We start from the raw sequence: 56,852 nt of genomic DNA, 5'->3' as shown, positions 1-56,852 counted from the left end.
AGCAAATTGTGCTGCAATGACAGGAAAGGTGTATTTGCAAAAGGTGCTTAGTGGTGTCTCAAGTAAAGTGAGCAGCTACTTGTTATCTGGGTCTCATTCATGACAAGTGTATGCAATGCCTCTGAAGTTCTTTCCCATGATCCAGTGCCTATTACACCTTCCTGGTTTCAAGAACCAAGACCTGAAATGCTGAGAATTGTACCTTTATATTACCTCTCTGCTGTTTTAGATTGCCTTGTTTTGCTTATCACTCTAGAATAGGTACCTTTTCCTACTTTTTAGTTTCTTCCAATAAAATTTGCTGCTGCTTCCTCCTGTGATTTTTGTACCTTGAATTCAGGATGCCCAAATCTCCCCCCCCATCCCCATCCTAAGCTTGAAAGGCAGAAGCAGCTGCCCCTCTTAATGGCAGGGGAGTAGCTGTGTTAAGGCTGTTGTTGCAAAATAAAATGGGAGTCCAGTGGCACTCTAGAAACGGCACTCTAGTACAAGCTTTCCTTTCACTTCACTCATTTTAGCAACCTTGGAAGGATGGAAGGCTGAGTCAACCTTGAGCCAACTACCTGAACCTGGCTTTTGCCAGGATCGAACTCAGGTCGTGAGCAGAGCTTGGGCTGCAGTACTGCAGCTTACCATCCTGCACCACGGGGCTTATATCTATTTACCCTATGGCATTGTTTATGGAAATGTTCTTGATATTGACTGTACTAATCTCACAGTATGTAATCCGCCTTGACTCTCAGTGAGAAAGGTAGACTATAGATGACAAATAAAATAATTAAATAGTGAGTAAGAAATCCATGGGTGGTGAGAGAGAGAATAAATTTCTTGCTATATCACATCCCAGCTGAGCTCCCACCCATCCCCAAACAGTGCCCTGGTCCCAAACTCCAGGCATTTGCCCATTACAGGCTTGACAATTTTACACAGAAACTGGGGTGTAAACTCTTCAGTTTCCTGGAGGGGAGGAAGAGACAGGGCTGAACTTGGCCCAGGCCCATACTTAGTGTTATATATGAAATTGTATTTCCAAAAACCACCTGACATGAACAATTGTGTGGGCTTAAAAATGTTTTTTTCACCCTGTAAATTGAAGCAGCCAAGATCATTCTAAAATAAAGACCAGGGTGCTTTGTTACATCAATTCTAATACATTTATTATTATATAGGTAAGGTAACCAAAGGGAGCACTGTAAAGCAGCTAACTACAGAGAGAACCACCTCTAGAAATCTTCTACATGGAATATATTTTTTCCGATGAACTCATTAGGTATAACATCAAGATTAATCTCCTGAGTTACCTCTTTATGTCCATGTAGGCAAACCGTACGGTTGAGTCTGGCTTGTCCCATGCTTGATCTCAGAAAGGTCTTTACAGAGGCATGAAAATGACTTTTCTGATGTGCATGATGAAACAGATACAGTGAGGCTAATTTTAATCAGCTGTGTCAGTTGTGGAAGTAGCTGACACAGATGTTTCCCATGTGGTCCACTCAACAGAAGATCAACTATACCCTGAAAGTTTAACTTTTTGCTCCCTTCCAATATCCAGCAGCATATCACAATGAAGCTAAAAGCAACAAGCATCAACATCAGTGGCATAAACCCCTGCAATTGATGTGTTATTCACAATGTTGTTTATGTGTTGGAACACATCTGAAAAAAATGTCTGTGTAAACTGCTGCTGATGTTATCCACTGTGTAGAATTCTTCTGGAGATTCAAATCGGTAAGGCTCACACCCAGCACCAATGCGTCATGGAGGCTTTCAGCGCCTAGGAAGGATGGGACTGTCTAAATCTAAGTCTTTTGCTGCCATGGTTATTTTTTTGACTGGAACTCTTCAAAGTTGTTCTTCAGCGGTTTTGTACTCTCCTTGGTGGGCAGCACCAAAAGAAGTTCTGCTTCATGGAACTGCAGGTTACTTTTTTGAAGTCAGGGCCTCTGAGAGGAATTTTATGAGGTGGTGCAAAAATAATTTCAGGGCCCCTTTCCTGCTCCATTAGCCATCATTTTTTTTATCCATAATGGTTTTAAGCATAAGGTCAGAAAAGGTTTAAAAATACGCTTTGTATTTACTTAAAAATGAGCTTTCCTTGCCTTTTTGTTGAAAAATTTCTAATGACAGCATCAAAATTAATTGTTTTGGTAATGTTTGATTCAATACTCAGCCTGGTCAAATCCACAAGACGTTCTTGAGACACTGTAGACCTTAAAAAATTGTTAATCAGCTTGAGTTTGCTAAATGATCTCTCTGCAGAAGCTACTGTTGCTAGAATTGTTAAAAGAATTCGTCAGCTGACACAAACATTTGGAAACAGGTCACCAAGTCTGTATTCTGTTAATCTGTTCAACAGATCCAGTGGTTTTAACTGTGCATTTCCAAAATTTGCCTTATGCTCTGAAGGTAAATGCTGCATTTCTGTCAAAAAAAATCCTCATCATTAAGGTCATCAGGATATTGCTTTGATAAAAATAAAAGCTTTTTCTTTCAACTCACTTTCAGACATGGTGAGGTATTTCCACAGGAAACTGAACTTTTCAGCCAACTGCTTCACAGCATTGAATCTTACAGTTAATCCTGCTATAACACTGTCTACCAAAACATGAAACACAGACTTTCTGAAGTAGACTTCTTCTGGCGAATCATCTGTGTCATTCATTTCCAGCAAGTTAGCATCAGGTCTGTTATCATGCAGCCTTGCCCTCTTGTGTGTAACTCCACCATGTCCATGAGAGAATTGTATTTCTATCTTTAGGGTAGATGCAACAATTTTGGCTTCATTCCACATGCATTTCCAGTCGTTTCGAAGTTTTGTAAGATCTGTGAGAAGTGTTTCAATGTTTTCTGCTTCGGCATCCAATGTGGCATTTCTGGCTTGGATTACCTTTTTGCAGTTGTCTATGCAAGCTAATATTTTGTACTACGCAGCTGACATTAACACACAGACAAAAGATGTCACACAGAATAAAACTCCCTGGACTTCATTTCTTGTTTTGGCTGCCAAACTTAGTTCTAGGAGGTCTTGCAGTGCTAATTTAATTCCAGGCAGGTGAGCTGCAAAAGGCTTCACACTTTCAACACAATCTGACCATCTTGTTTCAGATATACCATGAAGAGAACAGCCTATGCGGTTTTCAAGTATTTCCCAGCGCTTGGGACTGGAACTAAACAAGTGGTAGATAGTTTGAATTGTTCCAAAAAGGTTATTGCTTCAGGTATGCATTCAGCAGCAGCATTTCCACATAAGTTAAGTGTGTGACATCCACAAGGGGAAAAAATGCTGTTGGGCACAGTTCTTGTATTTTTGCTTGTGCGCCAGTGTATCTTCCAGCCATATTTGGTCCATTGTCAAAAGCTTGAGCTCTACAATCACTGAGAGAAATAGCATGTTCTTCCAAAGTATCAATTATCAGCTGAGCAATTTCTTCCCCTCTTTTGTTCCTATAATCTGCAAACTTTAGAAATCTTTCTTGAATTTCATACTGTGTTTCTTTTAAAATTACAAATCTCAAAAGAAATGTTGTTTGTTCTCTATGTCAGGAATCTGGTGTGGAATCTACTATTACTGTGAAGTACTTTGCAGACTGCGTCTCAAGCAAAATATGTTGTTTCACAAGATTTGAGCATTCTGCAATAAATTCATGTTGTGAGTCAGGAGACAGATAATGAAATTGAAGTTGCTCACCCCTCTTCCATGACTCTTGTACACTTAGCACATGCTCCTGAAGGATGGGGGTCCCACCTGGAGAGTAGTTCTATGAGTCCTAAAAAGTTTCCATTGTTTGAATCGCCAATGCAATGGGATGAACCATTAAAAGCCAGACCACTCTTCTCCCAAGAAGAGTACAACATTGATATGCTTTTTTGATTGATGCTTCTAAGATGGTGTTAACTCCTGCCTTAGACAGCAGGTGCCTTTCTAGTTCTCGCCAAGCTAGGTAACATTCTCTGTGGCTATTGCTTTTTTCATGTTCTGAGATCCTGTTGCCTATGTTCCGCCACTTCCCACTAGTCATCCAGCCTTCAGCTGATGCCAGTGCAGATTTAGCTGCAGAGCTGCTAGTCTTGTGCCAAAACAATCGACATGGAAAACAATATAATGCTTGTTTCTGTTGACTCCAGACAAGCCAGTCTCTTACATGCTGTTCTCCACTGGCACTTCGAAATTTCAGTATGCTTTGTGGAAAATTTTGATTGCTGCTGTCTTTTGGGAATGCTTTAGGCAATGAGATGTGACCACTGGTAACATACTTTTCTATTTCTTTTTGAGAAGGAAACTCAGTTGTGATGCCACCAATGTCAAGGCCTAGAGTATTCTCATCTTCTAAACTCACTTCCACCTGAGCCTGAAATTCTGTTTCTTTCTGTTCATTTTGTCATTTTCTGCATGTGCTTCTTTATCAAAATCCTGTTCATTATTACCCAAATCAACTGCTCCTTGTTTGGGAATGAGGCTTTTAAGAGTTTTTTCTTGTTCTAATTCTATAGGTGGGTTGAATGAAAAATTTTTTGAAGGCACCCTTAATCCAACTTGAAAGAGATTTTGTTGCCCCCTTTTTTCATGTTCCTCTCATTTTTTCTTTTCTTAGCTCCTGAATTGTGAGAATACATTTTCAATGGATGATTTATAATTTCTTCTTTTATATCTAAAAAGGGGAAATTTAATTCCTAATCAGCTCTGATCATTGCCACGTTGCTTCAAAAAATCCTGAGCCCAAACTTACAAAGTTTTAAAATGAATAAATCAATGAAAATAGAATGTACTAATACACCAACACATCCACTATTGCAATGGCCACCAGCCTAAACATTGTTTGCCTGGCTGGAGAGTGGAGAGTCACGTGATCTTCTAACTGGCACATGCTCCCCCTAGTGGAAGATCTTGATAACGCAGTGTAACAACAATGTAAAGGATAAAACTATGCTATGTAAGCCAACAACATATGATATAAATGCTAGTCTTCATATGCAAACATTTTATGAGACTGCAGGAAACTCTTGGGCTCCCTTTGGGCCCTGGTGCGATGCACCTGCTGACCCCCCCCCCCCTCAAAGGGCCTGTTTGATGTACTCTATTTAGTGTGTCCTGTACTCTGGACAAGAAGCTACTGTCAGGGAAGAATATGGGGAAACAATGGTTCCCAATTGGCAAGGGTGTCAGACAAGGATTCATATTATCTCCCTACCTGTTCAACTTCTATGCAGAGTATATCATAAGGAAAGCTGGATTAGATCTAGAAGAAGGTGGAGTGAAAACTGGTGGGAAGAATATTAACAATTTGAGATATGCAGATGACACCACATTACTAGCAGAAAATAGTGAAGACTTCAAACAACAATTGATGAAGTTTAAAGGAGAAAGCACCAAAGCAGCCTTATAACTGAACATTAAGAAAACAAAAGTAATGACTACCAAGGAATTACACAATTTTAAAGTTGACAATGAGGAAATTGAACTTGTTCAAGATTTTCTGTTCCTTGGCTCAATCATTAACCAACAGGGAGACTACAATGAAGAAATCGGAAGAAGATTGAGACTTGGAAGAGTAGTTGTGAGGTAGCTAGACAAGATCCTTAAAGATAAAGATGTCTCTCTCTGGGAACCAAGATCAAGATAATCCAAACTGTAGTATTCCCCATTGCCATATATGGATGTGACAGTTGGATAAAGAAAGCTGACAGGAAGAAAATTGATTCATTTGAAATGTGGTGCTAGAGAAGAGTTTTGTGGATACCGTGGACAGCCAAAAAGACAAATAAGTGGGTACTAGATCAACTCAAGCCTGAATTCCCCTTAGAAGCTAAAATGACAAGACTAAAGCTATCGTACTTTGGTCACATCATGAGAAGACATGATTCTCTGGAAAAGTCAATAACGCTAGGAAAAGTGGAAGGCAGCAGGAAAAGAGGAAGACCTAAAACGAGATGGCTTGACTCAATAAAAGAAGCCATGTCCTCCAGTTTGCAGGATCTGAGCAAGTCTGTTAAGAGAGAACGTTTTGTAGGTCTTTCATTCATACGGTCGCCATAGGTCGGAGACGACTTGAGGGCGCGTAACACACATTTAGTTTGTCCAACCGACCAAACATAAACCTCATCGAACTCATGCATCCTTTGTGCATATCCACCCGCTTTTGTCTCCTTTCTCCTCAGGTGATATATCTTCAAGGAACTCAATCAGCTTTCTATAATTAAGAGCAACAGATTGAACTTATCTTCCACCAGTTGGGCAACCAAGCCTCAGCTCACCTCCCCCTCCCAAATTCCAATCATTTTCACCACCAAACGCCCAGTTTCGCACACCTGTGACGGGGAAAAGAAACCTCAGTAAGACTCGAACCCGCGGTTCGTTCCATTGGCGAATTGACCGGGAGACAAAGAAGGCGCAGCAGAGCCTCCTTTACCGCTCCCCTAGTTTTCTTGGCCACGCCCCTTCCAGCTGCTCTCCTCACCGATTAGCCTTGGAACCCAAGCGCCGCACACCGCCACGCCTTCCTCTTTCCCCGCAGAGGTTCTTCGGCGCAAGCGCATTGGGAACCGAAGACCCGCCTTTCCTGCAATGTGGACGGGGAGAGAGAGAGAGAGAGAGAAGGCGGGAGCGGGGGGCGGTGCCGTATATTGCTGGGTAGCTACGCGCGCGTTTTTTGTTTTTCGCAGCGAGGCCGGCGATGGCGGCTGAAGCGGTGTTGGAGGAAGTGAAGGCCTTCGGGTTGGAGGTCCAGGAGGACGAGGAGGCAGCGGTGGCCGAGAAACGTGAGCTTTGTTGGGGGCGGGAGCAGGGTGGTGGGAAGACCATTTCGTAATAATGACCAAGCGACCTGGGGTCCGTCGAGACTCATTACGTTCCCTAGCATATTTGCTTCCTGCTTACAGCAGTGTAGGTTCACAAGTAGACTGCCTCTGCGTATGGAGGTTCTACTTACCTATTCTGCTGTACAGATAGGAAATTGAATTTTTAAGGCTGCAGCCCTGTATCTGTTTACCTAAGAGTAAGCTTCGCTTAACTATTTCTGAATAATAGGGGATACAACAAGGAAGCAAATCTGGTTTAGATCAGATCAAATGTTCATCTACGATCCTGATTGTCACTATGGCCAGACAGGTACTTTCAGGAAGCCCACAGGTAGGGCGTGAAAGTGATACCCTCCACTGCCTGTTCCCACCATCTGGTGTTTGGAGGTAGATTGTCTCTGCAGGTGGGAGTTCTGTTTTGTTTCATTGATGAGCCATTGGTTGCCCTCTTCTTTTCAGTGCATTTATACCTTAGGGTCAGGTAGCAGTTTTCCACAGGCTGGTTTGGCTAGGGAGCCTGGAGGTGTTTTGCCATCTTCTGGGCATGGAGTGCGGGGTCACTGAATCAGTGGGGGTGGGATAATTGTAAATTTCCTGCATTGTGCAGGGGGTTGGACTAGATGACCCTAGAGGTCCTTTCCAACTGTATGATTCTATGACTTATCGTTTGCTTTTCTGATAGTTGGGGGGGGCAGTCTCAGATGCACAGGGTAGTGACAGCAGTGAGTACAGGAAATAAGTGCCAACTGGATAAAACGTCGGAGAAAGAGTGAAACTGCTAAAAAAAATTTCAGAAGCACTTGTACTGTATTAGTGTTTCAGGAGTCTTGGCAGTCTCCGTTTTCAGTCCCTGGATAACAAGTTCATGTCCTTTTTCTCTTGGTAGTGGTGGAACTCTGCATGTTGCATAGGCTGAAAGAGACTGATGTGGCAGATGAACTGGTTGCCTTTGCTGCTGGGAAGAAAATTTTTCTCCTGACAGCGGACTTCTTGAACATCTTTGAGCATGAAGTAAGGAGGCTCTGCGAAAGGGTGATGTCTAAGAGGCTTTGGGCTTTGTGGTTCATTATTATTGACTAAGTAGGTGAAATTTAAAGAAGGATTTGCTCTTGTAGGCCAGATTTAATACTGGGTTGAATCCAGTTTTAGCCAATTTTGCATGTTATCCAAGAGATGCAGTACTAAGGCCAGAGGAAATGACAGGATTACATAATCCAATCTAGTCCATGTAGTTCTTGCTTGGACTTTCTGGCTGTGGCAAGGAGGCTCCGCTATGTGAAAGCAATTCTGGGTGCAAATCATACCATGCCCATAATGTCCAAATCAGATGGGACTGTGGCATAGCTTTGTAAACATCTGCTAAACAGCCCCCCCCCCCTCAGTGACTTCAGGCTGCATCCACAAATAGTTTTCATACTGTTGTGTGTCTGAGCTATAGCAGTCATTCATAACTCGATCTCCCTGGATGGACAGAACAGTGCAGTTGCGGATTCCCCACTCCTCTGCTTGAAGCCAGCTGGGTAACTTTGGGTCAGTCACAGCTCTTCCAGAACTCAGCCCCACCCACCTCACAGGGTGATTGTTGTGGGGATAATAATAACATCCTTTGTAAACTGCTCTCAGTGGATGTTAAGTTGTCCTGAAGGGCAGTATATATATCGAATGTTATGTTATAGATGATTGCTGTGAGGCACTTTCCCTTGATGTGTGGATGCAGCCCTAGTCTGATACCAGCCACTGCACCATATTGGTGCTGTCTAAGGAACTGACTAATTACTGAAATTCTGGTGTGGTAATAGTTGTATCAGTGCAACAACTGTAAGCACCTTAAAGACAACCAAATTTATTTTAGCACAAACTTTTGGGGCCTTATGCCTTTCAGGAGCCACACAGGACACAGCCATAGGCAGCTTGATTTAAAGTAGAAAAGAGAAGCCAAATTAAACTCGCTTTTAACATTCATTTAATTCAATTCTTGGGTTCTGTGCCTTTGTCCCTGGGTTTTGGCTGTTTGCTATCTTTTTTTTCAGGCGCTTAATAAGAGATCTGCAAAATCTCACAAGAGGAAGGAGAATTGCTATTCAGGGGTCAGAGACATTAACACTATTCAGGAACTGTATCCTTTATAAAGTCATGTGGGGTATAATGCACACTCCTTTAAGCTGTTGTCTATTGTAGTGCAGTTGACAACCAGTAAAAGTCCTTTGTATAAATAAATGCAATCTTGTATTTTTCAAACTCTGTGTTTTTCAAACTGTGTGTGTAGCTTTGGGTACAATTGTGGAGGTCAGTTTTCAAAGACAGTTTGAAAGACTGTCTTCTGTGAGTCTTTGAACCATCACGTAAACCTGGAAAGCTGTTGCCAGTCAGTGCTGGTATTCTGGCTCAGACCATGTGCAGGAATACTGAAGAGAAGGCCTCTAAACATGCGCAGAGTATGTTTAATGAGTGACCAGTTTGTCTCCCACATATCAGATATCATCATTTGATTCTGGGTCAGAAGATACGTTTTTCCAGGCTGGTTCGAGCTCTAGCAACTAAAGATGTTGACAATATTGACTGCCTTCTCCCAAGTCAGTCCCAAGCCACAGTCCCTACTAAAATGTTGCTGTGTATGAAACTGCCTGCTGCCAAATCCGATCAGTGGTCCCAATACTTTCTAATTTGCACTACCTTGTCAGTGTTTCAGTTAGAAGTCTTTCCCAGTACTACTTAATGAGATCCCCTAAACAGGGCATAACTTGCAACCTGTAGTCAGCAAGTGAGCAAATTGTAAGGGGAAACAGTGGTCCAGTTCCCTGTATGCTGCTATTTTATTTAAACCCATCTTTCTCCAAGGCAAACCCACTATGTGACATCGGCTTAATCTTTATGTCAAAGAAATCATCAACCATTGGTAGGACTTGCCTGTCTTTTCATTCATGTCTAGTGCCTGGTTATTGCAGTTGCTTTATAGATAAGACTCTGGTCCTGCTGCTAAACTTGGCAGCCCCTGTTCCCGTTTGCTGCAGAAGTAATTGATTTACTCCAGGCTGCCAGGGAGTGAATGATGGAGCTGAGATGAGAACCCACATCTCCCAGATAATTTTTGACTCTCTAATGACGGCAGTTGTATGAGCGTTTTGAGTCTTAACTCTTTTCAGTCTTGATGTTGAAGAGGAGGAAGAGAATCTTCTAGATGCTTATGCTATAACACCATCAAAAGTAAGTAAGCAGAGTTCTGAGATTTTTCTTTGGATAGAAGCTGTTTTTCTCAAGTCCCCAAAAAGATGGGCCCGGCGTATGGGTCTGAAGGTACATGATACAGCAGCCTTGTTGAAGCTAAGAAGGCCTGGATGGGATGCCTCCTGGAAAGCCCACTGCATAGTGCTTCACATTCTGTAATGAACAGAAGATAGGACATAAGTGAGAGCTTCAGGAAAACTTGTGTTTTGTGCAGAAAACAAACAAATCCTTACATTTTTGCACCTGAAATTTCTGAACAAATTAAGCAAATATGTAGATATTGCATAATCAGACTTCCTTTTTGGCATGTTTAGTTCAGATGCCAGGCTAACTCTGTGCGGAAACGTCCTCCATGAACTTTTGGGTCAAGTCCAGCAACTGTTCCCCTATATTCCTGGCCATATCCCTGACTCTACATTATAAGTAATGAGGTTAGAGCAGGGCTTTTTTCAGATGGAATGTGGTGGAATGGAGTTCCGGAATCTCTTGAAAATGGTCACATGGCTGGTGGCCCCGCCCCCTGATCTCCAGACAGAGGGGAGTTTAGATTGCCCTCCGCGCCACTCCTCTGTCTGGAGATCAGGTGGCGAGGCCACCCACCATGTGACCATTTTTGCCGAGGGCAATTTAAACTTTTAAAAACTCCCCTCTTATTCCAGCTGACCCAAAGTGACGTCATTGATCCTGGGAGCATGTGCACACTTTGCGCGCGCATGTGGTGCCGGGGCACCACCTCCCGCCAAGAGTTGCCCCCTGTGTTGGCAACCCACTGAGTTCCACCACCTCTTTTTCCCAGAAAAAAAAGCCCTGGGTTAAAGTGTATAATTTTCTGTTGAGTTGGTAAATAATAAAATCTTAATAAGATTAAAATGAAAGCAGAGATTCTCTAATGGTATTACTTGGGTACTAGACCCACAACGATCCTAACACGTTGAGGCATACCTCTTGCCAGGAATGAAATGAACTGATACAAGAAAACTAGCTAGACACTTGGGCTTCTTAAGCGCGTGCCTATATCTGAATCAGGCCTGATCAGAGTCATCCAGTTGACTAGTATCAACCCTGTATTGCTGACGAGGCCGAGAGACAATGGGTTGTCTCGTTTCATTTGTCTTCTTCCTCCCTCCTTGTCTTCTAATGGGCTTTTTGTATGTGAGAGATTGTCCAACATTATCTACGTTTATCATAGCTGAGAATTCCGTGTTCTGCTCTTACACAGCCTGCCCGGCCTTTGGTGCTCCTCACTGTGTCACCCTGAGTTATTCTGGATTGTGTTTCAGAGCTCTCAGAAACGGGCTATAACCACACCAGAGAACCCCCGATCCAAAAGGACCCTTTCCACTCGCAGTCCCCATTTGGTGTTCTCTCCTAACAGCTTTTCACCCAGGTAGGTCTACACTAATTGACCTGGCAGGTTTCTGATACCTTATTTTTGTTTCAGATTGTTTTCCTGATGATCATCTCTTCATGCATTACAGAGTGCACAGGTTGAATCAGGGGTCTGCATCCTGTACCGTGCATAATGTGCAAGTTCTCCCCAATTCCTGTGCGTGCTTTGTCCAGTTTGGATTGTGACTGCAGTGCACATAGAGGAGGGGTGCTTCAGCCATTTTCCTGACCCCAAAAATATCTGTGGGTGCATTGTTTGACCCACTGGCGAAATCAACAAGCGTACATATGGGATTCCTCAATGGGCCAGGTAGCATATCACAGTGATTATGGTAGGTTAGGAAAACAGTGCATGGTGTGTGTGTGAAAGACACACACACACCATGCACTGTTCTCCTAAACTGCTATAGTCACTGCAATATGCTACCTTCTCCACATGTCACTGGGATATGCTACCTTCTCCACATGTGTCACAGTCCAAATCAGTCACTGCATGCATTGGGAACTGAAAAGATCCTGCAAGTCACATGTGACTGCTAGGCAGAATACAAAATGTGAAGAGACTGCTGATAACTGCATCTAATTCTAGGAAGCCACACACACACACACACCCGGCAAACTGATTCTCAGCATGCTGAGACAGCCAGCATGGTGTAGTGAGAGTGTCAGACTAGGATCTGGAAGAACCAATTTCGAATCCCCACTGCCATGGAAGCTCACTCGGTGACCCTGGGCCAGTCACACACTCTTAGCCTAACCTACCTCACAGTATTACTGATGTGAGAATAAAATGAAGGAGGGGAGAATTACGCAAGCCACCTTGGGTCCTTCTTTGGGTGAAAGTCTGGGGGATATAAATAAATAAAAAAATAAATTCCTCTGACCAGATTCAGAAACCTGCTAGGCCAGGAATGAAGTTTGGTTGGTTTTAGACAAAAAGTTCGATATGTTGATTCATTGTGTTAAACGCATTTGAATGCAGCATAAATTTCCAGTTGGTCCACCACACACTCAATCTCTAGACTGCTTTGCCAAGTGCCAAATTTGCCTGTGAGCCTCTTGGTTGTGCGAATTCATCTTTGGCTTAATTCTTAGCTGTTGCATTTATTAGAGTATGGACATGTAGCTTGAAACAGAAAGCATGTTTTAAACTTCTAAAGGTATAGCCAGCCCTTGGTTTACAGTTGCTCATCTACCTTCATTGTTCCTCTGCTTGCCATTTCAGTCTTTAGGAGCAATGGCTTCCGGAGGTAGAATGGTGGCTATAACTGCAATTGGTCTCTTCAGGCATGCCAGTCCATAGTCAACGCAAACTGACTTGCAAATCTGTTTCAAGCCACCATTTCTGATTCCAGTTAGCCCAATAATCACAAACCATGGTTTCCCAAGTCAGGCATCAACAAACTGTAGTTAAGTGTCCTTTCCTGGGGTTTGGCGTGATCTTTGAGTTGAGCCACTGTTTGAAGGAAAGAATTTTTAGATTCCCTCTCCACCAGTAATGTATCAAAACAAGAGTAGCTTTAAAAGAATACAGAGGTGTGAAAAATCTTTATTCATAGCCCCATCAGTTGATCAGCTAAACTGAAGAATAGAAACTGTTGGGGGGAACATCTTGCCTGCTGTACAACATCTGGACTGTGCTTTTGTTACTTGCCTGCTTGAGGGTATAAAGCTGGGGCATGGCCATAGACATGAACCATTGGGCTCTGAGTGCCTAGATTTGCAGTTTGGGGGCCTGTGATAGCTAACCTAGTGTAGCAGGTCCTACTCAGCATGTGTTTTGATTGTGTTTGGATTATTTAAATTATATTATTTAATTTGGTCGGGGAATTTCTTTGAGCCGCTTTGGGTCCCTTGGGACAATAGTGACACACAAATGCCTCACTGCAATAGGTGCGCTACTGTTTTTAACAAATTGTATATTGCTGTTTTATATCATTTATGCGATTATGTTTATATTTATATTATGGTTGTAATCCTCTCTGAGCCTGCCTGTGGGGTGAGCGGAATATAAGTCCAATTAAATAAATAAATATTGATTAATCTTATTATTAAAGTTTAAAGCTTGCAGCTCTGTTCATAATAATATACAGTTTTAATAAACACTTGAGTCAAGGCTGCAAACTATAAAGAGAAAGAAGAAACTGAATTTTTCATTCTCCCCACCTATTAATCTCTCACCCCCAGTGCTACCCCTTCACAGAAGTACAGCTCTCGAGGCAACCGTGGAGAAGTTGTTACCTCCTTCGGCTCAGCACAGGGCACTGTTTGGAGCGGAAACGGTGGCATGTCCACCAGTGCAAAGTTGTTCGGTCCTGCTGAAGATTCTCTCACCAAGCGGTACAAATTCATGTTTCAAAAGCTCTTGGATAACCGAGAAGGTAACATTTATAAGCAATGTATTGTGAATGTGGGCAAGAGCTAATGGGAAGCATAAGCTCCCACTGAAATGAACAAAGGGTGCTGCAAGCATTGGCTCTCCGTTCATTTTGGTGGGGCTTGTGCTTGGGGAGCGTCTGTGTAAGATAATGGCTTGTCTTACCTTTAATTTCCTAAAGAGGTGCTGTTGCCTAACTTTGCCTGGCAGTTTCTGTGAACCTCATGCTTTGAACGTTGGCTAGGTTTGATTGGGATTGCTTGTTGGCCAGGGAAAAATAATTCACAAAAACTTAGTGGAGGTCTTGTTTTTATTAATTCACAGAGCCTGGACTGCTGAGAATATCACCCTGCCTTGGGTTCTGAGTTGGTTAGGGAAAAGTGGGCACATAAATATCTTACATAGAGTAAATACTTGTATTTGATTCCCTGGCCAGATTAAGCCCTGTGGGATGCTGTTGAGGAGTGTGTGCAAAGTTTATATTATTGTTTATTTCTAGGCCACCTTTCTCACTGAAACTCAAGGAAGATCACAAAATATAAAAAGCAATTCAATCAGAAAACAAAAACTTATGATAAAAAACCAAGGCAGTAAGACTAGAATTACAGAACCAGAGAACAATGCAAATGAAAAACTGTCTAAAGCATGAAAAGGGTTACAATTTCTAGAACATCAGAGTAAAAAAAGGTGATTGATGAACTGAATATGATTTTAATAATTGAAGGTTTTGGCTGTCATGTTCCATGCATTTCTCGGTGTTAATTGTCTTTTTATTTTTAAAAATAATAGTATTATCCTACAAGATTGAAGAACTTGGTGAGGCACTGAAGGAACATTACCAAATAGAAGAGTTCTCCTCTTTGAATGTCCCGGCACAGGTAATTTTTCCTTTTTTAAAGGTATCATCTGTAACTGGAACTTTCAAGAGGCGAGGTTCGGGTCTGTATGGAAGCAGAGGCCCTAAATTCCGGATGTGGTTTCATGTGCCTCAGTGGTTGACCTCATGGATTTGAACCCGGGTTTCATTCCTGGCTAAGTCTTGCATTCTACCCACTATGTAACTCTCTGTTAATTAGACCTGTTAATGTTTGCTGTTCTTCTGATATCTCAGTTTAGCCCTTCTGTTCTATGGTTAACAATGATGCCTCTTGATAATATTGAAACACATTTTAAGTGTCCAATTAGGCTAACATCCTTTCTCCCTTTTCTAAAATGGACGCTGGAAAGGAGCCAGTGGCTGTTCTGGGCCAAATTGGTTGTGATTCCAACGGGAAACTGAATGCCAGATCGGTCATCTTGGAAGGAGATCGAGAACATTCTTCTGGAGGACAGATCCCTGTGGATGTGTCGGAGCTTGTTGAATACTCTCTTTTCCCAGGACAGGTGAAGCATGCAGGTTATTTATTATTTATTTAGCAATTTTTTTTTAATGCCACCTCTCCAGAGAACCTGCCTGAGGTGGCTTATAAAATGGAATGAAAACATTAAGCATTGAGCAACTGAAAATAACAGTTTCAAACTAAAGGCACAGTAAAAATGATGTTGGTGGTAGTGGAGAGTGCCCTCAAGTCAGAGTTGACTTGTGGCGACCCCTGGTGTAGTGTCCATTGCAAGAGATTAACAGAGACGGTTTGCCGCTGCCTGCCTCTGCCACTCTGGTCTTTGTTGGAGGTTGCCCATCCAATTACTAACCAAGGCTTAGCTTCTGAGATCTGACAAGATCAGGCTCACCAGGTCAGGATAAAAATGGTATTAATTAAAAGCCCAGGTGAATACAAATACTTTGGCCGGCCACCTGGAAGCGAGCAGCATAGGCACTGTGAGAGACTCAAGGGGGAAGGGCATTGTGTAAGCAAGGAGCCATTACTGAAAATGTCTTGTTTCTGCTTCACCTACAAAGCCAGGGGCATTTGAGAGGTCAATATTACCTGGAGGGTTGGGCATTTTGGGATGAGATGGCCCTTCAGGTATTGCAGCCTCAAACCATTTAGGGTTTTAAAGGTAAGAACCATTATTGATAATTTCATCCAGAAAGAAATGGGCAACCAGTGCAGATCTTTCAACAGTAGGGTGATACAATCCTTGTATCCCACCCCTGATGGTAGCCTGGCTGCTGCTTTTCATAGTAGTTAAAGTTTCTGTGTTGTTTTCAAAGGCAGCCCCATATACAGTGCATGGGTCACCATGGGCAGATCATGGTTAGGGAGATCTCAAAGTGTCACTATCTTTCCAGAAGGCTTGCAAGGTGCTTATATTTCTGAACTGGCTTTCTGGTGTTTGGAGCTAAGCTGACTTCAGCAGAGGTTCTTTATTTAAACCACTTTTACCTTGCTTTTCCCTCTCTCTTAGGCCCTGAAAGTGTCTTAACGATCAAATTTAACACATTTGGAGTTAAACTAAAAAAGGTTAAAATGCCACCAAGGAATTGATACCTGTAACAAAAGTTTAGAACCTGCTAATAATTGAGAACTAAAGATGTTTAAATGAAAGATCTTGAGTGGATTCCAAAGGGTTGACAGAGGAGGCGGCTAGCAAGAGTGCCTGGGAAAGGCATTCTGCAGTCATAACCAGAAAGGCCCTGTCCATGGTGGCCAAAGAGCTTATTTCTGAAGGAGGGGACACAAAGAGCCAGGGCCTCAGTGGAGGATCTTAAAACATGGGCAGCCTTCAGTGGGAGCAAGCAGTCCTTGAGATTATCTGGGCTTTGAAGTCAAAACTAGCACTTTGACAGTGCAGTGCTGATCAGTTACACCCTTCTAAGTTGACTAATTTCACTAGGCTTAGAAGGGTGTAAACTCTGATTAGCATTGCATTTTTAATTGAACTGGTAGCCCATGAAGCTAAGTCAATGCTGACAATACCTTTGGCAGCGATTGACTGAGCTGCTGTAATGCCACAGAGGGGCAGAATAACCAGAGAGCTATCTTGATCTGGAGAAATTGATTAAGACTGGGCAGATTACAACTTGAAATAGAGAAATTACGGAAAGGGGCCTTAACTCAGTAGCAGAGCAGACGTATTGTGGGCAGAAATTCTGGTATCTCAGTTAAAGGATTAGTAGGTATTGGAAAACACCTTTCTCTGCCTGAGATTTATTTGAAATGTGGTTCTGGAGGAGAGTTTTGCATATACCATGGATGGCCAAAAAGACAAATAAGTGGATTCTAGGTCAAATCAACCCTGAATTCTCCCTAGAAGCTAAAATGACAAAATTGAGGCTATTTTACTTTGTTAACATCATGAGAAGACAAGATTCTCCGGAAAAGTCAATAATACTAGGAAAAGTGGAAGGCAGTAGGAAAAGAGGAAGACCTAAAATGAAAGAGCTTGACTCAATAAAAGAAGCCACGTCCTCCAGTTTGCAAGGTCTGAGCAATATTGAAACAGATTTTAAGTGTCCAATTAGGCTAAAATTCTTTCTCCCTTTTCTAAAATTGATGCTGGAAAGGAACCAGTGGCTGTTCTGGGCCAATGTTTTGGAGGTCCTTCATTCATCGGTTTGCCATAGGGCGGAGGCAACTTGATGGCACATAACACACCCACACACACACACACACTACCTGAGATCCTTGGGTTGGGATTTGCTAGTCAGAGGAGAGAATAATAGACTACTAGTTGGACCAAAGGTGGCTTCCATATATGCACAGTTTCTGCTTGTACATTTCAGTTCGTCTTCCTCATCCCAGGGCAGACGTTGTATGGTAACCGAGGTACTCACTTCTTCCCGGTTTTGATAAGTAATGAACCAAATTGTCTTCTCTCCTCTTCCCTTTACGATAAGAGGAGCCAATGTAGGTGATGCAAGGTAGTGTTTTCCCAAGTACTGCTTTGGCAACCGAGAAGTGGGTGTAGAAGATGATGAAGAAATAAAATAAAGCTGCCTTGATTTTTGCATCTCTCCCTTTTTCCAGGTTGTGGTTATGGAAGGTACAAACAGCACCGGTGGACAGCTGGTTGCCTCCAAGCTGTACGAGGTGATGAAATCCACTTTTGATTGCTTTGGTTTTGATTGCTTTGCCTATGATTTTTGGCCTAAGGGCAGATTACTATCTTTTATTCTATGTATTAACCTTGTAGGACGAGGCTAAAGCAGATAAAGAAATCTGTTTCCAGAGCAAGCTTCTTTGAGCGAATGGGGATTTTGGTAATGGGATTTTAGGTTGGATACTGTGGATCTGTTTTGCTAACTGTGTTTTTTCCTACGCAAGGCTCTTTCTCGTCTCGTAGAGGATGAAGTTCCCTGCTCCAGAAAGAGCTACTGTTAGCAAAACAGATCCGCAGGACCCAACTTACACTGTAGCTGTTTTTTTTTTAAAAAAGATGTGGAATCATTGTTTTCTTCTCTTCAGGGGGTGCCACTTCCATTCCATAAGCCTACAAGTCCAACTGAAGGTGAGTTAGGTGTTGTGGGCTCTTTGTGATCTAGAAATAGAGCTGCATACAACGTGGGTGGGGTGGGAGACATATGGATCCTGATAACAACAGAGTCTCCAAGTCATATCTTATCCTCTCTTCCCATAACACACAGTCAGGGGCGGCGCAAGGGTTTACCTCGCTCGCGGCCGGCCGGGCACCCCCACGCGTGCACCGGCCTGCATGATGATGTCACGCGTGACGTTATCACGGGAGCGCACGTGCCGCCGCCGGCCCGATTGCTGCGGCGGGCAGCCTCCGAGCTCTCCCGCTCGGTTGCCTGCGCTGCCACAGATGCCTGCCCGCGGTGGCTGCGCCTGGCCGGGGGCTTGTGCTGGCGGCAGCAGCGGCGCGGGGTGGGAGGGATAGGAGGCTGGTGCTTTGTGGTGCGCGCTCCCGCCCGCCGCACCTCCTCCAGCGCTCCCTCCGGCACCCCGCGCCTGCGGCCACCGCCTACCTGGCCTCAATAGGCCCACCGGCCCTGCACACAGTTCCATCCATTTTGAAACCTGGCAGCTGCCCCTCTGTCAATGTTAGAGCTTTCCTTGCAGAAATAGTGATGCGAGGTATTACAGTTCAAGATTCCCAGATTAGTGAGACAGTAGTAGCTGTGCAGTGATTTCAGCTCAGGATATTTTCTGTTGGGATGGGATATCCTGTGATCGGGAAGCATCTGATAATTGGCCCAAGAAGAGCTTACTTTCTCAATAGTTCATTTAAAACACAACTGAAATAAGTTTCTGCCATGAACTCTTGATAATGGGAGCTTACATTTTTTTTAATTTGGAAAAGAAAAGAGTTTGGTCTGATCATGCTGATTAATTCAGGTGTGTATTTCAGGGCTGTTCCAGAAAGTCTTGTGTCTTAGACAAGTAGATAACCTTTAGAAGGTGCCTGTTCAGCTTCAGGAGGCTTGAGAAGTCTGATGGTCATGCTCTTTAAGGACAATCAAATAAACCACAGCTGCAGCTTTAGAGAGGCTGCTAGTTATGCATTGCACTATAGGGATTTTGAGGATCAAATTAGAAGTAGAGAAGCTAGTGCCAAATGAGTTCAGTATTAGAAATGAAGCAGGGCCAGAACGACAGGGTGGCAGGGGGGGTAGTCTGCCCCTGGCGCCGTCAAAGAGGGGGCGCCGGGCACAGCTGTAAGCCCCCGGGAGCGTGCGGGCGGCTGAGCAGAGGGCAGTGGGAACCTGCCCGCACCATTCGCCTGCCGCGAGAGCAGGGGGCGTGCGGCAAGCCTGCTGCCCCGTCAGTGTGCCACCTGCGCGGCAAGCCAGCTGCCCCGGTGCACCGCGGAGCTGGTGGCGGCAGCGCGGGTGGCTGGGAGGCTGCCCATGCCTTTCACCTGCCCCGCAGGACAGGGGACCCGTGGCAAGCTGGCCATCCCCTCAGCGGGGCAGGCGAATGGCACGGGCGGCCTCCCAGCCACCCGCGCTGCCGCCACCAGCTCGCTGCACAGGGCAGTGTGCTCCGTAGTGTGTGATGACGTCATGGAAGTGACGTCATCACACAGTGCCGAGAGCGCGCTTGTGCGTGGCCGGACTTGGGTTGCCCTGGTTGCCGGCAACCCTAGATCTGGCCCTGAAATGAAGCTGGGCACGCATATGAAATGCCAGGGGAAAGGAGGGAGCACCGATTTAGAATGTTTCATTCTATAAGCTGGTGGGTTTGATCAGCCCAATTTCACCATCTTCCTATGGGTTTCTTCTAGATGAATCTCAGCTGCTCTCAACAGTTTGTGTCTCCAGCAGCATTCTCAGTCTTCACTGGGGAGATTTTAGCAGTGTGGATAGGGTTCTGATTAATTTATAAAGGCACATACACATGGAGCTGCCTTCTGACTTTGATAGACCAATGGTCTGAGTCAGTAGTACTGTCTACTCTGGCTGGCATTGACTCTCTAGGGTCACGGGTCTTTTTCACATCACCTACCATCTGGTCCTTTAAATGATGTATTTACTTGATGTATTTACTCAGCCTTCCTTGCTGAGACTCAAGACAGATTACAACTAAATACATAGGCGGTAAGAGCGATATAACATGTATAACCAACAATTATTCCATAGTAGTTCAGCACTAAAAGCTGAATTTTGGGGGTCATTGGGCATTTCAGGCTGCTGGGAGGGGGAGCTGCAAAATGCATGTTTCGTGGAAGGAAGCTGTGCTGGATCCGACCTGCAAAGTTTAGTCCCATGCTATTCTTAAAATCAAGAACTCGCCAACAAGAGAGATTTTTCACAGACGCTTGCTCTTTCACCCCTCCAATATCTTCACATCCCAGAGGTCTAGAAATTTCTTTTTTATTTTATTCATTTAAATGTGTTGTTAATAATCATCGTTCATAAATATTGCTAGTAATGTTTTCTTTAAAGTCAGTCTTTCTGTGATCCCCCCCCCCATTTTTTGCGTGTGCACTCCAAGCACACAGCCATGACTCTGTCCACAGTGTCAATTTTAGAGGTGTGGACAGTCAGTAAGGAAAACTGAGACTCGGTTAACTCTTTCAGAACCAGAGCAGCAGATGGTCTTGGTGGCCTGCGGCCCTTACACCACTTCTGACAGCATGACCTATGACCCCATAGTGGACCTGATTGAAGTAATCAATAAAAGCAGGCCGGACATTTGCATTCTGGTAAGGGCGTTGCTTCCTGTTATTATCTTATCGTATATATGCTAAACTTCTAGGTGGTTGTGGAGGGTAGTTACAATGTTCAAATATTGTTTTGCCTCTGAAGGGAAGGATTAATCATGGGTACTGAAAATCAGTGATGTCTAAGAAGCGGCTGTTTGGTTTGGCTAAAAGAAAATGGACATATTGGACCAAGCAGAAGCGGGACATCCATAAAGCAGAGGAAGTTGCTGGAACTTTACTCTGTAACTTGTTTTATTGCCTCTGGGTTTTGAGAACTTTCCTGTGCCTTTTGCCTTGGATGTAAAAATGCATCCTTTCCCCATAACTTTTGCCACTGCTTGAACTCTTAAGGGACCTTGATTAGCTCTTCAGAAATTACGGTGTTGGTTAATTAGGGCATTATGTGACCTCTGTTTCCTTCCATTGTTGCAGCTGGGACCTTTCGTTGATGCAAAACACACCCAAGTTGAGGTATGTTAAATCACAAGAAATTTCTACATATCAGAATGTTCTTCTTTCTAAGTTGCTGAAAAGAACAAGAGTCCAGTAGCACCTATAAGATAAACAAAATTTGCAGTAGGGTATGAGCTTTTGTGAGTTACAGCTCACAGCCAGAATGTGAGTCCATCTATCCTTATATCTTGGAGAGTGGAATGAGTTCAGATGCTGAATTACAATAGCTGGTGAATGACAATGGCAGGTGTGATTGGATTAGGTGGGATATGCAGAGGGGTAGTAGGCGTGGAGAAATCAGCATTGGTAATGAGACAGGAAGCTTAGGTCTGGATTCAGTCTAGGTGGCTGCATTGTCTTGAGCTTCATTATCAGTTGCAATTCAGCAGTCTCTAATCTCCGCCTGAAATTCCTCTGCAGGATAACTGCTACTTTTAGGCCAGCACCTGAATGTCCTGGAAGGTTAAAATATTCCCTAACTGGTTTTTGAATGTTATGGTTTCTGATGCCAGACTTGTGTCTGCTAATTCTTTGTTGAAGGGTCTGGCCAGTTTGTCCAATGTAGAGGGTAGAGTGTGCTGTGATTCACGAATGTTCTACCCTACCAAAAATTTTGTTAGTCTTATGTGTGTTATTGGACTCTAACACATCTACCCATCTTGATCTTTCTAAGTTGCTGTCAGTGTGTGGGTTAGGATGCTTTTCTGCTCCTATTTGAAAATCAGCTGCAGGGTGCTCTTTGAAGTATAACTTCATAAAAGGGGGGCCTTAGTGTGAGGAGAGCCTCTCAGGTTGTCCCCAAATCATTAGCTTTTGTTCTAAAAAATGTTGTAGCCCTCATACTTAACAGAGGCACTCTGGGGACAATAGCAAAGGATGCATCTGACGAAGAGAACGGTGGTTCTTGAAAGCTTATGCTACAGTAAAGTTGGTTAGTCTACTGGACTCTTTACTATTTTGCTACTACAGACTAACACGACTAACTTCTTTGACTCTGGGGACAGAGTGGGATATCTCCTGCTTCCTACTGGAAGACTCTTGTCTATCTGTTAATAAAGCAGCATGATAAGCTACTTCCCTGTGGACAACCCAACACTTTCCTGCAAAATCTTTGTTGACAATGCAGGGCAAGCCTATCCTCTGGAAAGTTTCTGTGTCAGTGTTAATGGCCCCCAGGGAGGCGTGGCACAGATGTCGAACTTTCCTGGTTGAGAGTCACATAGCAGGGCCTGGGCAGGCAGTGGTCATCTATATCTGCATCCAGAACCGAAATGTGCATGCTCCAAGCCAGGGTCTGTTAAGCCTGTTGCTGACGACTTCTGACATTTGGCCAATACCGAGGCTTCATGCTGCCAGCCAATTGCAAAAACCTATGTTGCCATGCCCAGCATCACAAGTTGGACTTGGATCTTAGGTGCCCTTTATGTTTGTGGTGGGAGGAAATTTTGCAAGTTCATTCCTCTCACACTGCAGCCCCCCCTCCACTTTAACCCCCCATGATGATCCTGTGGGGGTCAACTGACCCCCAGAGGTACAAGACCGTGACCGTGGGGGCAGAAAAACCACCATCTATGCAGAGCAACTCTACTTGCTCTGTGTAGGATCCAAGCCTTGGCCTCAGCAACCGGAGTCCCCTTCATCATGAACCACTTGCGTATCACACATCTCCTGTGTGGTCAGAGAGGAGGAGCAGTCATTCTAATGTGCTATGGGGATGAGATGTGGTTGCTGGCTATATTAAGATGACACGTTAAGGGAAAATTGGCCAACTGTTCTTAAGCACCTTAGAACCATCACTGAACGTTGCTCATCCCCATTGGAGTTTTCCAGGCCTATTGGAACTAAAGGCAGTGAACCAGCTCTTTGGCAACTCAGCTTGCTGTTTGACATGCAAAAGGTCCCATTTAGTGATGTCAACCCTATTTTCAAATCTAGAGCAAATACAGTGCCAAGGAGCAATAGGATGACGAGAAGAAGCACAGGTGTCTCTTTGCGTTTAAGGTGGTATTTGGGAAGCTGTCTGGGCTTGTTTAGGATTATACATGCGGTCTGAACTCACTGGCTTCTGCTGAAGGTGAAGGTTCTGCGAGAGCATATGCCTTGTGGTCCCATGACTGTCAAAATATGTCTTGCCCATATTATTTGCCCCATATGGATCTTTTCAGGGTGGCAGTGGTCATTAATTGGCATGCTAGTTTTGGAAACTATAGGAACTTCATTTTAAACATTTAAATATCAGTCCCTCAAATGTTACATTAAACAAAAGGCCCCAATGGTACAACTAGATGGAGCCAAGCCTATTTTTGCAGTTTACATAAGACAGAAGAAGCAAGGAAAAAAAGCAATTACAGCAACAGTTACTACTTTATAATAATCAAGTCTGTTTTAACCAATAAATGACATTTTTGGCTGGTGGTTCCCACTTATGTGTATATACAGGAAAAACACATTGGCTTGCCTTTTGACTCTTAAGTATGGTTTCATATATGGTGTAACTCACTCTCCTTCTCTGCTTATTTTTAATATAAGGGAACTCTCACTTAAAATCTTTACACAATGGTACCTGACCTTTGAATGGCGCAACATATTCACAAAGGATACTCATCTCTGTGTTGGAGAAAGTGCAGGGAAGTGGGTAGTTTTAATTGTACCTGGTGGCTCTGTACCAAAATTCAGTGTTTTTGGAACCAAATTAACTATCATATTCAGAATATCAGAGGGCACTCTATTCTCCTTCAGTCCTAAATAATCCTGTTGGTTGTATTGTCGAAGGCTTTCACGGCCGGAGAATGATGGTTGTTGTGGGTTTTCCGGGCTGTATTGCCGTGGTCTTGGCATTGTAGTTCCTGACGTTTCGCCAGCAGCTGTGGCTGGCATCTTCAGAGGTGTAGCACCGAAAGACGGAGATCTCTCAGTGTCACTAAGATGCCAGCCACAGCTGCTGGCGAAACGTCAGGAACTACAATGCCAAGACCACGGCAATACAGCCCGGAAAACCCCCAACAACCATAATCCTGTTGGTACTTACAGATGAGAAACAGATTCCTCCAATAAAGTGACAACTTATACACTTACTTTGGGTGGCTGCCAAATTTAAAAAATAGTTCAAAATGGAAACAGAAAATCCTCCTTACTATTTCAGCCTGGTACTATAAGATCCAGCAAGCTATGGCAGTTGAAAGGTATGGAGAATCCTACCCATACTGGGAAACTTTACAGATAATTGGCTCCCTTTCCTTGAAGGGATTAAAAGCACACAGCGATTGTATAATATTTTATTGGACTGTATAATATTTTATTGGTTACAACGCTTCAACAAATACATATGGTTGGACTCTTTGACGTTTGTTGTTCTGAAACATAATGGAGAAAAAGCCCTCTCTGTTTACACTCTTGTCTCCATAGGTAGTTGTTCCCGCACAACCTTTTTAACAGCAGGTCAGTTTGGCTAAGGAGGAGATATTCAAGGTTTTATGTTCCCACTCAGAATTGTCAAGCAGTTCCATATGCTTCCACTTTGCTGGGTTATGAACGGCTATGGGTTACGATACAGGTTTTGAACGGCTTTGGAAAGATTTGAAGAGTCTGAGCACAGAGACCCTCTGGCAGTTCACTAAGCCAAAAGTCTGAAGCTCACAGACTTGCACATTTTGTTTAGCATTACACAGCTCGGATGTTACTCAACACAGTATGGGATCGTGTGTGTCTAACCTCACTGCTCTGGTAGCTTCAGAATGAAGACTCTATGAGAACATCATAAGTGACTTCATTTAAAGACTGGGAGCCAAAACACACGTTAAAAATGTCCGGGGTCTGAGCCTCAGCCCCCAGACTTGACAAGAGGGAATAGCAGGTCAGCCGGGCCGACGGGCAAACAGAGGGGGCAGCCAGCAGCCAGCAGGTCAACTGGTCAGCCAGCAGACAGTAGGTCAACCGGTCTGACTGGCAAGCAGAGGGCGCAGCCGGGGGACAGCAGGTCAACCCCTCCCTTGGGCAAATGGAGCCAGAACCTGCCTGTGCCAGTGGCAAGGGGCAAAGGCCCAGGGCCTCAGGAGGCAGGGGGAGACAGAAGGAGGCCAGCGAGTCCCACTCCCCTGGGGAAGGAAAGGGGACTAAGCAAGGCAGAAGGGGGCAAGGGCAGAGGGATTGGGGGCCCAGCAGTCACCCACCCAAAAACCTTACCTGAGGAGGAGAAGCAGCAGCAGCCCCAACAACCCAAAGCCACGCCCCAGCTAGAAAATAGTAGCCTGGCCCAGGAGTTGCCAAAAGCCAAGCCACTCCAGGTGGGGCTATTGGAGGCACTCTGCAGGGAGCCCTGGGCAACCAGCCAAGGAGCCGCAGCTGGACCCACCTTCAGCCATCAGCTCAGCCAGGCAGGCCGGGCTGCTAGCCAGGGGACTGCAGCTGGACAGGCCTGCAGCAATCAGCCAAGGCAGGGAGGCTGGGCAGCCAGGGAACAAGGCACAGCTGGTGCTGGTCAGTGGGGCCAGATCAGCTACCCCAGCTGCAACTGCTTGGTGCAGCCCAAGACCAGGCTGGAAGAGGGGTGGGACAGTAGAAGGAAGCCCTATAAAAGCTGGCTGGGAAGAGCCCTGGGGTGGTGGGTGTGAGTAGGGAGTGATGATGTGGAGCAAGAGCGGTGCGATGCAAGCGTGGAGGTTTGGAGGAGAGCTCTGGGAGGAGCAAGTGAAAGAGTACGCAGAGGGTAAGCAGGTCAGGTTGAGCAGGCCAGCGAGTGGACTGAGAGGGAGTCTGGGTGAGGTATACCGCCCCTCCTTCCACAGAGCAGGGTCCTGCAGAATCCCTGGCCCCCCTATGACGTCAGGAGCAGACCGCCCAGTGCCACGCCCAGTGGCAGCGGTGGCAAGCCCTGACAAGTTGGTGGCCCGTACGGGGAGAGACGTTCCAACGCAGGCGCCAGTCAAGGGGCGGCCTCCCAAGGCCGCCACCCCAGCGGAGCTTGGACTGTGGCTGGAGGAATGCCAGGATAGGATGTGGGGAAAGCTGGAGGCAGCCTACCCAGCCGCTCCAGTGGAACTAGCACAGACAGCGGAGCTGCGGTTGCAAGCCGGCGCGCTCACGGAGGCCTTGCCAAGGGTTTGTGCCCTCGTTTGGGAAAATAACCCACCGCCTGGCAAGCAGGTGCAGAGTCTATGCGCCACCGTGAAGATAGGCCGGCTGATCCTACAAGCCCTGTTAGACACTGGGAGTGCAGTCTCAGCAATTCGGCCCCAGCTCCTCCCAGCTGCTACCCCAGTGCACCGCTGGATCCCGGTGACGGATGTGATGGGCCGCACCCAGCCGTACCCTACGGCCCTAATCACGATAGAGTACCTAGGGGTCCGCCACCAAATGGAAGTTGCCCAGTTAGCTCACCTACCCGTGCCAATGCTGCTGGGAAGAGATGCCCCGGGGTTCTTCAGGCTCCTCCAGCAGGCAGCGAAGAAATTGGGAGGAGACACCCCAGGGATCGCCGGGTCTCGGCTGAAGGCAGCAGGGGAATTGACAGACCCCCAAGTTGCCACCGCTCTGCAAGTGGAGGAGGCCGACGACCCGGGAGAGGGTCCCTCTACCAGACCAGGGGCAGAACCACGGACTGGAGACCCAGCTGGGCCCCCGGCCGATCGCCCATTCTGTGACGCCCAAGGGACAGATGAGTCCTTGCAGCGCTTACGAGAGACGGCAGCTCGTGAGGAGGAGCTAGTGCGGGATGAGCGGAGGTCCCAACGGCTCCCGCGCATCGAGAAGCAAGGAGGGGTTTGGGTTCGCATAGCTCGCGCCCCAAGTGGCCAGGGGGAGGTCCGCCAGCTATTGGTGCCGACTGCCTACCGGGCCGAAGTCCTCCGCACGGCCCATGAGCATGCGTGGGCCGGGCATCTGGGGCACCACAAGACCCTGAAGAAGATCCTTGAGCAGTTCTACTGGCCCTCCGTGAATGCCGACGTGAAGGCCCACTGCCGTTCGTGTCCCACCTGCCAGCGGGTGGCAGCCCGCCGCCCACCGAAGGCCCCCCTCTCCCCACTACCCGTCATGGGGACGCCCTTCCAACGCATCGCGATGGACTTCATCGGACCGCTGCCACGCACACCCCGGGGCCACCGCTTTGCCCTGGTGATTGTGGACTACGCCACACGGTTCCCTGAGGTCATCCCGCTGAGGACCATGCAGACCCCGGGGGTGGTCCGGGCACTGTCCAAGTTCTTCGCGATGGTGGGGCTGCCGGATGAAATCTTGACAGATCGAGGAGGCCCGTTCCGTGCCACCGCCATGCGCCAACTCTGCCAGAGTTTGGGGATCCGGCAGGTGTTCACCTCGGCTTACCACCCTCAGACAGACGGTTTGGCAGAGCGGCTGAACCAGACCATCAAAGAGGCCCTGAAAAAGATGACACGGGAGAAGCCTCATCAGTGGGACCTGTACATCGACCCACTCATGTTTGCCCTCAGGGAGACCCCGCAGGCCTCCACTGGCTTCAGCCCGTTCGAGCTGCTGTATGGGCGCAAGCCAAGAGGGATGCTCTCCCGGCTGACAGAACGCTGGGCGCCCCAGGCCAGCAGCCCTGCGCCCACCGCACGGGAGTACATAAGCCAACTCCGTAACCGGGTGCAACAGTCCCAAGCCGAGGCGAACCGCAGACTGACTCGCACCCAGGCGAAGCAGAAAGCCACCTACGACCGGGGTGCACGGATGAGGGCCTTCCAGGCGGGAGAGAAGGTCCTGGTGCACCACTCGGTATTCCCCAGAGAGGAAGGGGACCCATGGAGGGGCCCCTACCCAATTCGGAGGGTGCTGGGCCCCACTACTTACGAAGTCCAGTGTGGGGTTGGCCGGCGTCGGCGGAGGACCCTGCACGTGAATCTCCTGAAGCGGTGGCATGAGCGCCCAGAAGAGGAGTGTGACGTGGCTGAGGACCCGTTGGAGCTTCCTGACAGTGAGCTGCCATGGACCTCCGAAGCCCCGGAGTTCGAGGAGCCCAAGGTAGACCCCCAGCTTGATCCAGCTCAACGGGCCCAGCTACGAGACCTCTGTGCACGGGTTACCGGGGTCTTCTCCCGCAGGCCGGGCAGCACCAGCCTGATTCAACATGCCATCCCAACCAGCCCGGGGCAGACAGCCCGGGCTACCTGGCGCCCCATCCCCAGGAAGCGGTGGGAGGCAGTGGAGAAGGAGACAAACGAGATGCTCCGGCTGGGTGTAATCGAACCCTCACGAAGTGCCTGGAGGAGCCCGATAGTCCTGGTGCCCAAGCCAGATGGGACCACCCGGTTTTGCATTGACTATCGTGAACTGAATAAGGTGGCCCAGTTCGACGCCTACCCCATGCCCCGAGCAGACGTGCTGGTGGACCACCTGGGGTCCGCCCGCTACCTGTCGGCCCTGGACTTAACAAAGGGCTACTGGCAGGTGCCCGTACGGCCGGAGGACCGGGAGAAGACGGCCTTTGCCACCCCCCAAGGCCTCTTCCAATTCAAGAAGATGCCGTTTGGCCTGCATGGGGCAGCAGCCACCTTTCAGCGGCTGGTGGACCAGGTGCTGGGAGAGTGCCGGGCGTACGCCATGGCGTACATTGATGATATTATTATCTTCAGCCCCGACTGGCCCACCCACCTCCAACACCTGGAAGCCGTCTTAAGGGCCCTCCAACGAGCTGGACTAAGGGCGAACCCAAAAAAGAGCCACCTGGGGTTCCAGGAACTCCAATACCTGGGCTTTGTGGTCGGGGGAGGACGAGTCAGGCCACCACCGGACAAGGTGGCCTCAATAGCCGACGCCCCACAGCCCAAGACCAAGAAGCAGGTTCGGCGATTCCTAGGACTGCTGGGGTATTACGGGCGGTTCATCCCCCACTTTGCCTCCCGAGCGGCGCCCCTGACGGACAGCTTAAGGAAGGGGCTGCCCAACCAAGTCCGGTGGACCCCAGATCTAGAAGCAGCTTTTAAGGACCTGCGGTTAGCCCTCTCCAATGCCACGGCCCTATGGAACCCGGACTTTGACCAGCCCTTCACACTGGCCACAGACGCCTCGGACACCGGCCTCGGGGCTGTGCTGACCCAGGAGCGGGATGGCGTGGATGTCCCAATTCTGTTCCTAAGCCGGAAGCTCCAGCCCGCCGAGAAGCGCTATGCCACAGTGGAGCGGGAGGCCCTAGCGGTCAAGTGGGCAGTGGGGGCCCTGCAGTACTACCTGGCCAACAACCCCTTTGTACTGCTGACAGACCATGCACCCCTGCAGTGGCTCCATCGCATGAAGGCGCACAACCCCAGGGTGCTGCGGTGGTACCTCTCCCTCCTACCCTTCCAATTCACCATCAAATACCGCCAGGGGGTACGGCATGTGGACGCGGACTTCATGTCCCGCATGTTCGAGGCTGAACCGGACCCCCACAACTCAAAGCCAAGTGGGGGGGTGTGTCCGGGGTCTGAGCCTCAGCCCCCAGACTTGACAAGAGGGAATAGCAGGTCAGCCGGGCCGACGGGCAAACAGAGGGGGCAGCCAGCAGCCAGCAGGTCAACTGGTCAGCCAGCAGACAGTAGGTCAACCGGTCTGACTGGCAAGCAGAGGGCGCAGCCGGGGGACAGCAGGTCAACCCCTCCCTTGGGCAAATGGAGCCAGAACCTGCCTGTGCCAGTGGCAAGGGGCAAAGGCCCAGGGCCTCAGGAGGCAGGGGGAGACAGAAGGAGGCCAGCGAGTCCCACTCCCCTGGGGAAGGAAAGGGGACTAAGCAAGGCAGAAGGGGGCAAGGGCAGAGGGATTGGGGGCCCAGCAGTCACCCACCCAAAAACCTTACCTGAGGAGGAGAAGCAGCAGCAGCCCCAACAACCCAAAGCCACGCCCCAGCTAGAAAATAGTAGCCTGGCCCAGGAGTTGCCAAAAGCCAAGCCACTCCAGGTGGGGCTATTGGAGGCACTCTGCAGGGAGCCCTGGGCAACCAGCCAAGGAGCCGCAGCTGGACCCACCTTCAGCCATCAGCTCAGCCAGGCAGGCCGGGCTGCTAGCCAGGGGACTGCAGCTGGACAGGCCTGCAGCAATCAGCCAAGGCAGGGAGGCTGGGCAGCCAGGGAACAAGGCACAGCTGGTGCTGGTCAGTGGGGCCAGATCAGCTACCCCAGCTGCAACTGCTTGGTGCAGCCCAAGACCAGGCTGGAAGAGGGGTGGGACAGTAGAAGGAAGCCCTATAAAAGCTGGCTGGGAAGAGCCCTGGGGTGGTGGGTGTGAGTAGGGAGTGATGATGTGGAGCAAGAGCGGTGCGATGCAAGCGTGGAGGTTTGGAGGAGAGCTCTGGGAGGAGCAAGTGAAAGAGTACGCAGAGGGTAAGCAGGTCAGGTTGAGCAGGCCAGCGAGTGGACTGAGAGGGAGTCTGGGTGAGGTATACCGCCCCTCCTTCCACAGAGCAGGGTCCTGCAGAATCCCTGGCCCCCCTATGACGTCAGGAGCAGACCGCCCAGTGCCACGCCCAGTGGCAGCGGTGGCAAGCCCTGACAAAAAAAAACCTAGGTTCAGCACGTGTTCTCTTACCTCAAGGTTTGCTGGGATCTGTAGGCGTCCTGGAAGCTTAAAGTTTAGCATTTACAGAGCAGCAAAAAGGGAAAGGGAAATACAGGCGCCTGTATTTTAAGCTTTAAGCTTCCAGGACGCCTTTAAGCTTCCAGGACGCTTACAGATCCTTTAAGCTTCCAGGACTTTAAGCTTCCAGGACCCCTACAGATCTTTAAGCTTCCAGGACGCCTACTTTAAGCTTCCAGGACTCCTACAGATCCCGGCAAACCTTGAGGTAAGAGAACACGTGCTGAACCTAGTTTTTTCTTAACGTGTGTTTTGGCTCTGGGAAGTGTTGTAAACAGGAGTTTGAAAGACTCTGGGAAATGCCCCTGGGAATCTCGTGTGTGATAGAAACTCATATTTGTACCTTGTTCCTCTGTTGGCCACATTAAATCTAGAGAGATAAAGCAGAATATAAATATTTTAAAATAAATATGTGTGCGTGCACCCATTTTCCTTGGCTTAAAGAGCTCACCAACTTCAATGGCCTTTGGTTTACCATAGCTGAAAATTGTGCGGCTCTTTTGTTTGTTTCCTTTAGAATTATCAGCTTACGGCCTCATTTGAAGATGTCTTCAAGGTGTGCATGAAGTCAATAATAGACAATACAAAGAGGTAAGGCTTTGATTTGTCCTTCAGGGCTAGCTAGATATCTTTTCTGGATGCGCATGTTTCCTGTGTTTGCATTTCTGAATGTATAGGTCCTGCAATTGCACCTTCTGCCAGCCGGGAAACCCATTCCCATAATCCCAAGTTTCTAGGCAAGCTAATCATCGCTGACTGAAGAGGGAAGAACAGTAACAAAGCCCTGCTAAAAGCCCATAGTGGCCAGCCCCAGGACTCTAGGAATCCCACAAGGAGAGCATAAACAAAAGGAATAGCCCTTTGCAGTATTTATTTATCCCACTTTTCTCCCCAGGGGGAACCCAAGCCAATTTACATCATTGTATTTTCCTGTAATCCTGTGAGGTAGATTAGGCTGAGAGAGTGACTGGCCCAAGATCACCTAGCAGGCTTCCATGGCAGAGCGAGGATTTGAATCTGTGATGTTCCCAATCCTAGTCCAACACTAACCCCCACACTATACTTGCTTCCCCCCAGCATCTTCTGCTCTGCGGCGTTCTGAACATGGAGGTTCCATGCAACCATCTTAGCTGTGATACCTATTCATACACTAGGTATTTTTCTAATTCTCCAGTGTCCCAAGAAAGGCAATAGAGGGGCAAAACCTCATAAGGTGCCAATTTAGGAAAGGCTTTTCTTTCAGCAGTGTGCATATAGGGTAGTTTTCTGTAGAACCCAACTAGCTACCAGTATGTGTAGTGGTTAAGAGCACGGGACTCTAATCTGGAGAGCTGGGTTTGATTCCCCACTCCTCCACTCGGAGCCAGCTCGGTGACCTTGGGTCAGTCACAGCTCTTTCAGAGCTCTCTCAGCCCCACCCACCTCACAGGGTGTTTGTTGGTGTGGGGATAATAATGACATACTTTGTAAACCGCTGAGTGGGTGTTAAGTCATCCTGAAGGGCAGTATATAAATTGAATGTTGTTGTTATTATTACCCATATTTACTCAGCACATTTTTATTTCTAAGGGGCCCAGGGCAGCATACGTTATTCAGCATGCATTATTCTTCCATTTTATCCTCAGAACAGCCCTGTGACATAAATTAGGGTGAGCAAGAGTGACTGGCCCAAGGTCATCCAGCCAGCTCTCTCTCTCTCTCTCTCTCTCTCTCTCTCTCTCTCTCTCTCTCTCTCTCTCACTCACACACACACACACATACACACACACACACACACACACACACACACAAGTTGAACCATAAGTTCAGCTTAGCCTATTATGGTCTGCTATGATTGACAGCAGTTTAGTGTAGTGGTTAAGATCAGTGGGTGACCTTGGGTCAGTTACAGCTCTCACAGAGCTCTCTCAGCCCCACCCACATCACAGGGTGATAGTTGTGGGGATAATAATAACATACTTTGTAAACCACACTGAGTGGGCATTAAGTTGTCCTGAAGGGCGGTATATAAATCAAATGTTGTTGTTGTTACACCAGCATTTAAGGTCCCAGCCTTTTTGAACCCTGTGAGTACTTCAGGAATTTTAAGAGAGGGTAGTGGACACAGCCGCAAAATGGGTTCTGATGACAAAATGGCTGCTCCGGGGGCGGGGGGTGTCTGTCACAAAATGTCAGAGCAGCCGTTTCCCAATGGGTGCTCCCTGTGGACTCAAAAAGTGATGCTCCCTGAGGTGCATGCCAGCTGCTTCAGTGAGGTGGAGGATAGCCAGGATTGGCTTTGCTTTGGGGAAGAAGCAAGTGGCTGCCAGGAAGCACAACCACCATACTGGGGATCACTGCTCTAGGGCATAGAAAGGCCTTCCACAGCACCCACTACCAGACAGCCTTTACCTGGGAGATCCTTGCATACAAAGCAGGTGCTCTTACACACCAGCGTTGCCTCTGTGTCTGGCTCCCTGGGTAACCCTCCCAGTCTCCTTGGGTGGTTCAGCTTACAGATTATTTACAAGTCTGAGGTAATGTGAGGCCTTCCTCCAGTCTCACATTTTTACCACCTCAAGTGTTGGGGCTGGAAATGGGGTAATGAGTTCTGGACTCATCCCAGTCCCCCTCACTTCTCAAAAACAGCTGCACTAACCTTCCTCCTGTCCGTGTAGCAGTGAATGTGGTAGCAAGTCCTTTGTGACATTGCCCCAGCTGAGTGGGCTGAGATGCATTAGCTAGGAAGCCTGATAGCCCTTTTCAGGTGCGGATCTCTTCTTTCTCCCTCCCATTGACTTTATGCAGGTCCTCCCATCCTGTTCTAAGCAACGCTGCACTTCCACCCCACAACAGAGCTGCAGGGCTTAGGCAAGATAAGGTGGTGGATTTCCGGCACTGTTAAGGGTATTGGAGGGAATGATGGGCTTGGCCCAATGTGTTCTTGCATTGCCCCCATTGCTGTCAGTGGTAATCAGTGCAGGAGAACTTCTCGCTGCGATGGACCCCGATGAATCAGAGCGTGGAAGAGGGTCCCATTGTGGATTTTCTGCCTAAGGCAGTGTCTGGCACTGAGGTGTTCCTCACAAAAGCCTTAGAAGGCAGGGCAAGGCACTCAATGTGGTCCTGGCTGTTGCCTTCTTCTTGCTGTTTTGCTACCAGTGAGATGGAAAGAACAAAGAACAAAACAATCCTCTTCCCTCCGCCCCTCTGCCTTCCTTGGGTTGAGTGCAAAGCATCCCCATTTCCTTTCATCTCACGCCAGCCTTTGCCGTCTGCTAGTGTCAGGTCAGTGTCTGTCCGGGCTTTTTTCATTACTGAAGGCACAATGAAGATTGTGCATCTGAGCGGTCATTGACGTGATTCTCCTCCTGGGGTGATTCATCATCAAAGGCAGCGCTGCAAATGTTTCCATTTGGACACACACAAAAAAGAGAGGCTCCATTAAAAAGAACAGAAGATACTGTGTTCTGAACAGAACTGATGGTTGTTTGTGCGAGTAAGGAATGTAGCTCAGCTCCTTGGTGGATCTCAAAATGTTGGGAGAGTCGTCTCTTAGGGGATATGGGGTGGAGAGGGAAGGGTGGGGTTCTGAGGATGGAGAGGATTCTGAGCCAGGTGGTACATAATGGCTAAGAGATGGCGTTCTGAATGGCTGCCTTATACTGGGCTGGTTCCTGCCACTTTGCGCAAGAAAGTTGGAAGAAGACTTCTTAGGCTGAAGGAAGGGTTCAGCCTCAGCTCAGCAGAGCAGTTGGGCTCACCTCAGTGAATTGGATCTTTGGCCCTTCTAGCTCTGTACTTTCTGTTCTTGATAGGCAGCTGCTCTTCACGCTCTCAGGTCTATCCTGATGCCTGCTATTTGAGATCCTTTTACTTGAGATGCCTGGGTTTGAACTTGTCACCTTCTGTATACAAAGCAGGGCTCTATCACTGACCCACAACCTCATCTTTAAGCTGCGTTTATACAGAGAGCTGAGCTACACATGGCAGCCACAGGTCTAACCCGTGACTGCCGATTTCATTTTTGAGGAGAATTTAGCCATTAAAAAATTACTGTGAGGAGCAACACAGCAGCACCATGCAATCTTGTTCTCCTCCCCCCATGCCTTTTTAAGTGTCAAAGTAGTTGTGGGAGGCTTTTTTGGCACTTGAAAAGGCATGGGGGGGGAGATGGCACGATGTCACCACACCGTGGTGATTGGGCCCTTGTGAAGATGTTTAAACTGCTAAATTCTCCTCTAAAATGGTGTCGGCTGTCACGGGGTTGGACTTGTGGCTGTTGTAATAATGTAATTTGGCTCTGAGTCAGGCCTTTGGTCCATTGAGCTCTATATTTAGTCAGATTGCCAATATCTTGTCAGGCAGAGTGTTAGAACATCCCTGGTTTGAGTCTTGCCTCAACAATGAAATGAGTCAATCAGCCTCTGTCTCCCTCGTATCTTTGTAACATGGGGTGGGGATGTTTCATTTACAGGACTGTTGTAAAGATTACAGCCCCCCAGAACACTCCATTCTCTCTTCAAATTTGGTGTTAGCAAATCTCTTTTCTCCCATCCCCCACAGTGCTGGCTCACGCCTTGTCATCGTCCCTTCTCTGAGAGACGTGCACCACGACTGCATCTACCCACAGCCGCCGTTCAGCTGTTATGAGCTGTCAAAGGAGGACAAGCAGGTATTTCCCACCACTGAAGAAGTCTGGCCTAGTGTACTGTAGGCAGGAGGAGCCCCCCATAGGGAGTCTCTGCTTGCAAGTCCTGCCAAGGCAGTGGCTTTCAAACTGAACTTCCTTGGAACTCTGGAATTGCTCAGATTCTTATCAAGGGTTCTGCACTGAAGGTGTGGAATGGCAGACAACCTCTCTGGCAATCAGCTTGTGTGGCATTTTCCTTCGTGCCTTGCAGCTGTGGTGAAGCATTGGGTGTGTCTTGTGGGGCGACAGCGAGACCAAACAGGCCCAGCCAGTTCTCTGTGGGATTACAGTGTGCATACTCAAGAATGTACTCCCCCACCCCACAATCCTTTGCAAAATGCAAGGGGTTCCAATGGTGTATGAAGGAGACTCTCAACAGGGGCGTCTATATATATATAGAAGGTCATTGGGTGTAGGGAACGTGAAAATAAGTGCCATCCTAAGGGGAGTTGCACTCTTCTAACTGCATTGAAGTAAAATGGGCTTCGAAGGGAGTAACTCTACTTAGGATTGTACTGTTATATCTTGAATGTTTCGGCTGGGTCATGACCAGAGGTGGAATTCAGGGCAGGCCTGGGCAGGTCCAGCCTACCTTGATGTTGTTATCCTCTTGAGATCCCATTTAACCTTGTGTTCTGGCTCTAGCTATTTGAACTTTTGCTTGTGTTAGGTTAACATAAAATAACAGAAATATTTAAAATGTTTTTCATTTTTTTAAACTTTATTTTAATCGAAAGATTATAGACACGCCATTAAACCCACTAGGGCTCCTGACTGTACATGTTTCTTTTTTGCGCTTGTGGTGCTTTGTACTAGTCTGGATCAGTGGTGGGATCATATCTTCTGTGAGGGGCTTACCACTAGGTTTCCCCCCACCTGCACTGTGAATGAAGTCTCTCCTGGTTCAAGGCAAGAAATAATTTAATCTGGCTAAAAATTATTCTGGGCAAATGTGGCCGTTGGTACATTCATCCCTGGCTGAAGGAAAGTGTGTGTGTGTGTGTTTACTTCATTTATAGTAAGCCTTTCTCACTGAGCCTCAAGACGGATCACACAATTAAAAACAATGCTGTAAGACCAGTATAAAATATGTATAACCAACAATGCAGTAAAATGCAGTTACAAAATTAGAGTATATGCACAGTACATTACAATCAATGAAGTAGGACTATAAGACCAGAGAACAATGTCACTCACACTTCTTCAGGGAGTATTTAAGAGAATTGAGTGAAGTCACATCGGAGAGCCATCTCTCACCTCCACCCACAGGGAATCCTTTGAGAATTGTGGGGCTCCTTCTCACTTATGTAGCGCCCATTAAGCCCCCAGTTTATATCTTTTCAAGCAAGAGATTTCCTTGCCCACACTTGTGACTTGGTTCAAAATGCGCTAGATTTAATTGAACCCCCTTAAAGGAGCATTATTTCCTTGAAGAGCCAGCAGGAGGAGCCACTGGTTTGTAAGTGGTCTGGTAACTGAAAGGTCAGCTGTGCTTTGCACTGTAATCTGCTCAGCCTAGCAGGGACTTTCCTTCCATTTCTGGTGGGAATTTGAGGCATTGTAATAAAAATCTTCCCAGCTTTGAGTGTTCCAGCAATACTGTACATTGCTTCAGCCCCCTTTTACCATGGGCAGGGAGGGAGTCTACCTATTTAATGAGAGCTGTTCAGGCTGATGGATTTTGCTTACTGCTCAAGGAGCACGTAGAAATGTTGTGCATCCTAATCACCAGGTTTTGAGGCCTGGCTTGGTGTGCTGCATTAATTGGTTGAAAATTTTTATACCCAGCCTGTCTCCAAATGGGCTCAAGGCACACTTGAGCTAGGGTGCTGAAAACAACATCCCTAACATGCTGATATCTGCAACAAAATCCAAACAGTGTTGGGTAGAGTAATCTGTTCCACCAACAAAGCACTAGATACACTTTTTTTTAAAGCAGGCATTTACACATTAAATTACAGAAAAAACCTAGCGCAAAGTCCAGTAAATGTATGATGAAAATAGGCAAGCTGTGTCAACATTTGGAACAAAAGATCAGCCAGTGTAAGAGCCCCCCTTTGTATACTTGAAAATACACAGCTTCACTTTACTGATAATTAACCATGCTGATTAATAATCCATAGCATTCTGCAGCCCAACACTGGCTGTTATGAGTCCTTTATTAAGAAGCGGAGCACAGGAAGTCTCACAGTAAGTAGTAAATTACTTGGGAGCACCCTCAGATTTTAGGAGACTGGCACATGAACATGGTTGCTGCTTGGATTACTGGCAGCTGTTTCACCTTTCTCATTTTCCTTTCTGTAAAGCATTTCCAAGAAGCCCTTTGGTCCCATAAAAATCTTTACCTGCCGTTCCCTTTGCATACTTCACATACAGAGCCATGTTATTTGGTTTTGTATTGAGCCGCAGTGGGCTTGTAGAGCCATAGGTTGCAGACCCCTGTCCTTAGTAAAGTAGCATTGTACCTCCTTCCCATCTCTAGCCACCTGTTCCCTAAAGCTGACACTGCTATTGAGAAAGGCCTAGGTCCTGCTGGCAGCTTCGGAGCAAGTAGCAAATGATTAGTTGACTGCAGTTGGGATAACAGGTTTCTGTAGGGGGAAGTGGCACTTCGGAGCTTGCTGGATGCTGGGGTGGGTGGTCAAGTTCCTCTTGGCTTTGCTAGTAGCTGCATACTTCTTGGCTGTTTTTAACTGATTGGATGAACAGTGGCTTGCAGACCAGATGCAATTCCTCAAAGCTCTTCCAAAATAGCAGTTTTCTCTCCCCCTTCCCCCAATTTCCTTTAGCTGCAGGTCATTTGGGAGACGGGAAGGAAAGTGAAACAGGGTGTGGCTAAGAAGAAGGCGAGGCAGTAAATGAGGGTAGATAATCTTTCAAAATCCTTCTGAGGCAGGAATAGACACAAAGTGACTCAGCTTTTGCCTGTTTTTTCTGATTTTTAAAAAAGTATTATTGGGAAACAAGATCATTTCCTGTCAGAGCCTCTTGTCGGGAATTTATGTCAATTACTCTCTGCCATGAGAAACAAAGCCGGGACTTCCTTTGAGCAGTTAAGACGTAGCAGAGAACCAAGCCTTTGAGCCTTATGCAACCTCAGCAGCTATCTTTGTGGGGAAATCCCTTGACACAAGCCAGGGATCAGTTCCTTCCCAAGTCTCTGTGCTTCCCCTTCTCCTGCCTCCCAAGTTTCCCAGGAGAAACAAAATATTTCTGCAGCGTTCCTTGGGCTGTGTCTATTTGCCCTGGTCGTAGCTTGTTTACATGATGGATCCAGCAGGACCTGAAAGGTGTAGTTGACAGGGATAAAACTGGGTGGGAGAGGCCTGTGTTCAAATCTCTGCTCAGCCCTGAAGTTCACTGGGTCCATGTGGGCAAGCCACATTTTCATCTTACCCTTGTTATGCGGATAAACTGGGATAGTATCCATTTTGCCGCCATGGAGAAAAGGTGGAAGACAAGTGTGTCCTCAACCTTGATGAGCCAGTGAGAACTTCTGGAGTTATGAGAGAGGGTAGTTGGCAGCACCACAAAATGGCTGCCATATGATATGGGACCAGTCACAGAATGGTTGCCATGATGAATAATTACAAAAATGTTGGAAAATTCCAAACCAAACATCCTTCTGTGATAGGAGCAGTTTTTTCTGCATGGGTACTCCTTGCAGACCCATCAGAGATGTTTCTCACAGTCTTCAGTTGCACCTCCTGCTCTAGTGAGATAGAGGATAATCAGAGTTGGCTCTTTACTTTGGGGAATAAACAAATGGGTACTAGGAAACAGTGGTGGATGCCACATTGGGCATCATTGTTCTAGCTCGTCCTCACAATAATCTTGACAGGTATGTTAGGCCAGGAGAATGGCTTGTCCCAGTATTTGTCATTCACATATTGTAGATGAAGAAAAATGAAATAACTAGTAGTAATAATAACAGGGACTTAAACTCTTTTCTAGAGAGATTAGTGCCCCACTCAGAGTGGTGACTAGTGTGGTAATTGTCTCCCCAAACAGCTGGGGAACTGGGGCTGAGAGGAGTGACTGACCCAAGGCTACCTACTAAGCTTTGGCAGTAGTGGAATTCCCACAGCAGAATGGTGATTTGCACCCAGCCACTTGAGCAATATGCTACAGCAGTAGTAACTGTGGAGTGTGTTTCTCACAATGCTCACTGGAAGCTGCGAGGCAGGATTGGTATTACTCCCTTCACACAGATGACAGAGGTCAAGATTGGAGACAGGGAAGGAGCAAGTATCCCAACGCTCTCCAGAAAACACAATATTTCATTGGCATTTCCAGGTCTACTGAACAGCAATGAGAGTTTTATTCAAGCAGAAGGGAGAAAAGAGTGTTTATTTCAAATCACCCTGTGCCTTTGGCTTTTTGTAGTTTACTATTGATTTTTCTGGGGATTTACATGTTCCCACTCAAGGAAACAACAAAATACAAAATCAGTAAAACAGTCAATATACAAACTTCCATCACCACACAAGAACCACCCAACAATATATTTCTTGGTCACATTTGTTGTCCTCCCACCTGTCATCTAAATTGGAGGAGCTCCAGTATAAATAGCTTTTTCCTTCTCCATTTTATTCTCAGAGTTATCCTGTTAAACAGAGTGTGTGTGACTAGCCCCATAAGCTTTATGGATAAGTGTGAATTTGGACCCATATCTCCCAAGTAGACATGGGCATGAATCAAAATATGAATCAAATTTTGTGAAGAATTGGGCCGATTCGTGTATTGTGAAAATGCATTTCATGGGGCCGCAGTTTTTATGAAATCCACGACTTTTGGGGCCAATTTGTTCGATTCATGAATGCTTTGTGATGTCAGACAGGCTGGCGCCAATCCATTGATTCCCTAGGCAACATAGGCCTAGAATGTCTGCAGACCTTTTTGTTGCTGTGGAAACCCCAATCTTAGCCCACATAACCTTGATAGGCAGTTCTCCCTGCCAACCTGACAGCTGAGCAAAGCTACAAATGATGAATTACATGTGGTGAGTTTGCGCAAGTTTACCTGTGTCCCCTCTCTGTTTCCCTTCTCTGTTTTTAAGAACGGGATGGTGTAGTAGTAGCGGCGGCAGCCTCAGCAGCTCCTTCTGCCGCTGCTCACTGTTTGCCAGCTTCAGGATCCCTTCCCTGATTCTCTACCTCCCATCCTCCTGCTGTTCTGACATGCCTTCCCATCCCCCTACCCCCAAGCTCCTCAGAGCGGATCCTGAGCAGATCCACTCTGCTCGGCTTTTCCTTCGAGAACTTGGAGGTGGGCGGGGGGGGAGGGCATGCCAGAGCAGCAGAAGGATGGGAGGATGTGAAGGAAAAGTCAGCAAAGAGAACCTGAAGAGAGGAAAACCCAAGCAGATCCTCTCCGCTTGACTTTTCTTCCATCAGCAGCAGAAAGCAAGAGGCAAGGAGGGCGGGAGGGAAAAGTCAGCAAAGAGAGCCTGAGTTGCTTGGAGGGTGGCTGGAGGAGAGCCTGTTGAAGTCTCCCTGCGAGTTTGGCATCTCTGGGTATGAAGGGGGCTGTTTTAGGACCACAGGATCTGATGAATCACGAACCTAACGAATCGTTTCGTGAAATGGGACACTTTCGTGAAAGTTTGTGGTTTGTAGAACACGATGAACCACGAAACTCAGGGTTTGTTTTTTCCCCATTTCGTGCCCATCTCTGCTCCCAAGACCTTCTAAGTAAGAATAAAACTCGTGATTTCCTTTATATGCAAAGGAGGGGGCAGGGAATCAGGAAAAAAAGGACAGCATTGCTAAATGGCTGGTTAAAGTTAAAAAAAAAACAGGTTTGTGAAACAAAGTTCAGGTACCAGGGAGGTAACTAAGTAGAGGATATTCTGATTCGATTCCAGTAGCACCTTAAAGACCAACAAGACTTGCAGGGTATAAGCTTTCAAGGGTCAAAGGTCTTAGACGCATATACTGGCAAAGAGAGCCTGGACTCTTGAAAGCTTATACCCTGGAAGTCTTGCTGGTCTTTAAGAGGCCACTGGTCTTGAATCTTGTGCTTCTATTGCAATCCAACATGGCTACTCACTTGAAGCTATCTTTGTAAAAGGAGAAGTCACTGCAAAAAACCCCCTTTGTCTTGTAGCCACCTACCTCGCTTTCCCATGAGGGATGCAGAGAAGGGCCCCAGCAGATGTGAGGAACTTGAGAATAAGTGACCCTTTAAATATTCCCGTCCTGGGTCATTCACAGATTTAAAGATGTCTATAACCCCCCCCCTTCCCGCCTTTTTTTGTTTTGATGAAAAAAATACTTCTGTAGCGCTTTAGGGCTCTACTTGGGCCACTCTGCCTGATCAGACATACAGCTGTTTTCTAATCTTACACAATTCCTTCCCTTTTCTGATTCCAGAGAGTGCTGTTTGTCTCTGACCCCTGCACCTTGGAAATCAATGGGGTAGTCTTTGGTCTGACTTCCACAGATCTGCTCTTTCATATGGGTGCAGAAGAGATCAGCAGGTAAGCTCCAAAGTATTGCTGAGTTGTTCAACTCTGTAACCTTAAATCACTTGGAGTAAACTGGAGGACCTTTTCCCTGTCCTTCGAACCCTCATATCAGCTTGCTGGCTGATATGGTACCCATAATGGGGTCCTGGGGCTTAGTGCTGGATGTATTCCGTACAGTTCCTGTTGTTATCTATCTTCTGCTAATCACCTGACAGCTGTTAGCATGGGAATAAAGGGATATGGTCACTTACTGAGGAAAAAATATGGTTGGGTGGGAGGTTGAAGAGTAGGGCATGAATATAACATTTTGAAAGGGGATGTAGTCGCTTATTTATCTTTCAAGGCAAGATGGGCCCTGATTTAGAGTCTTGCTTTTGAAGAAGTTTCCTATTTACACTGTAAATTCTTCTTGGGGCAGGGGTCTGTCTCTTAATATGGATGATGTTGTATGTGTATGCACTATGCTGAACAAAAAGCCTTTGTTCCTGCAAAAAAAAGCTGTATCCTGTGTAAACTTTGCAAATTAAGCCGATATGCTTATTTTGTTTTGCTTAACTAATCCCGCTGCCGTTGCAAAGTGTGTGGAATGAAAGTAGGGGCAATGAAATCTCACCCTATTGACCACTGGAAATATAGCATTCAGCATACATTCAGAACAAATGAGGACTAACGACTTTTTTTTTAATGGAAGGTGGGAATTTCAGCGTTTCTGCACTGTCTACTGAATCACAACATATATGCAACACTGGTTATTTTAAAAGTAAAATATAATGTTTTCATTACCTGTTTTCATGAGCTTTGACAGCTGCTGGGGATGGTTGCAGTACAAAACTCTGAAGTACCTGCCTGGTCAGCCTGTGACTATCCTGTCTTTATAAAATGTGCCATTAACTTGTAAACATTCATGTGCAATAGAACAGTATTCCTAGCCCCTGCCAGGGATGGTGTTATTCAATAGTCAGTACAAGTAGCCATTGCCACCTGCAGAACAGCTGCGATTCCAGGTTAATTAGAGAAATCCTTCAAGGGGAAACAGAGTTCCCATCCTGGATCTTTTGTGTGTTGGCGACCAAGACATGGGACAGTTATATTCACTCCTCCCATTCCTTGTTTTCCCTGATTGTCACTCTAGTAGCGTAGTAGTTACATGGTTGGGTTGTGAATCAGTACTCTGCTGGTTTGAATCCCAGTACTGCCATTTGCTCAACAGGTGGCCTTGAGTCAGCCACTCCTCAGCCTCAGCTCCCCAGCTGTATTGTGGGGATAATAACAACACTAACTTTGTTCACTGCTGTAAATGGGGCACTAGTCTGTCTGGAAGAGTTGTATATAAGTGCATCTATTTGCTTCTGTGGAGTAGAGGAAAGGGGGGGGGGGCTGTTAGGAAAATTGTTAAAGGGTATGAGGGGTCCAAGTACAAGTCCTCCACAGTTCCCAGAAGAAGCCATCTCTCCTTCTGTCTACGTGATAATCTATATGAGAGAGAAGCTCTCTGAGGGTTAACAAAGGGCCCACTGTTCTCCTCCAGGTATCTCTTCGTTTCTGTAAGAAGGTTGGTGTTGCCCTTTTGTGAGCTTAAGATTCTGCCCTGGAGCTTAATGAAATAGATTCAGCTTCTTCCTTCTGAGTACATGAAGAGTACGTGAATATCCGCATACAGGGCTTTTTTTCTGGGAAAAGGTGGTGGTGGAACTCAGGATTGCAAAATGATGTCACTTTGGGTCAGCTGGAACAAAGGGTTTTTTAAAAATTTAAATCACCCTTGGTGAAAATGGTCACATGGCTGGTGGCCCCGCCCCCTGATCTCCAGACAGAGGGGAGTTTAGATTGCCCTCCGCACCGGAGTGGTGTGGAGGGCAATCTAAACTCCCCTCTGTCTGGAGATCAGGGGGCGGGGCCACCAGCCATGTGACCATTTTCAAGAGGTGCCGGAACTCTGTTCCACCGCGTTCCTGCTGAAAAAAAGCCCTGACCACATACATCTTGCAGTGGGAGATGGTTGGTGGCTGAGGAAAAGATTTCCAGATTAGCTTGTCTCTAGTGCCTGACACCAACACCGCCTCCTTTCTCTTTTTCCATTAAAAAGAACAGAGCAGGTAAAACTCCTTCAAGAGTGCAGTCTCTCGGCGTTAAGGGCCTGGGGTTGAGAAACGAGCCTTGGAGCAGAGCCAGTGATACTAGCCTGACACGAGAGGGTCTCACAGCCTTCTCAAGAAAGCTGCTGTCACTGTCTGATTTGAAGGCATGTGTCATATCCTTTTCTTCCCTCATCCCACACTTCTATCTTGTTTGCTTCCTTCCTCTTTCCTAAGTAGGTTACTCCTTATTTCCTAGTGATTACTCCACATTCCCCCCCCCATTTGCATACACCCTATTTCCCCCCTTTGCATCTTCACAGTGCCCTTTTCTTCCCATATCTATTTATCACTGTCTGAAACAATTTCAGTTCTCCTGCACATCGGTTCATCTCAGGCCTTCTTGCTTTGGCCCTTTTCAAATTTCTTTTGCAATGTTGTTGCTAATTTTAAAACAAAAAGGCAGGGGGACAGGCCACGATTTGGGCATATCTATAAGTCTCACATCCTGTGCAGAAGTCATTCACTACGCCAAATGATGCAGAAGTCATCCTCCAAGCTCAAAAACATATGAACAAGTTCTTGAGATTTATTTTACGTCTTTGCTGAGTTCATCACCCAGTTCTGGCTGCCCCACCTCAAAACAAAAATGTCTGAGAGCTGGAAAATGAGACAGAAAAGCTAAGAAGTTTGAGACTTTTTGGTATTAAAAGACCTCTGAGAGAGGTGTGATAGAAGTGTATAAAATTTTGCATGGTGAGGAGAATAAGGACAAAGAATGTCTTGCCCTTCTATAATTCTAGAACTTGGGTTCGTCGAAAGGAACTGGGCAGTGGGTGCAGGACAATGCTATGGTTCCTTTCCTGCTACCTATTTTTTCCGCAACACTCCCTCAGTTATTACAAAGAATTCAGTGTGCTTAAAAGGGAGCGGAAGGAGAATGGGACTTTAAACTTACACATACAGGCATGCAAATAAAAATAGTTTAAAGACAAACGTTCAAATCCTTTTTGCCGAGATTGCTGTGGTTGTCTCCCTCCGCTGTACAGATAGTCACTGCAGAATAAGAATCGTGAACCACAGTGGCAATTCTGCTTCCAGCCAATTGCAATGCTAAAGCATTCTGGGTTTGGAAGGGCCCAAAACAAGTTACTGCTTCACACAATCCATAGTAAACTTATGTGATTCAGTACCACAATATATTGGCAGTGGCCACTGTCTTAAATAGCTTTTCAAGGGGATCAGCTACATTCATGTCAGACACAGTTAGCCAGGATGGTGGAGCTTTCACATTTAGAAGCAAGAATATCAGTTGCAAGGCACACATACATGAGAGCTGTTGTGTTCACGTCATGTTCGTGGGAGGTTTCCCGAGGCAGCTGTCTGGCTGCTGCTGGAAAAAAGGGTGTTGGACCAAAAAAGCCCATTCTTGGCCTGACCCCAGAACACTTGTTTGTACTTGTCCAAGAATTGGATCCCAATAGTGGCTATTAATTTTTGTTAAATAGTATTTGATCCACAAAGAATAGATTTTATGACCACTTCGACATATTCTTTAGTTAGGTATGGGGAGAGGTCCAAAACAAAATTACTGAAAACACTTGGGCCCAGACTGAAACTTGAGGCCTAGAATCTGTCACCCAGTGGCCGCATGCTGGATATAATTATAATTATTGTTTTGGTGCCCTTATTGTAGCTAATATTTAACATAAAGAGCCACCAAGCAGTCTTGTTCCTGCCTCCACCTTTCCGGATGAATGTCATTTGTACAGTAAATGTGCAGTTGTTTTAAATTTGCCTAATTCAGGTCACTTCCTCCTGCCAGGAGCACTTGAGGGAAATCTCGCTGGAAAATGCAAGATTTTATCACTAGGCGAAAATGTGGTTCTCTCCTTCTTAGAAGGATATGTGGGTATTGTGAGGGTTGTTTGGAATTTGGCTGTGGCGGTGTTGTGAGCACTTCCTTTAGGGTGTGGGCATGTGTGCATTAGGTGGCTACCATTTCGCTTATCAGGCAAAGTGGGCCCTCGGCCAGAAAAGCTTCTGCCACAAAAAATGTGTCAGTTTTTCAAATGCCACAAGTCTGTGTGTCATTGCAACAGAGTAGCTCAGATACTGTTCTAGAATCTTCTTTTCTTAATTTGGTATTTCACTTCACTGCTTCTGATTTCACTGGTAACCAGCTCTGAAGATCAGGGTGCAGTGTTTAGTTTAAACTGTGTGGGTTTTTTCTTCTTTTTTGTCCTTAACATTTATTTTATCTGGGAGCACTCTTTCCCACTCCCAAATTTCAGCCCTGCTGGTTTGTCTATTGGGGGGAAATTGCTCAAGAGAAGGGTTTGAAAAGGGGTGTGTGTGTGGGGAGGGTCATTTCAGGCTGGCTTACAAAAGTAAAACTAGTTCTATAAACACTCTGAAAACCCTTTGAGGAGCACAGAACTAGTCGCATAACTCTTTGAGTCCTGGCCAACCAAACTGAATGTGGGACATTGGCTTATATCAAGTGCCAAAACTGGAGACATGGGAAAAGCAGCTAGGCGAAGTTTGGAACCTGTAGTGAATCTGTTCTTTTAGAGCATGGATTGTTGTTACATAACCCAGTAAACAAACAGTTTTTTTTTAAAAAAAAGACAAATCACGGCATGTCTCCTGCACTGTTCTTCCTCCAAAGGAAATTAATGCTGTGACAACCGCCTTTCCATCATTTAGGGGAGAAGGACCAATTTCCTGTCGCTAAGGGGAGAGGGGCCAAAACTCACGCCAAAATCTTAATTGGGTAGGACTTGCTTGGGAGCCATAATTATCCTGCTTCTCTTCCTCCACTCTCCAAAACAGGAAACACATTGCCCAATCTTGTCCTGACATCAGAAAGCAAGACTCTAGTCCTCATTGTGTTGCGTCTTCAGGGACTTTGTTCTGTGGGAGAGATTTCTTTAATCATTGCTTTACGAGGCAGGAAGTGTGGCACAAGTCTGGCTTGTTCCAGACCAGCTCTAATGTATAAGTTACAGATCTCTCAGCTTTTAGGATAGAGATGGGCTGAGGACCCTATAAAGAAATGGGCACTGAGTTCTTGGGAGCAGCAACAGCAGTCTTACTCCCATTGATAAGGCTTTTGTGTGTTCCATATTTAATGAAAAGTACCCAGTTCTCTCTTGTAGTTGGGATATACTTGCTTGCCATTTTGTCTATTCAAAAACTCAGGTGGTATTCTCCCCTCTAGACACACACACACCCTTTGTCTCTCCTCCCCCTCTTTAGCATCAGTGCATTTAGAATTTGTGAGCTGGTGCCTTCCCAGGCATGCCTCCAGAAAGTATAAAAATGCATAATTATTTATCAGCATAAGTTGAAACTTGTGTTAAGAGAGTCAAGGGAGGGCTGTTAAAATGATGAATTAGTAGGGGGTGGTTAACAGCGATGGCTAAAAAGCCTGTTGGCTGTATTTGAATGTTGTGATAGGCAGACAGAGGGCCAGTTCTGACATAATAGACCCATGATTGTTTCTCCCTTTTCTCCTCCCCCCCCCCACACCCAACACACCACCCCAGCTGGATAACTTTGTAAACAAGTCAGTAGCTTTCAACCTAAACTATCTCAAAAGGGTTGCAAGGATAAATGGAAGAAACTGCCTACCTATAGAACTCAAGCTTTTTGAAGAAAAGCGGAGGTGCAAAGAGAATAAAATTATTGATTCATCATCTTTAAAAAAAAAGTGTCAGTGTTTTTATCAAAATGATATGGGGGTTCTGTCATTGTTCTTTCCTAAGAATTTCACTTTTCTATGCCTTAACCCTGCTATGATAGCACTGAGAGTGAGTGGGCAGTGCCTTTTGAATTCTCTGAATCAAGGAAAGGAGCTGTAGTGGGAAGAGTTCTGTGCCCAAGTCTAAAATAACCATAATGAGCAATTCAAAACAAGCCTGATTTATGAAGGCTGCAGAAACATCCTTTCCTGGGACAGACTTGAGTTTCCTTGGTGCCACATTTTGAAATTCCTCCCCTTACATAATTTTTTTTTGTCTCTAATGCTGGTTAAAACACCAGTCCCTTCTTCTTTCTAGGGACCACAACCTTTAAGGATTCTGAGTTTTGTTACCTGGTAAAAGAAAGTGGAGGGGGACATGGCCCATGGAATGGCTAGGAGTGTCTGGAGCTGTCGTATATAACAGTAGTTTATGTGTGTCATATTTTAAAGATTTTTTCACCCCTCCATCTCTCAGGGAATTTTAGCTGGAGTTTAATATATTATATGGAGTTCAATATATATTAAACTCCATATAATATATGGAGTTTAATATATTACCTTTTCTGCTTTTTTCTAAGATGTTCGGGGGCACATCCCTGAACAAAAACAACTCACTTGACTAAGTAAGCTTATACCTTGAACAAATGTAATATTCTTTAAGATACTAATGGATTCAAATTTTATTCTACTACTACAGACTAACATGGCTACCCACCTGAAACGAAAACAACCCAGATTGCCAACAACAGGCTGCCTAAGTCTTGAAATACTGGGATACCTGGCTTGCGCTTTGTGTTTAGGAGGTGGAATAGCTGAGGTTAAGGAGCCATGTGACTTTTATACAGGCTGCTGAACAATGCCCCTTATAAGGATAAATGGCAGTGCCAGTTTAAAAGGGCTGGGTTCCAAGGTTTAGTCTGCTGAGGGAATTTACACTGCAAACTTAACCCTGTAGTTATCAGCTGGTCAATTTTAAGACTCGCCTCTAGCTGACAGTGCGTTGTTAATTCTAAGTGGAGGAAATGGGGATAGGTCGAGGAAGGCTACTCGTTGGTTCAGTATTGAATGTATTATTTTCAAGGGTTCTTCTATATTCAGTGCCTCTTCCTTCATTTTTCCTACCTAGTTCTTCCAGCATCTTGGACCGTTTTTCCCGAATTCTCAAGCACGTTCTGACTCAGCGGAGGTGAACCTTTTTGATTAAATCTTCTTTCCCTCCTTCCCAATTTCTTACCAAGTATGTTTTGTCATGGTACCGGATCAGATATCAACCTGGATATTAAGAGGTGGCAACATTCCTGTGTTCCTTATCACCTGCTTTGGGGGGGGGGGATTTGTTGTTGGAGGTTTTTCTGCCAAGAATCAGTATTACTTGAATTGTGGAATAGGCTGATCTGTGCTTGTGAGCCTTAAAAAAGGACAAGAAGAGTTTATTTAGGAAAATTAGGCTGCAGTCTTGAGAATGCTTTCTTAGGAATAAGCCCCACTGAATAAAATGGGACTTGCATTTGAATAGACTGTTTAGGATTGCTCCCTTATAAGCTACCTTTCTAAGAAAAGATATCACTCGCAGTATGTTTACGGTATAAGGATCACAATGGAAAACAGATTAAATTTGTTGTTACACACAAGTAATTTAAAGCCAAAAACCTTAAGGCGTTGACTACGCGAGATGTTAGAACTTCTCTTAAACAAAAATCAAGTGCACAGGAGCCCAATTCCAACTGGGACCAGGGTGGGTTTAAACCTCCCCTCTCTGCACTGTTTTCCCCCAATCTGAAACAGCTCCTGGGAATGCAGTAGTGATGCAGGTGCCCGTATGTTTTTCCCAGCACCTCCCCAGATTGGGAGACCAGTGCAGAAAGGACTTTACATCGTTCCTCCCTTTGCACTATAATCCCAGCGAGCAGAAGTTCCCTCCATGTGTAATATGAAGTAGATGTGAGCTCCATTCACAGGTTTCTCTGCCTCTCGTGAGCCTGGTACGCACACCAAACCAAACCATCAGAAGTCAGAAATAAACAACAGTAAAATAGTAGATCCTAGCAGTAGAGAAAGAAAGCCTGATCGTGGTTCCTTTTTTTAAAGTACTGAATTCAGAGCCTGCATAACTCCCACAGGGCCCTGCAGTAATTAGTGTCAGTGTTGAAAGGACTGATTGGCAACCTGCTGGTTCTCAAACAGAGAGGAACAAGTGTTGGGTGTGCTTATATTCAGGGGAGAGAGTGAAAATTGCTGAATTTTGGGTAATCAGGATTTTCTTTTTATTTCTCTCCCCCTACCCCAAACCTGAGCAGTTACTACCCTCTCTACCCTCCTGTGGAAGAGATTAACATTGATTATGAGAACTTCTATCACCACGCGCATCTCCCTGTCACGCCAGATGTGTTGATCACTCCATCGGACCTGAGATACTTCATTAAGGTTAGCTGTCTGAGGGGTGTGTGTGTGTGTGTGTGTGTGTGTGGAGGGGAGGGGAGGGGAGGGTGTTGGCTGTAGAACAGGGTAAGGATGCTAGATCCCCCCCTAAGAAGGCAATGAAGGAAGGCCAAAGAGAACAAAGCCCAAAGAAGGTTTGATACTAAATTATTTTTCCTTTAAAAGTTCCTGCTTGAAGTCAATACAAATCTCCAGTGTGTTTTGATAATCTTCAAAATACATAACTCCTTTGTACTGGGAGGAGGAGCCGTATGTATCTGATCTCAGTTTCTTAGAGGAAGATTATTGAAATGTGTTGGGGATCTGTATTTTTTGTATTTTATTATTGAATTCAAGCTGGAATTACGTTAAAAATACTTCTGCGTTTGTCTTTGATTGTGATGCATAAGAAGGATCAGTCCACAGGACTCTTTTACACATACCAGGTTGTAGGATAGTTTGATTCAAAGTGGATTCCTTTGGGATTCCTGCTCTGGCCGGCAGCTGTAGCTGCATTATTCAAAGGTTACTCGTCTTGTATTTTCTGCCACATTACAAAGGATCTTGGGGCATGTCTCAGCTGTTACAGACAAAATGATAATGCCTTCTGGGTTCTTCCGAGGCACATCTTGTTCCAGTGATGCATAAGAAGAATCAGTCCACAGGACTCTTTTATGCATACCAGGTTGTAGGATAGTTTGATTCAAAGTGGATTCCTTTGGGAGTCCTGCTCTGGCCGGCAGCTGCAGCTGCGTTATCCAAAGGTTACTCGACCTATATTTTCTGCCACATTACAGAGGATCTTGGGGCATGTCTTAGCTGTTACAGACAAAATGATAATGCCTTCTGGGTTCTTCTGAGGCACATCTTGTTCCAGTGATGCGAAGGAAAGCCAGGATTGGCTGTTTGGCAAAGAAGGAATGGGTGTCAGAAGACTCATCAGTGGGCATAGTGGAGTTCCATGAAGCAGAGCTAAGGGGAATCTGTGTTGATAAAACAATGAAATAAAATTAAATATTTTATTACTAAATATGAAGAGTAGATGAAATTACCTTTCCCCCGCCACCATCCATTTCTTAATACCATTTAATGGATATTGTCTTCTTTCAGCAACTAAATCTACAGTTTAAGCCAAAAACTGAAAGGGACTGCTGAGACCATTTCTCTTGACCATTTTACCACTGAAGCCTCCCCTTCCTCTTTTTAACCCCACTAAGGAAAACAGTTTTCAGAAGAGCCAACAGTGCCGTCACGAGCAGCTCCATATGGCCCAGGACTTCTTGTTGTTAATCCATCATCATGGGAGCTATGTGGTAGTGGGCCTGCTGCTTAATATGAGGAAGAGGAATGAAGTTATTTTTGTCTTAGTGTGTGTTTTTTGTTTGTATTGTGTTTTCAAAGCGGCAGCCAAAAAGTATATCTTGCATTCTTACACAAATTCATAGAGTATAAGTTCATCAACTGCTATTGAATTAAATTGATCCTCCTGATTCAGAGGCAATCTACCTGTGAGCAGTTGAGAGAGCGAATAGCTGGCCAAAATTGAAAATAGGATGCTAGAACTTATAGGTCTTGGGGTAACTCCAGCAGGCCTTTTGAATCCTTGAACATGCTCAGACACACAGAAAACGGGCTTTCTGAGTCAGACAATTGGTCCATCAGTGTCAGTATTATCTAATCAGACTGGCAGTGGTTCTTCAGGGTCTTAGGCTGAGGACTTTTGCATCACCTACGATCTCATCCTTTTAACTGGATATGCCAGGGATTGAACCTGGAACCTTCTGCATGCAAACCAGAGTTTCTACCACTGAGCCATGGGCTCTCCTGGTCCTTGTATTGGAATTGGGGAAATCTGCATGTGTTGGTGGCGTTGAGTGACTTAATAACATTCTCACAATGAATATAATGTTCTTCCTCTGGTTTTCTACTCCTCTCCAGGACATCCTTGGATGCATCTGCATGAATCCAGGCCGGCTAACGAAAGGCCAAGTGGGGGGCACTTACGGCCGTCTGTATGTCCGGCAGCAGGTCTCCAGAGACGAGAGGAAGAGCCCGTGCATTGCTGCTCAAGTTGTCAGAATCTAGTCCAGGTATCCACCATCAACCAGGACCAACCAGCAGAGGCCAGTTGGGGTTTCATTACATACTGGACTAAAAAACACTTTAGCACTGAGTTGGAGGGGAGAGTCCTTCCATGCCCACAGAACTTAAGGGGCCTCTTTAAGGATCACAGATGTTTGGAATCTTACCTTCTGCCTTTACAGTCCAAGAGGTTGAACGTCCCCAAAAGTTGGACAAGATCCATTTGCCTTCCCTGAATAGGATAGGGAAGAAATGAGTTTTGTTGCAGATGTCCTATTAATCCATACTTTCTACTTGGATTAAAAAAAATTGTTCCACCTCACTTGGATCTCTTTTTTTAGGGGTGCCTCCCCAGCTTCTCGTGTATTGAATGACATCTCCTGTTCTCCAAAGCATATAAGAAAACTGGTCTTTGGCTTGCTCAGACAACTGCATGTCTTGTGTGAGACCAACTAGGGTCACAAGGAGTTCCACCCTATAAAATCTGGGTTTCCTTCCATTTTGGCATTGGGAGTTAAAGGGTGGGTGCAGAGGAGTAACGGAGTTTTCCCTGGTGCAGATCCAGTCTTTGGCATGCTCTCTTCTGTCAGCCTTGCCTTCTGCAGTATTAGATGTAACGAACATGCAAGACTTGCCATTGGTGGTCGTGGTGGTGGGGGGGTTACCTCATTTTCCTCTGTATTTCTTTCCACATAGTATTTCCTCTTTTCCTTCTCCTGGCAGCCCCCATATCCTCTCCCCCACCCAATTTCTTCTGTCTTTCCCACTCACCAGCCTTTCCTGATCCCCTAGTCTTCAACTTTATATTTCATTTAATTCATTTATACCCAGCCTTTCTCCCCAAAGCAGCTTATATTGTTTTCCTCGTCTTCATTTTATCTTCACAAAAATCCTGTGAGGTACATTAGGCTGAGAGTGGATGACTGGCCCAAAGTTACCCATTCATGACAGGATGGGGATTTGAACATGGGTCTCCCAGATGCCAGTCTGATACTCTTAGCACCACACCACTTTTTTTTGTCCTGTGGCTACTGCGGAATGGTAGTGGGTGAGTTGTGTAAGTTGTGTCACAGTGAGTCACCTGGTGGTTGCTGCCAGTCCTGGCCCAGATGAGCCTTCTCTCCAGGGCAGAGGTAGCAATAGCCAATGAGGGCATTTGTTTCTTAAAGATACAGGCGCTGCTTCTATTATTTGGAGGGGGTAACCCCTCATACATATTTTTTAAATTTTCCAGAGTTTTTTTTTGTTTGCAATACAGGGGCTTACCTTAGAATTGTAAGAAGATCTCTCTTATCTGTGATTGGCTCCAAGCTCTGGATTTATCCACAGATGGGGGCTCTGTTGAGAATTAAAAATGATATTGGCTTTACCTTTCCAAGCTGTTGTGAGGATTGCAACTGTTACACCTAAGCAAGACCTTGGTCAGTTAGATGTGCCTTTCCTGAGAGTCCACAGCTGCCATCTACAGAAGAGCTTGTCTGTCACAGTTCTGTGTGATTTTTTTTTGGTCTTGTTTCCTTTTATTTAGCCTTCACTGATGATTGGTAATTCTGGCCTATCTCTGTGCTGGGTGCAGTTGGAGAATTCGGTCACGCAGAATTGCTTCTTCGGAGTGGGGACATGGGTCAGCGGGAGAGCACCTGGAAGTCCTGGGTTCTATCCTTGGCATATCCAGTTAAAAGGATTTATTAGTAGGTGGTGTGAAAAAGCTCATCCCGAGATTCTGAAGACCTGCTGCTAGTCAAAGTAAGACAATCCTGACCTTGACAGAGTTATGGGCTGTCTCAGTAGAAGGCAACTTTGTGTGTTCCTGGGGCTGGCCTCCTTTCAGTCCAGAGGCACAGCAAGATCAGTGATTTGCTCAGAAATGCAGGATGACGTCCTAAGACCCTGAAGCCTACAGCCTGGCTTGTTTATGCTGGTGGCCTGGAGCTGCTGTTTGTTCTCTTGTAGCATGCCTTCCCTCCCTCGTTGTGGTACAAGCAGTCTAGATTGCAGCTGTTGCATGAGTCAAGGCAAGGGTGCCTTGGGGAACAGACTTGTAGGTGCCATTGAGGGCCATGACATGAGAGATGGATCTGACTCACAGGGCACAATCCAGCAGGGAAGATTGCTTTGGTGAACCCCGTTGAATCAAACATAAACTAGAAGAATATGGTTGTGCACCTTTGTTTCAGTGAGCTCAGGGGTGGCATACAGAGTGTCCACTCTCCATTAAGCTATGCTAGCTGTGCTAGTTGTATGGAGCAAAGTAAAATTGGAGGCAAGTGGAATTGGTGCGCGCGCGCACACACCTTACAAGGAAAGGTTAAGGAGTCTGGTGTTAGCAGTCAGACCCTTCCTCGTGCTCAAATGGCAGTTTATGCCTGAAGTCCCAGGCACTGCCTGGCCCCAGGTAGAGAGGATGCCAGCCAGCCTGGAGACTGGAAAGTTACCAAGAAATGAGTCATAGGGGATGACTAACTGAATGACCCCCACGCTCCAGAGAGAAGCCAAGATAGTGAGGCTTCCTGAGGAGACTCCCAGCTTAATCCCATCAATGCCCTTCCGTGCTTCCCTCACCCTATCTAACCTAATCAGACTATTCAGCGAACCTGATCGCCTCCCTGTCCAACACTTATCAGATCATCAAGCCATATTTTTTCCCGTAGTCCACCCCAAGATAGTCATAGCCACCCTAAGACAGTCATTTCCCAATTTATTGTTCTACCTCCAGACAAGCCATTAAGGTATCGTTTCTGGAAGCAAAACATCAATTTTGCTCCACGGCATGTTTCGCCCTGTAACTAGGCTGTCCAGCCCCATGCTCAGTGTGCGTATTTGTCTTGGTAGCTACTCATGTACCCCCACTCTGTTGGGCTTCTTCTCTCCATGAAATGCTGGTTGTTTTGCTTTTCCTCCTTCCCCCTGAAACCGCCTTCCCATTTCCTCACTATTTTCTTAGTTAGCTCTGTGTGTATGATTTCCTATGTGTTTGCCTTTTATTGCTCTGTTAATAAAGAAACATTTCCTTTAGAACATCTGCCTGTTCATTTAAGAGTTCCCTAAGGGAACAATCTTGGTATACATTGGTGGAGATCCCAGTTACTCCCTCTTGCTGCGTCTCCCTGAGTGCTAATTTCCCCCAACTCACAAGGAGACACCCCCCTTTACTTGGGTAACGCTGGGGATGTTCGGTTTAGAATGAGAATGACTAAGAGAGGATAGAGGTCTTCACAATTGTGCATAATGCAGAGAATGTAGGTAGAAAACTTTCCTTCTTCCAAAACACTGGAACTCGGATTACCCAATGAAGGTGATGGCTAAGTAGATTCAAGACAGGCAAAGGTACTGTAACTCATTCATTTACATATGGAATTCACTGCCACAAGACAGGAAGGCAAAGTCCACCAGCATAGATGGCCTTAGAATGAAGTATAGGTCCTTCAGTAGTTATTAGATGTGATGACTAAATGGAGCTTCCATCTACATAAGGCAGTCTATCTGAATTCCAGTTATGTAGGGCAACGACACTGTGGGATGTTTTTGTCTCCGTGTTCTCCTTGTAAGCCTGCCAGGGCATCTGGTTGGCCACTGCCTTGACTCAGCACAGTTTCTTTTATCATCTTGTTCTTCCTTAATCCTGAGGACTCTTACACTGCTGGTCCCAGGTTTTTCTCACTAGGCAGGGCTAAAGTTGGAGGATGTGCTTAGGAATGGCGGGAACCCCTAATCCTTCCTGGAATTTTCAAAATCATGCCACCACCTCTATTGTGTTCCCACTCAGAAGGGAAAAGTTAGGGAGGTCTTTTTTTCTCCCTGTCTGCAGGTGGAGAAGCATCATAGTACATCACTGAGCAGGCAAACGGTAAGGAGAGGAAGGGAGAGAGAAGGGGGGGGGTCAAGCAGGTGTGTCTACCTTCTCCCCCTGCTGAAATATAACCAGACTCCTGTAGCATTTCTTTTTAAAGTCCATACAGAGTAGGAGAGTATTCAGAAATATCTTGTATATTGGCCAACTTCGTAATGTCAAGTGTATCATAGCAAACATAAGGACAAGAAACTTGCTTTTTTAAAAGTGAAAGAAACTTTGTGTCCATTGCTGTTTTCTGTGGTTCTTCTGTATTCAAAATATGTGCAAATATTTGGGATAGTGCTCAGTTGATAAAATATCTCTGCATTCAGTCCTGCTCAGGGTCTTGACTGAATCAAATTTTGTTGCCACATTTTTCTTTTTAACCTGTTAACTTCAAATAAATGTGTTTGTTGAAATGGGCTGGAGTGCTGAGGGAGGGCCAGAATGCCTCTTCCACATCTTTCTTCGTGTGTGTGTGTGTGTGTGTGTGTGTGTGTTGTTTTTTCTTCTATAAAAACAGCTGTGAATGTCTTCTGCTTGAAGTGGGTTTCTGCTGCCTGAAGTGATTTTCCTATGGAGGGGCAGATGGGAGAAAAAATTGGGTTTAAGGGGGAGAGGCAGAAAGGGGCTAGGGAATGAGGAGGGGTTAATAGAGAGGTTTTTCTTTTAAAACTCTGGAGGGAAGAGAAAGCTTGTAATT

The 56,852-nt window shown here is 46.0% G+C and overlaps 1 protein-coding gene across 2 annotated transcripts; it reads left to right on the top strand.

Annotated features, from left to right (window-relative positions):
- The first annotated feature begins 6,671 nt into the window (after nucleotides 1-6,671).
- POLA2 (DNA polymerase alpha 2, accessory subunit) lies at nucleotides 6,672-52,639 on the top strand. Of its 2 annotated transcripts, XM_054982050.1 has the most exons (18): nucleotides 6,672-6,756; nucleotides 7,682-7,806; nucleotides 8,826-8,911; nucleotides 9,939-9,999; nucleotides 11,301-11,407; nucleotides 13,597-13,790; nucleotides 14,576-14,664; nucleotides 15,014-15,169; nucleotides 17,698-17,760; nucleotides 18,136-18,178; nucleotides 20,712-20,836; nucleotides 21,269-21,307; nucleotides 31,371-31,444; nucleotides 35,399-35,507; nucleotides 41,900-42,006; nucleotides 48,944-49,003; nucleotides 50,115-50,241; nucleotides 52,174-52,639. In XM_054982050.1, exons 1-18 carry the CDS (start codon nucleotides 6,672-6,674, stop codon nucleotides 52,318-52,320), a joined length of 1,797 nt encoding a protein of 598 aa, XP_054838025.1. In that variant the 3' UTR covers nucleotides 52,321-52,639. The 2 variants fall into 2 exon arrangements, with proteins under 2 accessions (XP_054838025.1, XP_054838026.1); XM_054982051.1 differs by lacking the exons at nucleotides 31,371-31,444; nucleotides 35,399-35,507 and having other exon boundaries at nucleotides 6,680-6,756.
- Nucleotides 52,640-56,852: the final 4,213 nt, after the last annotated feature.

The sequence above is a fragment of the Eublepharis macularius genome, chromosome 1 (assembly GCF_028583425.1).
Source record: "Eublepharis macularius isolate TG4126 chromosome 1, MPM_Emac_v1.0, whole genome shotgun sequence".
Taxonomy (NCBI): domain Eukaryota; kingdom Metazoa; phylum Chordata; class Lepidosauria; order Squamata; family Eublepharidae; genus Eublepharis; species Eublepharis macularius.
The sequence above is the reverse complement of the archived record's forward strand: the minus strand, read 5'-3'. Positions and strand labels throughout refer to the sequence as shown.

What these genes read in the sequence shown, in the direction of transcription:
- POLA2 (XM_054982050.1), top strand. Translation starts at nt 6,672, where the DNA reads ATGGCGGCTGAAGCGGTGTTGGAGGAAGTGAAGGCCTTCGGGTTGGAG. An exon ending in GCTCTTGGATAACCGAGAAG is followed by an intron (nt 13,791 to 14,575) that starts GTAACATTTATA and finishes TAAAAATAATAG; the next exon opens with TATTATCCTACAAGATTGAA. An exon ending in TTGCCTCCAAGCTGTACGAG is followed by an intron (nt 17,761 to 18,135) that starts GTGATGAAATCC and finishes TCTTCTCTTCAG; the next exon opens with GGGGTGCCACTTCCATTCCA.